At 37.7% G+C, this 72089-nt stretch overlaps 4 protein-coding genes across 6 annotated transcripts; 2 read left to right on the forward strand and 2 right to left on the reverse strand.

Annotated features, from left to right (window-relative positions):
- Window positions 1-1106: 1106 nt before the first annotated feature.
- Window positions 1107-5709, reverse strand: LOC149831713 (uncharacterized). 3 transcript variants are annotated; one of them, XM_090014081.1, is made up of 7 exons: window positions 5314-5709; window positions 3613-3667; window positions 3291-3365; window positions 3085-3176; window positions 2454-2535; window positions 1769-1852; window positions 1107-1463 (listed from the first exon to the last, which is right to left on the reverse strand). In XM_090014081.1, the coding sequence occupies exons 1-7, from the start codon at window positions 5700-5702 to the stop codon at window positions 1338-1340; spliced, it is 903 nt and encodes a 300-aa protein (XP_089870207.1). In that variant the 5' UTR covers window positions 5703-5709; the 3' UTR covers window positions 1107-1337. The 3 variants fall into 3 exon arrangements, with proteins under 3 accessions (XP_089870207.1, XP_089870208.1, XP_089870210.1); XM_090014082.1 differs by lacking the exon at window positions 3613-3667 and adding an exon at window positions 4351-4420 and having other exon boundaries at window positions 5314-5698; XM_090014084.1 differs by lacking the exon at window positions 1769-1852.
- A 13057-nt stretch (window positions 5710-18766) lies between these two features.
- Window positions 18767-22500, reverse strand: LOC149831714 (Pentatricopeptide repeat (PPR) superfamily protein). The gene is made up of 2 exons (XM_090012182.1): window positions 22335-22500; window positions 18767-22218 (listed from the first exon to the last, which is right to left on the reverse strand). The coding sequence occupies exons 1-2, from the start codon at window positions 22446-22448 to the stop codon at window positions 19069-19071; spliced, it is 3264 nt and encodes a 1087-aa protein (XP_089868308.1). The 5' UTR covers window positions 22449-22500; the 3' UTR covers window positions 18767-19068.
- A 21662-nt stretch (window positions 22501-44162) lies between these two features.
- LOC149831715 (PHD finger protein ING2-like) lies at window positions 44163-50505 on the forward strand. Its single transcript, XM_090012183.1, has 7 exons — window positions 44163-44323; window positions 44519-44590; window positions 44716-44903; window positions 47603-47666; window positions 49260-49510; window positions 49588-49626; window positions 49948-50505. Exons 1-7 carry the CDS (start codon window positions 44278-44280, stop codon window positions 50050-50052), a joined length of 765 nt encoding a protein of 254 aa, XP_089868309.1. The 5' UTR covers window positions 44163-44277; the 3' UTR covers window positions 50053-50505.
- Window positions 50506-59954: 9449 nt separating this feature from the next.
- Window positions 59955-62280, forward strand: LOC149831716 (protein SINE1-like). Its single transcript, XM_090013072.1, has 2 exons — window positions 59955-61283; window positions 61750-62280. The coding sequence occupies exons 1-2, from the start codon at window positions 59955-59957 to the stop codon at window positions 62278-62280; spliced, it is 1860 nt and encodes a 619-aa protein (XP_089869198.1).
- Window positions 62281-72089: the final 9809 nt, after the last annotated feature.

Raw genomic sequence — 72089 nt, forward strand, 5'->3', positions numbered from 1 at the left:
AGTTCTTATCTTATGGTATGACAATCTTGGTGCCATATATCTTGTTGCTAATCTAGTGTTTCATGCATGAACTAAGCACATCAAAATTGATTATCATTTTGTGCGAGAGAATGTTGCTAGAGGTGAAATTGATGTTCAATTTGTTTCCTCCCAAGAACAAGTTGTTGATTTCTTGACTAAGCCGCTTTTTGGCCCAAGTTCAGTTATTTCAGAGCCAAGCTTAACCGCTTGGAGGTAGGTTTAAGGGGAGAATGTAAAGTTGACAGATTCAGATTGAAACCCAGGTCCACATCCTGGACTAAGCTCCACCGTAGATAAAGAGAGCATACATGAAGTGAAGCTCCACGTGTGCTCTCACGTTGACAAGGACTCTAATGTGAACACGTTAGTTGTTGGTATAACGCTTAATGTAAATGAGTGTACCATTAAAAAAGACTTCATCAACTATAATCATCAAGATTGTATGGACTCTAAGGCGATTAGGAATTATAGAGACAATAATCAAGTTTGTATCTCTCATGTAAACAACCATATAAATCAAGAGAAATCGACTCCTCTCATAATGAATTCGAGAATGAGAGAGAGCAAGAGAGAGCTTCCCTGTGAACGTAGGACAAGCTTGATTGAACCATGTTAACCCTGCATGTCATTGTGATTGTGTGTACGTGTGTTCATATGCGAGTTGTTCATTTTCAGGATTCAATCTAGATCAAGCCTCAGATTCTCAGCCCATTCCAATTGGAATACGAATCAGACTACAAATCTTGGTTCCAAGTATAGTGTGATGAAAGTTTTCTCCAAAAAAAGTCTCCGCCACTTTTCCATAATTCCAAGGAAAAGCTCTTTGTACAACTTGGGGCATGAAATGGTGGACTTGATCTTTGGATTCATCATGATCAATGTAGAACAAGGGGAACCATGATCTGATCGTGATAAAAGTCAAGTTTTTGTAAAAGTTCCACTAAATCCCATAATAGACTGAATACGTATGCAATGTTCATTCTGGTCTTTTGGTTAGATACAAGATTCCTCTCTCTCTCTCTCACTCTCACAAGTCACAACTACCTACAAATTTCCCACGCCAGCAACAAATTGAGTGCAGATGGTTACACCAACAATAATTCTCAATAATTTGCAAGTAATGATACGGTTACGACAAATTACAAACATGTACATCAACATGTTGAAACTGTACAGGGAATTATGCACGAGGCAGAACACCCAGGTCTGAAACTTCTCTGCACACTTTGATGATCATATCAATGGAAACTATAGCTTTGAGATGTACAGGGTAATTCAAGATGAGAGCCATTTTATCCTCGGAGTCCATTTTGATTTCATGTCTCCAGAGATGGCTCAGACAGATACTGGCGCCACTCTGCTGGTAATCGTTTCCGCATTTTTATCAACTTTATAGCTGCAGAGGTTAAGGGTATGGCATGAATGTCGATGTCCTTGGGCGCCTGCAACAAAGGCAGCAAGTAGCCTTTGCAGATCAGTATCAAATATTGTTAGAAGAATCAGACACAAACCCCTAGAGACATTGAGGCAAACAACTACATTATGAGGGTGCAGGCCGGAAATAACTTGATCAGCATGAGTCAGTCTGCATAACTTGGCTCTCACAAGAGATGCAGTGGACTCGGCTTTCTCTGTGACTCGAGCTGGTCACTATGTTGAATCATGTTCCTAAGAATGATATTTAATGTCCAATTCACTTATTCCAATTATAGGATTATGAAATCCCAAGGCTAAGAGGTGAACCAACTTTAGGAACTTTGACCAGCTTCATGCCCATCTCCTCTAGAGTTTTCTGCCCTTTCCTAGTGTTGCACTTTGCACAAGCAGCAACCTGCAATTAATAAATCTTGCATGAAAAACTGTAAGCGTTGCAAATTAGTTCAAATTCAACATTCAGAGTGTCTCCAGACCAGATAATGGCATTTCAGACAGTCAGAACCCCTCAAAAATCACATTTTTCATTTTAATTCTTTTTCCTTCCCACATAAGGCTGCTTGTATGCATGACTAATTTCCATTTTAGGCCTAGGAAAAATGAATTTTTAGTCATGCTTCCTTTTTCAATTGCAGATAGTCGTTTATTTTCATATGTAGTTCTATGATGGCATTTTCTCACACGCTTATTCTTTGTTTTTATTCTACATCTTGTATTAAACGTGAATGGCTTTGTGCATGCAGCAGCAGCCCACTTGTCACTTGAATTATTAAAATTTAAATCATCATGCCACAATTGCTTGTCGAGGTAGGAGTCAGATAAAACTCATGCACTAACCAGGCAATCCCAGTCCAGCTGCTATGAAGCCCAGGCTGGTCAGTTAACAGAATTCTCAAGGCAAAAACCAAGTTGATGCCAAGCAGAATAATCCACTCTTAGGCAGAACAAAGTACATAAAAGTTAAATACTGGAGGCAATTAAAACTGCATTTGACTCACCAAATTCTCCCATTTCCATTCCCCACCACGTGAAATTGGTAAAACATGATCAACAGTCAAATTGTCATGCGAAGAGCAATACCTGCAGATATAAATTAGTTTAATATCTACAAAACTTAAGCTTCAATGCAAAAGACACAAATATATGCAGGAATTTAGTCAGTAGCTGGTGGTTTAGGTAGAATTGTTTGGGTAAACAAATTCAAACATCAAAACATTCAAATGAATAAAAAATAAAAAATAAAAAATAATTCTTCACATGTATGATCACTTTGTATCATGGACACCTTGAAGTACCAATGTTGACATTGGTGTGATGGGCATTTTGAAGTACCCATGTTACATAGGAAGCCCAGAAAGGCTATATCATTTGAATATAGAAACCCCAGTAAGCTAGGTTCCAACACAACTAGAAAAACCAGTAACTATGATTAAGACCAGAGATGCAGAAGATATGCTCATAGACATTCTAAGTGCAAAGAATACCATCAATTAGAAACCATATTTTCCCCTTAATTTTGGTTTTGAACAAGAAGTCCAAAATAAAGTAAGATGGAGAAACAAAGTCACTTATCATAATAAATAATCCAGTAAGAGGAAGATCTCTTCCATTATTCTTTACAGAACTTACTGACAAGTGAAAGCATCGCGAAAGAATATATTTTTGCGACTAAGGTGCTGTTTGATCCTCCTCCTCTTGACAACCTGAAGTAAATTTGGAACCTAAAAATGGCAAGCAAAGAATGCAATAAGTCATAGGCAACATTCAAACACACAAACGAGGATTCAAACTTTTTCCACAGAGACAGTGTGCACTGAATAAGAGTGCCTGCTTACTCTCAGAACAGCTGGTATGTAAAAGCATCCACTTGGGGAAGAGACAGTTTGATCATAGTACTCCAACACATCAGCCTGGTTAAAGCAAGATTAAGATCTCTATTTTTGTTTAACATAACATGTAACAGAAGATAAACAGATACATGAAAAGAAATGGAAAAACAATTAAAACATGTAAACAAGCATGGCAAGAAGACAAAGTTCACTAAGAACATATGCAAGCTAAATTTTAAGAGGTTTGCACTGTTTTATCTTCAAACACAGCCACCAAAAGAAAAACACATATATCACTACAAGTACAATAAATGGGGACATGATCTACCTTCTCCATAAATTCCAAACAAATGGCTCGTCTCCAGCATACGACATTGATGGGCCTAAGCATGATCACAATCAAACAAATTGAATGAAATAAATAAGTCATTTTACCGGCTGTCCCAATAATATCTAGAGAAAATCGTCTTCAGAGCATGAAAAGACAGAAAAATATCATATGGACCATGTGCATAAAAGACTCAAGCACATACTAGATGATACAAAGTTATCAGAAAAAACATCTGAAGGACAGAATGTGGGCTTCCATTTACAAAGAAATATCAGTACGAAAGTATGGTTGCAAATATCAGCTATAATTTGAATTATCATGATATCATTGAGATATTTGCATGAAAATCCTAATAAAATAGCAATAAATTCAATGCCCTTTTTCAATGTATCACAGTGTCATGATTTTAACCATTTTGCTTTTGTAATTATTTTTATCTATTTTTTTTTTCATTATCAAATTACCAAGACTTTTCCAACAAAATTTAAATTTGCTCACTCACAAAATTTCCGAGACGTGACTATGGTGGAAAGTTCTAGGGAAACTGGACAGTATTATTCCTACATAAAGATAAGGTACCAAATTTATACAGAAGTCATTGAACTGAGATGTAGTCTACCATTAAGTTTAATAGTCCTAGGGATTTTTTTTTTCATTAGTGCACCAAAACTGAAGCTGTCCTGTCCTGGTGTAATATTATTAGGGTTGTCAAAGGATCAAATTAAGTTCACATACCTGAACAACCAATTGAACTTTATCTGGAGCCCCTGTGAATCTTCTGGATTTGAAATCGCTGCTTATATACCTGGTGTTGGCCGTAGTATACAAGAACATTTCATAGTATTAATAAGAGAAGGGTTAAGATGATGAAAGAAAAGTTCCGAGAGTTGCAAGTCTATTTTTGTGTTCCAGAGCCAGGGAGAGATCCAATTAGTTGAACAGTTAGATCTGGTTTGGTGTTTTCACATCTACATAGTTAAACAAATCAGAATATAAACAGTATCAGATCCTGCATACTTGTAAAATAACAGCTGATAACGGTGAGGAAACAAGTTAAAGGATATGGATCTGGTAAACCTCATTCTTTCTGTTTACTCCAACTAAGCTACATCCAATCACTTAGGATTTGGTAATACCTACATCACGCTCAAGTCCAAACGATTTATACTCCTATGTATTAACAGGAACACCATAAGAAAAGCTCCATATTTTATAACAGAAGCTCCCAGCAACACTTTGGTTATGAATGAGAATGCAACATTATGCAGTGCTCAACCTTCTGACAAACTAATCTATTTACTCATTTAACTGTGACTTGCTTTATGCTGCACTTTAGGTGATTGACCAGCGCATAGCTTCTGAGGAGGATACGAGAAAATGATTACTGACTTTATGCAACCAAAAGATGACACCTTAGGAAACTCATCAACTTAGTTAGTGGTGTTGCTTTATCTTTTTTTTTTGAAAGAAAATGTTACTTTATCGTTGAACATCCTTAACAATTTACCAAGTTACAGAAGCTACCATAAACCAACACCACTGTACAAAACCAACTAAAAAGGTACAAAAAAGCTACCATATAAATCTATAAAAAAATCTGAATAAATGCTTATTATTAGAACAATATCATAGCCATACACAAACTGCAAAGAAAAGTAGGCAACCAAAGAAAAGCGCTCCATGGACTAAACCACCAACCTGTATGAAATATCCAGCACCAACCCCCTGAAACAAGACAACTCATCAACACCACCACCATCATCAACATCATCATCTTCATCAATGGCATCAACGTCACTATCTTCCCCACTCACCACAGGCCCTTCCCCAGAATCCTCGCCAGACTTGGCTCCCCTTGAGCAGACCCTACCAGCCTCACAACCACCGGCCTTAGACCGATGGATGTGAAGTGGGTGCCCTCCAAATCTTGACCAACAGTCCTTGTGGTGAGATGGGTCCTTGAATTCTAGTGCAAAGGGTTCCCTGTCACCATGGCACAACATTTTAAGGCTCCCCTGGACTGTGAATTGCCCCAGCAATGTGGGTCTGACACCCCTAGTAGTTGAGGAAACTGGGGGGCACTTCATTGCATTCAGTCCCTAAGCAAATCTTTTTCTTGCAGGTTATTGGGAAAAAAGTAAGGTGGTCGTCGCCAAATTTTGTGAACGACGTTTGAAGCGTGTGGGGAGGTCCGGGAGGGCTCCCCACCACAAGATGGGGTTTTGTGCGTAGGAATATCTACTACACGCTTCTTGCCCAGGCAATGAAGTCAGTCGTAGAGGTCATCTGGTCACAAGCTTTGTGCGTGTGGGGGTTTGCTTTGCCCATTCAGTTGTGTGTGCTCGCGCGCCCGTGCACAGTGGCAAATATCGGCGATATTAATATAGTTAAAAAAACACGATATTTTTAGTCTACGTTTTGAACAACGTATGGCCAGTCAGTGTCGCAAATCTCGGTGGTATTAGTATTAGTAAAAACATTGTCTCGGTTTGCGCTTTAAACGGACTAAAATATCGTGAGATTTTGAAAATATCTCCATATTGTCATGTAGACGAAAATATATTTACTTATGTTGGCACATCAGATTCAATATACAAAGTTTGAGATCCATGACATTCAAACATACCCCAAGACTTTCCTCCCAGTCGGATAACTAAAACCCTCAAACCCTAGTTTTTCCTCCACTCAATTCACCCTAATTAAAGAACCCTTTTCTTGAATAAATTGATCCAATTCACCATTGAATGGATGTTATCTACACTGTTTGCACTTTGCAGTTACCGTAGTTGTACTTTCACTTCCAATTACCCTATGAGGAGTTAAGGAGTCGGGAGAGTAGAACTATTGGAATTCAAGAGAAATGGATTCAGGAGGAGTTGTGGACCCCTCTTTTGTTTGGAAGCATAAACAACTCTTTAAAGGATCCAAACTTGTAACTATTTCGTATTCTTCACCATGTTTGGAAACTTGTAACATGGTATTTGGGTTGGGCTAGGGCCTATAAATTAGTTCTTAGCTTGGCCGCCATATATATATATATATATAACATAAAAGTTTAAGATTTACGGAGGTAAAATTCTATTGTTTATTGAGGTACAATAGATGAATATAAGATTTATTAAGGTAAATGGGATAAAAATTTTGAACGCAAATACCACATCTTTTTAAGAGGAGTTCAAATAGGTATTTTGAAGGATTTGGTATCGACTAATCACCAGCCTAAAATGTCGACTCTCTCCAACTCCTTATCCCAAATGAAAGCTAAATCCGTGAAATGAGTGTCACATCAAATAACTGTCTCTGATTACACTACAAATACTCCAATAACATGCTCCCAAACAGAGCCTTAGACATCTAGAGGGTACAGTTTTGGCTCTAGGGTCTTTCACTCCAAGCTTAGCCTTTTTGGGGATTCAATTAATTCATTCTTGTATATAGGCACCATCATGGTACCAATCATGGAGGTTGCTCTTTTCAGTGCATGCTCACATGCCAATCATTGTGTCTCATCAAGCATAACACACACTTGCCTGCACGCACACACACAAAGTGATAAAAGAGATTTAACCATAGTTATTAGAAGTGGAAACTCCATGAATTTTTGATATTTTTTTTATGAATAAAGACAAATTTAATGCTAAAACATTATTTGAACTTAAGATGATATTTAATTCTAATTTGAGCTTTAATTTGAATTTGAAATGAATCTTAAATTGAGAATTTAATTTGAATTGAGTATGAATTTGAACTTAGAGTCTCACTGAATTTCGATTTCAATTTTTGGAATTCAGATTCAGATTTGGGTTTAATTCAGATTTAATAAATGGATCTCGGATGTTCTAATTGGATTTTGATTTTATTCAAATTTTTATCTAAACTATAATTAAATTAAATGTCAATTCAAAATTTGAATTATATAATAATTTGAATCTTTGCTAAAATTGAATTTAGAATTTAAATTAAATTTGAATGTAACACCTATGAATTTTTAAAGCATTTTTAATGAATAAAATGAATATTAATAAATATTTTTGTGTGAAAAAATGTAAGAATGCAAACTAGTCTAAATCTATTTTTAAAAGACATTTCATGAAGAATTAAAGTTGATTTTAGTGAAATTTGTATTCAAAATCAAATTTATGAAAAAATAAAATTTTAATGAAAGAATTGGCAAATTTTGTCCAACTAAAGTTGAATGTGATTTTAGATGAATTTAGGTTTTATTTGATAAGTATGTAATGTAATTGTATTAAATTAGAATTGGATTTATATGGATTTAAAATCTAAATTCTAAAATAATACAAAATATTAAATAAGGATTTTATGGAATGGAAAACTTAAATTAACTAAATTTCAGAAAATAGTAGAGGTTCATAGAGTGGGGCATCCCCCTATGTGAGATCATCCTATGTGGCATCTCATGTTGAAATTAAGTTTGAAAATTTGCAAGTTAAAACCCTAGAAAATGATATTTCAAAAGTTTCTTAAAAAGGAAACAAGTAAAAAAAATAACGAAAATAAGTTTTTTTAAAAACTTGCCAAAACCAACAAAAAAAAACTTGTGTGAATTTTTGACTTAGAGAGGACATCCTCTAGGGTGGGACATCACATCCTAGAAGACCCTCTTGGTTGGACTATTAGGCAATAGGAAGTAACAAAAAAAAGTTAGAAGTAAAAAATTTACCAAATAAGTTAGTGAATTAGTACCTTGGCTAAGTGGTTGAAAATTGGTAAGTTGAAAGCACAACTGGGAATGTCTCATGCTTGTGGACCCCATGTGCTTGCTTGGATCTTATGAGATATGTGATATAACTACCAAATATGATTATATATATATATTATATGATTTAATAGTTAGTTATGTTAATATAGTTAAGTGGAATTGGAAAAAAATAGGAGAGGTGATTTGAAAATGTTCAAAATGAATTTAGAAATGACTAAAATTTTTGAGGAATTAGGAAGGTATGAAAAGAGAAAAAAGAGTATATAAAGAGCCAAGAGGGGCTAACGCCCCCCCTCCCTTGGGATTCTTCAGTGTTTTTTTAAGTTCTCTCTCTCATTCTCTATTTTTTTCTCTCCTTCCTCTATTGTGTTTAGAAGATCTAAACCACTATTAGAGAGTGACTGATAAAAGAGTTATATCCACACATTGAAGGAGTTGTGCAGATCGAGTCATCTAACCAGTCCTTTTTAGAAAAATAAAGGTTCCCATTAATTCCTTTTGTGGAGGTCTCTATTTGGTAGCATTTGGAAACACTGGGTCTTAATTTGGAATTTAGAAAAACTTGGCACCTAAGAATATCAGGTAAAAGGTACGTGTGAAAGGAAAATTTTCATTGCAAAACTACGTCACAAGCTACAAAAATAGCTCTTTTTCTATTTAGAAAATTGCTCACTCAACAGTTCATGGATAACAACAAGATGCGGCTGTGAGTAGGGGTGTCAAGGGGTAGGGTTTAGTTTCGGACCCACGTGAAACCAGATTTGAACCAGATTTTTGGGTATGGTATCGGGTTTGGACCTAAGTCTAATTGTGTTTACTATAAGAAAAATCATACCCGGACCCAATAAGAACTACATGAACCGGACTCAGATCATACCCGATAAAATAATATTTTTTTATCATTTTACATTAAAAATCTATGGGTCATAATTAATCAAAACTCTTGTTGGGTCCGGGTCTGGTATACCTTAAAGAAAGGAAGAATCAATGGAATGCTTAGTCATTTCCTTCACGGTTGGAAGAAAAAAACATCCACAAATGAAGAAAGAGTCGACGGGTGAGCTCGATGAGTGCAATAGGAGTATCCGTCGACAAAAAGATCACCCTAAGATGATCATCTCATGGCTATTGAGAACGAATTAAATCAGATGGATGGATACTAGGTGGTGCACATATCCACCGTGTTGTTATGAGCTACTATTGTTGTATTGTTGGGTCGAGAGTTATTCAAGACCATCCTCATTCTTGAACAAAAACCCATTTTATGATTTATTCCATCTATTTCATGACCTGAACAAAGGAAGATGATGCATCGAATGTGAATGTAGGTGTTGTAATTAGCCAAAAATGAGCAGCCCATCTCATTTCTAAGTAAAGCCACCAGTACTATAAAAGAAGAAGCACAACAGAAGGTTAAGGGGCAGAGCGATCGACTACCGACCATGAAAAAGACACCTAAAACAAGAAACCTTGACATTGTGGAAGTCAAGTCATCAGTTTGAGCATGATTATCCTTAAACCCAATGTGAGCTTTTCTATTTTGACCAACCGCCCTATGAATTGGTTATTCTTAAACAAGTTTGATCCAAGACTTGAGATAAAAGGGTGTAGTCCTTGTATTAATCTGACCTTCTGTCCGGACCCAAGTCTTAATCGGGTCCTTTTTTTTATCATACTAGGACTCTATAGGGTTTGGTCTGGGTAAATCCAACCCGTTCACACCCTAGCTGTGAGGCTTTTTTAGGGGTGACAAAATCTGACACGACCCACCAACCCGCTTCTTAGTCGGGTTTGGTTTTGGCTTAAACGGGTTCGTGTCGTAAACTGGTCGACCCACCTAACCCGTTTATTAAATGGGTCAGGTTCGTGTTAGGGGTATGCCAACTCGCCAACCCAGCTGACCCGTTTAATAAACGGGTCGGGGTCGGGTTCGCCTCTTTACCCTAATTCAAATCCTTTACTTCGCTCTTCTTCTTGCCCTAATTCACGCACTAATCCTCTACCCCTCTCTCTTTCTTCTCTGTGTGCAGCACCCGCCTCTCAATGTAGGCCATGGCCACCGTCCCGTTCGCCTTCTCTTTCGTCGCTTTGGTGCCGTTTGAAGGCCTGAGGCCCTCGCGGGTTAGGGTTTCGTCCCTCAGCCACGCCGGTCTAGCACTGAAGAAGTCGGCCTTCGAGAGACTCTCTGTGAGGGCAACAATCACCTCTCTCCATAGGCCATGGCCACCATCCCATTCGCCTCCTCTTCCATCGCTCTGGCGTCGTTCGAAGGCCTGAGGCCCTCGCGGGTTAGGGTTTTGTCCCTCAGCCATGACAGTCTAGCGCTGGAGAAGCCGGCCTCCGAGTCTTCGTGAGGGCAACAACCGTCATCGCGCCCAAGGTATTTGGAGTGCTCTCCCCAACCCGTTTACCCGACCTGACCCGTTTATTAAATGAGTTAGGCGGGTCGTGTCGGGTTACCCGTTTAATAAACGGGTCTGGTTCGTGTTGAGGTATGCTAACCCGCCAACCCGACCCGATTGCCACCCCTAGGCTTTTTGTACTGTCCTAGCAACTCCACCTCTCAATCTTCTCAAATTAACAAAAGAAAAAAATGTACCTGAATGCTCAAGATAGCATTCCAAATCAAGTCCTCAGTATTATCTAGCCACGTTTGCAGGAAAGAGTTCTTTTTTTTCAAAATGCTCTGTACCTTTTTATGTATTCACATCTTTGTCACTGTGGAAGCATTTCCGCGGTTGGCTTGTTTCTTAGATAGTCTCCAATATTACCAGCCGAAAGATACGCCATACCAGTGCCAATGGACCACCACGTTGGTTTGTATGGTAAATGGATCCTGAGATTTAATGTGATGCGACCAATATCACAAAACTGATTCTCAAGAAAGTCTCACAATATCCTTTTAAATGTTGGTTTTTCTGCAGAAAATCTAGGAAAATGTGGGCATATGTAAAGATACAAAAATATAAGCAATGTACAAAGAATGTAAATAGCACTTCTGCAATAAGAATGTGATATTTTTAAAAAGAAGCTGTACTTTAAAACTGTGGCATTTTTTCTATATTATATTGGCCTTTGAAAATATTGCATAACATCATCGATATTTTAGACCTAGGTTGCAACTTCTAAATTACAAATTTAAAGTGGCTAGTTGGTCATAACCTTGGACAAGTTGAGAGTAGATCAGGTGATCTGCCAAATCAGTGCTTCACTGTCCATAAATTGCATAAAAACAGTGGGGGTCTGGTGGGATGCCACAATGGACGGTGAAGATGTCAAATCATTTTATTAAAGTGATTTGACGTATCACTTGATCTGCTCTCCCAAACGGTGAAGCTGGGAACCAACTTAAATTCCAAAATCAGATAGATTCTGGCTTGGGTCATTGAATTGATTTTCTTTTTTTCGATTTAACTTGGATGGGCCTGGAGGTAGGGGTGGCAATTGTGTCGGGTCTGTGGGTTGGCGGGTCAGAACACCTCAACACGAACCCGACCCGTTTATTAAACGGGTCGGATGTGGCAAACATGAACACGACCCATTTATTAAACAGGTAACCTGACCTGACACAGTTAACCCGTTTAATAAATGGGTCGGGTTGACCCGACACGATTATATCTTTCCGTTAAAAGATGTTGCAAGTATGAAATAAGAAGGAGGAGTTATTTTAAGTAAGAAGAAATTAAAAAGAGTTATACTTTTAACTTGATTTGATGTTAAAAAAAATTAACGCTTTTTTCAGATGAGAACATTTAATACTATTGCTCTCAAATCTTGTCACTTCTGAGATTAACTTTCCACCTCTTTCTGTTTCTCACATTTAATGTTATTGCTCTTAAGTCTTGTCACCTTTGCAGGGCGAGTTTTAAATATTTAAAAGTGTCGTGTATATTTAAAACGGGTCGACACGATTACCAGTTTGGATTACAAATGGGTTGCGAATTTAATCATCCCAAAGAACCATTTTAAATATAAATGGGTTGCGGGTTGACCCGCCCGCCTAACCCGTTTATTAAACGGGTCAAACGGGTTGGCGGGTTGGCATACCCCTAACACGAACCCGACCCGTTTAATAAATGGGTTAGGTGGGTCGACCCGTTTATGACACAAACCCGTTTAAGCCAAACCCGAACCCGACTAAGAAGCGGGTTGGCGGGTCGTGTCAAATTTTGCCACCCCTTACTTGGAGGTGTCACTTTGATTGTGAACCTCTAGCGTTATCTACTGTCTAAAACTGCATGAGCTCCCCCCACCCCAACACAATAGGAATGATGATGTAAATTGAAAGGGCCCCAATTATGAGAAAACTGTGCTATGCATGAAATTCAAACAAAAAAAACTAAAAATTACATAAAACTAAAAAAATAACAATTCTTAATCATTCAACTCTCAATTATCCCTAATCCCTACCCCTAAAAATACGATGGATTTTGGATAAAATTCGAATACAAAAATAAATTCAAAACAGAAATCCAAATCATAAATGCTAACTATAGATCCAATTGAATCTTATATCGCTTATGAAGCCGACTTACACACAACTTTGCTCCTGCATCATTTTCCCTGGGCTAGAATAAGACTCGGCCTCGAGTTTGGTCTGCTTTCGTTTCTTCTAGTTTCTATCGACTTCTAAGAACCACAAAGGTGTTATCATCTCTAACGGGTATAGATTGATGCACTGATTCAGAGAAATTGACCAACAATCCAAATAAAGAGAGTATATGGACTATTGTTGCCCCTGATGGTTGGTGTAACATAATACTTAATGAATCCATTTGTAATATTTGAGAAAGGTAGAGCCAACTGTAAAGGCTTTTAGATCCAAATATAATTGATTGGATCCAAATTGGTTTCACCTAGGTCAAACAGATATTTTAATGGTTGTTTAGGTAGTGGATAGGTGTGCATGGGTATTGGTGGGTTTTGTTGTTGAGCAGGCCGATTTTGGGTTTGGGTGAGGTTCAATTCATGAGTCGGATTTAGGTTTGGGTGGTCAAGATATCGGGCTTGGTAAGGATCTGATTAGATCATGATCAGATCAGAAGAATATTGAATTTTTGGACCTAGATTGGTATAGGTTGGATATTGGATTGAGTTTTGAGGGTAAAAGGTCGGGCTAAGACTCAATCTATATCCAAAATTATGTCCGGTCTAGTCTTGACCCGATCCAAATTGGAATTGGATGGCACCCTCCAATGGATTTTCTGCCGAAAGCTAGAACTCCTACAGGTTGGCCTCTCCCACCTCTAACTTGATGGGCGATGGCCAGTTGATCAGAAGCCTCTCCCCCCATCAGTCCTCTTGAAGGGAGAGAGAAGGATGGGTAGGGGTACACTGATTGTCAGATTTCGCTTGACCCGTCTACAATAGCGTACCTCGTGACATTGGATCCTTCGTCTGAGAGTGTTCTGATGGTGGAGAGTGATTAGCGAACAACGATTGAGCGTTCTCAAAAGCCAACATTGTTGTCTCACCATCATAGATGGGCATCTTTCTATGAGATTCTTGAGTGTCGCGTATCTGCTCCTTTTCTTCTTTTGATCATCGCATGAACACCTCAAGCATATGTTTCACCTTGAAGAATCGTTGGTCAAACATTGCAAGCCTCTGGTTCGTGTCTGTCACGTTCCTAGTCTTTGCATATCAACTTTCAAATTGGTCACTTCGGAGGGAAGATCCATTGCCGAACCTTTATCCTCAACTATGATTTCCTGAATATTTTTCTCTTGATTGCCTTGTGGGATCGTCACAAGATCGAGATCTTTCTCTTATACCAACTGATGTACATTGAGAGAACTTGATTTACGAGAAAACTACTTTACCCTACTCCTATTCCGAAATCCAAAGAAAAGCAAAAAAAAATTGAAAATTGCATAAAACTCAAGAAAATAATATTTTTTAATCATTCAACTCTCAATTGTCCTTAATCCCTCTCACGTAACAAGTATTTATAGAAAAAAACCCTAACTCTATGATAGATCTTGAATAAGATCCCAATATGAAAATAAACCTAAAACAAAAATTCAAATCCTAAATACTAACTATGAATCCAATTGGATCTTGGATAGCTTATGAACCCAGCTTACACACAGCTCCGCTGCTGCATTAGATGGTTTCTCACTTTTTTTTATAAGCCGAAGAAACCACACCTCGCATGAAGAGTTGGTCGCATTGACTCAGGTTGCCATACCTCCAGTCATCATGCTGACGGTGTGAGACTCCGAGGTTATGACCCTCACCCCGGAGCTTACGTTGGGCATTGGCTTATGCAGAGGAGAGACGCTAATGAGAATCAAACCTTGACCACCCATCTAGTGACCAAGGCCCCACCAGGATAACAAATTCTCAGTTTGATTCAGCTTGAAAGCTTTAAGCAGACCCACCTAGCCAGGTGTGCAAAGTCATTATGGCAGAATTGAGAGACTTGTAATAGACAATGCCACAATGGAAACTCAGACATGGATATGTCGCAATTGGTGCAGATGAGACAATCCTATCCCTCTCCAAGAGCATGTTTTAGTGCCACTAAAAACTCAACAATTTTCTTTCTTTTTTTTTCTTTGGGATCCAAACATTACTTGTTGTGACATAACGACATCCTATTTTGTGGTTCAATTGATGATGTAGTGTCACTTTCAGTGCAGGTGCTCATGGATTACTGTGAACCAAGTTTTATTAAGTCCACCAAATTATCATTTCTGATCCTCAATACGTTATCGTGCTAAAAAAAGCAAAAGGAAAACAATGACCACCACATGCCTAATGACTTGACTTGCAAACCCTTGTAGCAGGTTATATGTCCCCCCCCGAACAGGGCAGTTAGCTACATCTCATGTTCGGGGGTCCGAAAGAGCACCACGTATGTAAGCATGTGTGTCTCGTATCCCCATGTTTGTTAGCATTAATTAGCATTGGAGTTTGATGCGATTGCAAAGACTTAAGTACCCTCTCCTCCATTGGTGCAAAAAAAATGACGATTCTTAAAAATGAGTGGTTGTAAAGACTTAAGTGCCCCGAAGATGATTATTTAAGACCCAGTCTCTGCACTGCAGGATTATCTGAGAAAGAAATCTCCCGTGGAGGAGGCCATGAACATCAACCCTCTCACTCTCTCTCTCCCTTCTATTTCTGCTTCTATGCACATCCAACAGAAGATCTTACATTGCTCCATCAAGCACCAGCTGACCTGCACATTGACTGTTGTGGAGCCTGATTCAGAGTTTTTACCCTTACAGAAGGAGGGTTTGGGGGCTCATCCCAGCGTGGGTAGCATCATTCAACTAAATGAGTTGTAAATCCTGATTCCGAGTTTTTACCCTTACAGGAGAGGGGTCTGGGGGCTCCTCCCAACGTGGGTAGCGTCATTCAACTTGAAGAGTTGTGGAGTCTGATTCAAAGTTTTTACCCTTACAAAAAATGGGGGTCTGAGGGCTCCTCTCAGTGTGGGTAGCATCATTCAACTTGAAGAGTTGTGGAGTCTGATTCAGAGTTTTTACCCTTACAGAAGGGGGGTATGAGGGCTCCTCCCAGCGTGGGTAGCATCATTCAACTTGATGAGTTGTGGAGTTTGATTCAGAGTTTTTACCCTTATAGGAGGAGGGTTTGGGGGCTCCTCCCAACGTGGATAGCATCGTTCAACTTGATTCGTTGTGTAGCCTGATTCAGAGCTTTTGCCCTTACAGGAGAAGGGTTTGAGGGGCTCCTCTCAGCGTGGGTAGTATCGTTCAACTTGATTCGTTGTGGAGCCTGATTTAGAGTTTTTACCCTTACAGGAGGGGGGTCCGAGGGCTCCGCCCCCCCCGGCACGGGTCCCGGGTGTCGTGGTCAAAAAATGCACAAGGTGTCATGGTGAGAAAGACATATGTTTGTTCTAAGCAAGGTTGAAAGAAATCAATGGAAAATCCAACATGGAGCATGCCAGAATCAATATGTGGATGTCAAGCGAGAATGGTGTTGTGCAACTCAAATAACACAATAATAAGGGTCTGGTTCTTAGTTAAAATGGGGAATAAAATGACAATAGAAATTGCTTAAAATTTACAGAAATAAACTAGACTCAATAACGAAGATACCATTTTTTACGGATTTGGAATATGACCTCCGGTTAGGGAGATATGACCCTGACAAGTTGGTCCTAATTCGGGTAGCGATTTACAGCGATTTGCTTACTGAATAACACTATAAATCGCTACAGCGATTTGCGGAAGACACTACAAATCGCTATAGTGAGATTCAAAAACACTATAAATCGCTATAGCGATTTGCGGAAGACACTACAAATCGCTATAGTGAGATTCAAAAACACTATAAATTGCTATAGCGATTTGCGGAAGACACTACAAATCACTATAGTGAGATTCAAAAACACTATAAATCGCTATAGCGATTTGCGGAAGACACTACAAATCGTTGTTGAAAAGCTGGTTAACACTATAAACGTTGTGGGGCTCGTTAGAGACTCAAAAATACTACAAATCGTTGTAGGAAAGCCCGATAACACTACAAATCGTTGTTGGAAGGCCCCAAAAAAATTTGGTCTGGAGGGCGCTGCCCCCCAAGCCCCACGCCAGGGGCGGCCCCCCTGGACCCCCGCGCCGGGGGGGAGCCCCCCAGACCCCCCTCTTGTAAGGGCAAAAACTCTAAATCAAGCTCCACAACGAATCAAGTTGAACGATGCTACCCACGCTGGGAGGAGCCCCCAAACCCTTCTCCTGTAAGGGCAAAAACTCTGAATCAGACTCCACAACTCTTTAAGTTGAACGATGCTACAGTCAATGTGCTGGTCAGTCGGTGTTTGATGGAGAAATGTAGGATCGTCTGTTGGATGTGCACAAAAGTAGAGAGAGAAGGGAGAGAGAGTGAGAGGGTTGATGTTCATGGCTTTCTCCAGGGAGAACTCTTTGCCTCCCTTGATTTCTTCTCTAGAGAGAGTGAGAGGGTTTTACAGTGTTTTACGGAGAAAGAAGAAGAAGACTTTGAAGAGTCAACATCATCCTTGACTTTCTGGATGGAGGACATGTTTGTCCTTTTTTTGAACGGAGAAAGAAGAAGAAGACTTTGAAGAGTCAACATCATCCTCGACTTTCTGGATGGAGAACATGTTTGTCCTTTTTTTGAACGGAGAAAGAAGAAGAAGACTTTGAAGAGTCAACATCATCCTCGACTTTCTGGATGGAGGACATGTTTGTCCTTTTTTTGAACTGTTTGTTTTTTCTTTTTTGAATGAAGGACATTTTTGTCATTTTCTCAAACCATCACTTTATGAGAAGAATAGCAAGAAAGGGTACTTAAGTCTTTGCAACAACACCAGAGTCCGATGCAAAGTTATGTCAACATACACAGGAATACGAGCCCCATGTGCTTGTATACGTGGTGCTCATTGAACACAGACGTGAGATTCAGTGAATCATCGCGGGGGGGGGGGGGGAACATACACCACCCTCTCCTAATTCTGTTTAACTAACCTCATGAAAACGGCTAAAAGAACACTGACTGGACACCTATGTCACAAAGATTTGTGGACACTGAACATGTGAAGAGAGCTCGACTCTATAGTTTGAGAATATCAGAAAATAGGACACAAGGGAAACCAGATTTTTTATTTTTTTAATAAAAAATAATTTTGATACTTAAATAATAATAATACTTTATTATTAAAATATCAAAAACATTAAAATAATGGTTGTGTGCGTGTGTGTGTGTTGGTGTCCACGATCGTGTGCCCAGTCGTATAGTCAGGGACACACCCAAAATGGTGTGTCCATGTGATATAGCTGGACATGTCATTTTTGTGTAATTTCGTTTACCCATAGAAGCGCCAAACATTCAGTGTTATGCCAAAGGCAAATAAGTTTTACTTCAAGAATCAAGAATAATTACGTGAATTACACAATATCAAAATTTATCCCATTTTGTTGATGCCCTTATCGTGAAACTTCAAGAACCCAAACAAAAACATGACTTCCCTTCCAACGGCACGCATATAGGAAATCCGAAAAACTTAGAAGTTCTGGATTTTAGGTCGAATATAGGCAAGCTCTTGATATCCTGAACTTTGAAATTCAGGACCATTTATTAGTAAAAAAGCCACCACATAAAACCATGTTCTCGTTTCTAAAAATTCAAAAACCCCAACAAAAATCAGACCTGAAATTTGATTATATCCATTTCACACCTGAAATTTGAAGTGGATATTAGACCAAACACGCATGCAGCCCATCCCCACACAACAAAAACAAAATACAGCAGAAATAAGCAGCTTGCTAGTATATATTGAGACTCGGTTGTATACGCGGATAAGCTGAGGCCTTTATCGCTGCTGCGAGTAAAAGTAGGCATCACACAGAGCAAACCAACCAAAATAGAAGAAAGAATATAATTTTTAACATTTAACAGAAAAATGCAGGCATATGTTACAAGCTTTTGTTTGAAATGTTACATACATCATCAAAGGTCCAACCATAAAGATCCGTTTGAAGTACACTCAAGCTTTGAATTTTTTTCATTATGAATCTATAACTGAAGATATATCCAAAGAAAAAAAAATATATAAGGGAGATTTTGCTGTTCTCACCAAGCAATAAGCAGGCTTCTTTGTCCTGCGTTTGTATTTATTTTGTCTTCTTTTACTCGGCCACACTGACTGATGCGTAATCCGCATGGGCATGCATGACCAGGTGAGGTGAACGTTCTTCAAGAAATAATGGAAGTTCCGTTGGGTTTGCTCTATATCACCAATAATCACCACATGAACAACTCCCATTATCAAAATGATGAAACCGGTTTGCATCTCGTACTATAATGACCCGATTAACAATCTTGGACACAAACTTCATGAAAGTATGGCAATCATTGCACACACGCAGGTTTTTCATTACACGAAGGGGGATCCCAGGAGGTGAACTCATAAGTCCAAAAGAAACTGCCAACTTCTCACTGTGCACATATACACTTGGGTCTTTCTGTTGCAGCTCTAAGTCATGCAAGAGGCTCTGATGATCAGGAACATACCCAATCTCCACTACTCGATTAGATAATTCCTCTAAATATTCATAAATCTTATCTGCTAATGGATGAAGGCAATCACCAACAAAGAATGCATGGATATTGTTCTTAACTTCAATCCAGCTTTGACCAGGCTCTTTCTTCACTCTCCTGTCCTTCATCATCTGCCTTATTTGATCTCTAGCATCCCACTTTCTAAGTGCTGCATATATATTGGACAATAATACATAAGTTGCAGAATCATGTGGCTCCAATTCTAGAAGTTGCTGCGCAGCAAGCTGCCCTAGTTCCAGGTTTCTGTGAACAGTACAAGCACTGAGAAGGGTTCTCCAAACCATAGCATCAGGCTTGATGAGCATCTTCTCTATAAAATCCTGCGCATCATCAAAACGTCCAGCACGGCCAAGAATATCGACAACACAAGCATAGTGTTCCGGTCTTGGGATGATGTTATGCTCATTACTCATGGACCTAAAGTAGCCAAGGCCTTCACCCACTAAGCCCACATGACTGCAAGCAGAAAGAACACCAATAAAGGTGATGTGGTTTGGTCTCACACCTTCTTCTTTCATCCACTCAAAAAGTCCCAATGCTTCTCTACCACACCCATGTTGTGCATAACCTGTGATAATTGCATTCCATGAGACTTCATTCTTTTGTGGAATGATAAGAAACTCTCTGTATGCATCTTCAATGCACCCACACTTTGCATAGAGTGAAACCAATACATTACCAGCCTCTGTATCTGACTCAAAACCGCTTTTTATCATCATAGTGTGCATCTGTTTCCCTTGTTTTACATCTGCTAAGTTTGCAGAAGCACTTACGGTGGAGCAGAAAGTGTACAAGCTTGCTTCAATCCCAGCCCTATGCATCCGGGCAAAAACCTGCAGAGCTTCCTCACAGTTTCCACTTTGTGCAAATCCTGATATCAAGCCATTCCATGTTATTGGATCTGAATCACCAACAGACTGAAATGCAGCATATGCTTCTTTGATGTGGCCACATCTTGCATACAAAGTTACAAGCGCATTTCTGATAGATAGATCTGATGAATAACCATGAACCACTGACTGGGCATGAATCTTCCGCCCCTCTTCAAGTGCTTGCAGGCCAGCACAAGCACTAATAGCACTAGATAATCCTATATTATCAGAACGCATCCCTTGAAGCTGCATCTTTTCAAAAAGTTCCAGGGCTTCAGCAAATCTGTCATGCTGAGAATATCCAGAGATCATTGAAGTCCATGAGACAATGTCTTGTTCAGGAAGATGGTCAAGGATTTTTTGAGCAACATCCAGTCTCCCACATTTGGAATACATGTCTATCAGCACACTACACACATAGACATTAAGCTGAAAACCAGTTTTAATGGTCTGAGTGTGAATCTGTTCTCCAAGACCAACGATTCCTAAGGAAGCACATGTCCTCAGTACACTAGGATATGTGTATTCATTGGGATCTACCCCTGCAATCTGCATCTGGGAAAACAGTTCAAAAGAGTCCTCTAGATTGCCAATTTGCCCATATGCAACAAGCATCAAATTCCATAGCACCACATTGTTTTTCTTTGTGGTATCGAAAAGCTCAGAGGCAGCAGTGAGATCACCTGATTTTACATAAAAGTCGAGCAGAGAACCTTCAACAACAAAATCTGATCCATCCCCAGATTTAGTAACATATGCATGAAGCTCCTGCCCTTTCCAAATGTCACCAATACTAGCACAGGCACTCAATAAGCTTGCAACGGTGACAGGATCTGGTTTTAAGCCAGAAACTTGCATCTGCTTGAAGAATTCCAGTGCTCTCTCACTATTTCCACATTGTGCATGTCCTGAGATCATTGAATTCCATGTAACACCATCTCGGTGAAGCATCTCATGGAACATTTGGTCTGCTAAGCCTGGATTCCCACATCTAGAATATAAAGTAACAAGAGCATTGCCAACAAAGGTTTCAGAGCAGAATCCCAGCTTATAAGCTTGTGCATGAATCTGCTTGCCTTGTTCAAAAAATTCAAGTTTAGTGCAAGCACTAAGTACTGTAGAGAAGACAAAAGGGGTGGGTGCAGTACCAGATCCCTGCATCTGAGAAAAAAGAATGAGGGCATCTTCACTGTGACCATTCTGAGTATAGCCAGATATCATGGCTACCCAGGAAGTGCTGTTTCTCCAACTCAGTTCATCAAAGATCATGCAAGCCCCAATGACATCACCAGCTTTTGCATACAGATCGATCAGTGGATTCCCAACAGCTAGATTTGCCTGAAATCCTAACCGAACAATCTTCCCATGCAACTGCCTCACGAAACCAAAAACAGCAGAGCCTCCAAAGCAAGCCTTCAAGACATACGCAAATGTAACCAGGTCAGGGTCCACCCCCTCTTCCTGCATATCCATAAAATATCTCAGCACCCACGCTCTCCTTCCTTGAGCTACACAAGCAATGATAATATGATTAAAAGAAGCACAATCTCTCTGAGGCATTTCAACAAACATTTGGCTCGCATCATCCAGACTGCCTAAACCACCATAAACATTAATCAACTGATTCGCTAATAACAAGTCTCCCTCAAAACCCATCTTCACAATTCTCCCATGAACTCTTTTAGCACTCTTTAAAGACATAAACTTCAAACACTCATCAAGCAATAAAGCGAAAGTCTCAGAGTTGGGTCGAACCCCATGTCTTTCCATCAAGTAAAGAAGATCAAAACCATCCCTTCTAATTCCTTCACCACTGAAAACTTTCCCATAACCACCCATTTGAAAATCTCTGCCCACCATTTCTTCCTCATAGACTTCATTAACACAAATTGCAGATTGACTGAGATTAGCAATATTAAGCACATTGAGATCCCCACAATAAAACTGCCACTGAAAAATACAAACCATAAACTAAGTCGAGAATCATATCCCATGGAAAAAAAACTACAAAATTAAATGAGTAACAGAGAAAAATGGCATTGTTATAGCAGTAGTAGTAGTAGTACCTTGTGGAGTATCTTGTGAGATCGTAGAGTGGCATGTTTCTGAATTCTATGATACAAATGGGGTGTGAAGGATCTTGAGATGGGCCCAAGAATAGATGGCAATGGGAAAGCCATGAATTTCGGTAATTTGGGTGCAGAGAACCATCAAAATTTACAGAAAGACTTGGGATTGCAAAGAAGATGGGAGAAGGCTTTGAAGGAATGAGTGGGTTTTGCAGAAGGAGAGGGATTACATTGCTCAGTGTTTCATCCATGGCGAAGAAGCATTGCTCTGTGGCAAGGGTGGAAACAGGAATTTAAATTAGGGAGAGCACAAATGAACAGTATAAAAAAATCACGCAAAAAAAAAAACACAAAAAAACTAAAATTATGATAAAAACCAAACTAGAAATAATGATTAATGCTAATTGAAAAACAGACAAAGAAAAACCTTAAATCCTAATAGAAATCAAATATAGAATGATCATTATTGCTAATTGAAAAGAAAAAAAGAACAGAGAAAACGATCAAAAACCTAATTAGACATTTATATCATTTGAAATCATGCAAATCAAAAACCTAAATCCTAACAAAAATCATAGATCTCTCATCTATGCTAATTGATAAAAAAACAATAATATTCTAACCAAAATCAAACATTCATTATTCATGGATTCATGCTTAATACTAACTAAAAAATAAAAACACTTAAAAATCCTAAAACCAAAATTACATTCATGCCATTTAAAAAAAATCAAATCAAAACCCTAATTCCTAAAAACATCATAAATTATGAAATTATGCTATTTGATAAAAAAATCATAATATTTTAACCAAAATAAAGCATTCATTATTAACGTATTCATGCCTAATGGTAATTAGAAAACAAAACACAGAAAAACCTTAAAAGGCTAAAACCATAACTAAACATTTATGCCATTCTAAAAAAACCTAAATTAAAACCCTAAATCCTAACAAACATCATATCATTAGATATGCTATTAAAAAAAAAGCAAAAGCCCTAAAAATTCCAACCAAAATCAAGAATGCATTCATGGAATCATGTAACATTGATTGAAAAAAAAACATAGATATACCTAATCAAATATTCATGTCATTTGAAAAACCCAAATAAAAAACATTCATGCTTTTTAAGAACCCAAACAAAACCCCTAATTAAACATTCATGCTATTAAAAAAATAAATTAATAACCTAAACGCTAACAAACATCAGCCATTGTGCTAATTAAAAAAAAAACTTAGAATCAAAACCCTATCAAGCAAAAAATTTAATGGATGACCCAACAAGTTTTTTTTGGGACCTACCTAAGAAAACGAAGAGTAGGAGGAGGAGGAAGACCAAGCCACCCACGGGTGTCCACCGGAGAGTCCGCCGGAGGGAAGATTGCCGGACGCAATCCGGCAGAGTATTGGGGAAGAGAGAGAGAGAGAGAGAGAGAGAGAGAGAGAGAGAGAGAGAGAAGTAGTGGTGGTACCGTGGTAGTGAGAGGCTCTTGTCGGGTTTCAGTTTGAGTGGGTCGGTTCAGGTTGGGTTCGGGTCAGGTTTCATAAGATCCTAACTTGAATCGGGTGTAAAAAAAAACTGATATTTATTTCAGACCTTATGCCACATATGTCACTGTTTTTTTTCAAAATATAACAAGAAAATGTATATTTTTGAAGGCTAATATAATACCAAAAAAGTGCGATATTTTCAAAATATCACATTGTTAACGTGATAAAAACATTTTTTATATTGTTTATTTTCTATATTTATATATTTTATATGTTTATTTTTATATATATTGGTATTTTGCCGAGACATTTTCGCGAAACCCCACTTTTCTCAAAATATAAGATTTTTGCTTGTCAAAATTTTGCTAAGAGAGGGATTTGTGATCTATCAGTGTTCCCGTGTCCTATTTTTCAAAAAATTTACAAACTACCTCATTAAGTGGGTCTAGGGATGGCAATGGACAAGGGCCGGGACAAGGTCTCCACCCCCGCCTTGTCCCAAAATCCGAACCTCCATCCCCGCCTCCATCCACACACGGTGATGGATTTTAACCTCCACCCCTGCCTCCATCCTTGTTTCATGTCCTCCATCCCCGGTCCAAACCGGGACGAGGCAGGGGATGGGATGGGGTGGGGATCGGGACGGGAACGAGGTGGGGGAAAGCATAAGTCCATCCCCGCAAGGGGATGGATTTTAACATTCATCCCAACCTCCATTCCCGTTTAATGCCCTTCATCCACGGTCCAAATGGAGCGAGGTGGGGCGGGGCCCCATTTTCCCCCCATCCACTGCCATCCCTAAGCGGGTCGTACCCTTATCTTTGTGACATGGATTCCAGTATGAATTTATTCAGTTCTTTATCTATTTGAGTTTTGAGTCATTACGAGAACATGTACAGACAACCTGTTTACTAATAGGTCGGGTTTTAGCCCGGTTCTTAACGGGCTCTGATTTGAAGAGAAGCCCATGGCGGGCTCAACGGGCCAGGTCTGGCGTGGCCCAGCCTGTTCCAATCTTAAAATGCATAAATGCATGATTGAAATTATGGGTTAATGAGAGAATAGCAAGTTCCCATGTAACTAATTAATTCTTAATTAGTATAATTAATTAGGTAAATAGTAATAATTAACAAATAGCAAGTTCTGATGCAACTAATTAGGTAAATAATAATAGTTATCCAAGTTACTATGTAATAGTTAATTTTTAAAAAAATTATGTTATTAAAAAATTTAATAAATAACTCAGGCTCATCCACATATATAACAGGCTGAGTTTCGGCCTAGTACCTAATGGGGCCAGGCCTAAAATCATGGCCCAAACCTGGCCCATGGCGAGCCGGGTTGGCTTGACCCATCGAGCTGTCGGGCCGGTTGCCCACCCCTAGCTTGGATAGAACGCATACTGTAAATAACCAATTGGGATCTATGTCACGAAGATTCATGGACATGAGGACACGCAATACAAGTTTGGATTTTTTTTAGAAAAAAGGATACAAAGGACAAAGCTTTTTTTTCAATCAATATAAAGTTGTTTTTTGATATTTTGGTAATAAAAAAATATTTTGAATATAAAAATTATTAAAATGTTAAAATATGAAAATGATATTTGTATGTGTTGGTGTGTCCGCTCATATTACCAGGGACAAGCACCCAAAATGGCACGACCTTGTGACATAGATTGGGATGAATATAATCCATTAACTTTTTAAATGATCAAAGTTATAATCTCAACCTGCCCCATGGGTCTATAAAGATTATGTTGAGCCAACATATTCTTTTCGGTTTGAATTTATCGAACCTACCTTGTGAAGTCCCAAAAATTTAGAGACTTAAATTTTTACCAATTTTTGTTTTTTAAAACACTGACTAAAGCGCTCTGATCTTCGGGACCATCACAGGGGTTGAAAAATAAAACCAAACCATAACAATTACTTCAAAAATATTTCATTTGATTGAATGAATATCAGAGTTTATATAAACAAAAAAAATAAAGACTTAGACATAGTTCAAATTATCCTAATCTAAACAAAAATAGAGTCATCGGGTATTGCAGCATCAGTCTGCTCATATTTGAGTACCTGAAATTTTGTAAGAAAATAAGTGAAATAACTCAATGTCTCATTAAGTACTAATAGACATTTATTTGGTCTCTAATATGCACGAAATTACGCTCACAAAAACATGTCACACCCTTCTCTTTTTGTCATTCATCAATAAGGCTATGGTAATTGTAAGAAGGGTGTTCGAAGTAGCTTGGATAAAGATGGATCAAAGTGGAGCACATTTTTATGCTGATGATCTCTAAGATGAGGACCTAGTCACAGCCTCTTCGTAGGTATTGTGATCTCTCTCTCGCTATTTCTCCTTTGTGTATTTATATCTTTTAGAGAATGAGAGAGATTCCCTTATATTAACTAGGGGCTGGAATCTGTTTCCCTATCTTGGTGAAATGCCCCCCATGATCATTTCCTCTTCCAATTGTTTTACATGCAAAATAGATTTATTCAATTTTATTTTAATTAATTAAATATATTAATTTTATTTTTTTATTGTTTTACATGTCAATTTCATTGCATGAGCTATGGGTCAACCTCATGCGTTCAGGATTCTAGATGACCTCTCAAGGGTCCTATATCCTCATAACGGAGAAAATCCTTCTTCATAATAGATGGATCAGATTCCTAAATGACCATATAGCCATAAATCTTTACATCTCCCACTTGACCATAAGTCATTTAGGGGCATTCAGTGTTACAATGCCAACTCTCACTCTTATGGGCTTTTACATTTATACACTCACTACTTCTTATTCTATTCATGCATATTGCGGATTTTAATAAGATCGTCATGACAATTTCTTTCACTTTAAGTGAACTATTGACTCATGATAATTTACATATACATGAGTCTCATTTGACTCACATGTCTTGCAAAGACATCCTTAGTAATTGCCTTCATCAATGGTTCGACTACCATGTCCGACGAAGGTAAATGACTAACTGATATTTCATTTTTCATTATCATATCATGAACATATTGATATTTTACTTCAATATGTTTACTCTTAGAGTTATCAGCTCCAGAGTTTATTAGGCTTATTGTAGCTTTATTGTCACAATATATTTAAAATGGTTCATTTGAGATATCCAGTATCAACTCACTCAAGAAGTGACAAATCCATACCATAAAGGTCGCAACCATGTTATAAGCTATATATCCAGCTTCTTGATTCTGCAATGCCATACAACCCTATTTCTTGCATGACCAAGAAACAACTCTACCTCCCAAAGTAAAGACATATCTAGAAGTAGATTTTTCACCATCAATGCTTCCTGTAATGTCAGCATCAGAATAACCAATAAGCTTTAGCTTTTCTGCTTTGTAACATAGTTTAAGTCTGATCAATAACCAATAACCTAAAGATTCTTTTCATTAAGCTTCAATGAGAAATGACAAGATTATATTGGTATCTACTCACTAGACTCACAACAAAACTAATGTCTGATCTAGTACATAACATAGCATATATCAAACTACCAACCGCCTGAGCATAAGAGACTTCAAGTTTTTTTTGTCTATCTTTTGGACAATCATTCTTACTTAGTTTCATTTCTTTCACAATGAGAGTTAACTTGGCTTTATTGTTGTTCATTTTGATTTTTTTCAAAATATAGTCAAGGCATCTTTCTTGACTTAGGTACAATAATCTAGACTATCTATCTTGTATGATTTTAATTTTAAGCACGTACGATGCTTCACCCAAGTCTTTCATCTCAAACTGAGATGATAGCCAAGTCTTGGTTTTGATAACCATTCCAATGTCATTCCTTACTATGAGTATATAATCAACATATAAGAACAAGATGGTAAACTTACTCTCACTTTTTCTGACATATACACATTGGTCTAGCTTATTTGCAATATAACTCAATTTGGTAACTGCCTTATGAAAGGTCATATACCATTATATGAGTGATTGCTTAAGCCCATACAATAATTTCTTCAACCTATAAACTTTATCCTCTTGACCTTCTATAACAAAGTCATCTGGTTGTTGCATATATATAGTCTTTTTTAGTTCACCATTTAGAAAGACCGTTTTTATATTCATTTGATGTAATTCAAGGTCAAAGAATGCCACTAAGGCCAATATAATTCAAATGAAAGCAAATTTCACCATTGGAGAGTAAGTTTCTTTAAAATTGATGCCCTCACATTGAGTGTATCATTTTCCAACCAATCTTGCTTTAAATTTTTCAATAGTCCCATCAACTTTATATTTTTTCTTAAGACCTATTTAGAACCAATTGTCTTGTGATCATCAAGCAATGTTAGGAGTTTTCATACTCTATTCTTTTCTATTGAGTCAATTTTATCTTTCATTACTTTAATCCATTCATTGGATTCATGTGAACTAGTCGCATCTTGAAAGCTAAGATTATCAACAACTCCATCTAAATCAATAGAGTAACATAGTTCCTCTGTCAAGTACACATAGTAATCATCCAAATAGGATATAGAAACTTTGAACCTTTTATGTTTAGTTATATGTTATGGAGATTGTTCATCATATACAATTGGCTCTTGATCCTTTGAAAATGGCACAGAGACTTCTGGTTCATTCAATAACACACCATCATCATTTAAGATGACAAATGGTACATCATCTTCTTGAGGATCAAATCCTCATTTCTTTACTGCTAGGAATTCAACATCCCTGCTCTCTATAAAACCTTTTTTAGGGTTATACAATTTATACCGCTTTGAACCTTCAAGATACCTAACAAAAATACCCCTAAGTATTTTATTGTCTAGCTTATCCCTTAGATGTCTAGGAATTAGAGCATGTGCAACTGGCTCCCACTTTCGTAGGTGAGTCAAATATGATTTCCTACCAATCCATAACTCACATGGTGTTAGATCAACAAACTTTGAGGAGATTCTATTCAAAAAGTACATGGTAGTATGAATAACCTCTCACCAAAATTTCTTTGAAAGGTTCACATGAGACATCATTGACTGAGTCATATCCATCAATATCCTATTTTATTTTTCAGCTACACCATTTTGCTCAGGAGTACAAGGCATTATAGTATTATAAGTAATATGATTGTCATGACAAAAGGCTTTAAACTCATCAAAGTTGTACTCAGCAACTAGATCAGATCAAATTACTTTGATCTTTCTGCCTAACAACCCTTCTACTTCGTACTTATATGCCTTAAACCTTTCTAAGGCCTCTGATTTCTTAGAAATCAGATAAACATACATATATCTTGAATAATCATCTATAAAAGTAATAAAGTATGACTTCTTCTCATGAGTTTCAAATTTGACCACAAATATTTAAGTAGACTATAGTCAACAACTCTCCAACCCTACTGCTTTTTTTTGAAAATGTTTTTTAGTCATATAAGGTTCATATCTATCAAAATTCATGTTTTAAATAGTAAGTAATATGCCTTGGCTTATTATTCTTTTTATTTTATTAATATTTATATGGCTTAATCTTAAATGTGACATGTATGCATCAACATTCAAGGCATAATCATAACCAAAAGCATTCACTTTATTCATAGTATGAGCAACTACATTAAGACAGAACAAACCATGGTGAGGGTCAAAGTATCCAGTGAATTTCACTTGTCCACGTTTCTCAAAAGTTACCTTATCTAGTCAAAAATGAACTTTAAAATCCTTCTTTACAAAATCAGCAACAGATACCAGATTCCTTCTCATGAACAACACATACAAAACATTAGTCACTATAAGGTTGTAGTCATCAACAAACAACCTATATGACTCAATACTTATGACATCACAATAGGTATTGTTTCCCATATAGATCCTCTAATCTTTTGCCTTTAGCTCATTCATCTCTATAAGACCCTCTTTGGTTTTAGCAATATACTGAGTCAAACCTGAGTCGATCCACCATCCTAATAGGTCTCCATCACTCACCAATGACTCAAAAACTGTGCAGACAATCTCATGACTACCTTCTAGCTTAGTCATTATATCCTTCTTTTTCAGATTTGGGCAATTCCTCTTGAAATGCCCAGGGCTCCCATAATAGAAATAGTTTCCTTTTGGTGCAAGTCATGATTTTTTTTGTGCACAAATTTTCCTTTATTGTTATTGTTTTTAAATTTATTGATTTTCTTAAACCAAGGGCGCTGGGTCGGATTCCTCAGGATATTGATGCTTCAGAGCTTGCAAACTGGATCATCTTGCTTTAATTTTCTTTCTGCATGTGCTCCTGCTCCAGGGCGAGTTGCTAAGGAAATTCGGCCAGAGTTAGATTTTTCCAATTTAGCCTCATGGCAATAGCCACAATTTTCCATGAGGGAGAGAGGCTAGACAGAATTGTAGACATATGTATGCAATCAAGAATAACATTTTCAACCATCACCAGATCTTTGGCCATTATGAGCATACAATTAACATGCTCTACCACATCCTCTGACTCTTTTATCTTGCAGAGGTTGTACTACTCCAGAAATAGTTGGATACAAGTCTCAGAAATCGTGTTGTACTTCTCCTTCAACACTTTCATCATTGTTTTTGTCGAATCACAATCCTCAAAAACAAATATGAGATCATCTTGCATGAATGTGAGGAGTGTGGCTTTTGCCAGTATGTCAACCTCAACAAACTTAACTAATTTTTTTTTTATTATCTTCACTAGCTTTATCTCCAAGAATTGTTTTTTTTATTCAAGACATATAGTATTTTGTCGTGAATAAGGAGAAACACCATCTTGCCTTGCCATATCCCAAAGTTTGTGGCATTAAGATTCTTAATCCTAGAAAGTTCAACTATAATTACTCAATTTGCCATATTTCAATTTTTAAAAAGACAATATTGGGAGTAAATATGAATTCTTTCACTGGTATTAATTTTGAAACTTTAATTATGCATAAAAACTCTTTTTTGCAGTGTTTAGAATTTTTGAACCTCTTTCTATAATTTCAAAAAAGTTATGTCTTTGTTTTGTAATTAATATTTTAACAGAACTACTTTTTAACAATTTTAACAAGTTTCAGGTAACAAAACAAAATATTTTGTCATAGAACTATCAGGTAGAAAAAAATAGTAAGTCTAAGTACTAAATAACAAATAGCAAACAATTCAAGTACTATATCATAAATATCAGACAAACCATGTACTAAAATATGAATATCATGATTTTAGTACTAATCAGGAAATAACAAAATCTTAGAAACTGAACAAGAAATAATTAATAACAAAAATGGTTTTTTATGAAAAAACATAAACAAGTGGTTTCTATAAAAATAGAAAAGAAGAAGATCCTTTCTGAAAAAACCCAGAAACAACAACACTATTTCTGTGAACAAAAAACTCAAGGGTTTGTTTTTGTAAAATAGAAAATACTGGGGTCCAATTATGGAATAATAAAAAATAACTAGGGTTCACAAAAAACAAAAACCCTGAAAATAACACAAAAGAGCAAGGGTGAATAGGTAATCAAGAAGATTCAACCAGAATTAAGAGAAGAGGGACAAAAAGGTAAAATAACTTTCAAACCCATATAAAAAGAAAAAAATGAGGGTTAGTGCTTTAGCATATCATCCAATTTGTGACATATATTTGGCACTTAGTTCCCTGTAGAAAACTGACTTTTAACTGTTCATAAGCAATATCATATTTATTCGCAAAAGCATGCACAAAATTGCATAGAGTTCACAAGTATACGCTAACTGAGTCTTGAACCAGTTTCAAATTTGCAAAAACTCAATTTTGTCTGACCGTTATAGAGGTTACAAAAATTTTTACAATAGTTAGACAAAGTTAAATTTTTCACAATTTGCAGAGAATTTTGTCAGCTTTTCGATGCCACAAACTGTTCATAAAAATTTCTTCAGATGAGAGAGATACAAATGATTTAGTGCATACCTATACTTTTCTATTCTGACTGTCATAGTTCAGCGCTCAATCCATGAACAGAGCTTAAAATTTTACAGAAGCTATAAATTTTTGTTAGCTTTCCAACGCAATAAGTTGTTCATAAAAACTTTTTTGGATGAGGGAGATATGAATGATTTACCGGTCAGGTATCAGGCCAAAAATACATACTAGCGAAAAATATGCATTCAAGTGGGCTAAAACAAGCCACTCGAATTCATATTTCTGCATTTTTTTACATGAACATATGAAATAAAATTTCAGAAATAACATCAGATAATGTTTTAGCTAATCTACTCTGGACAAATCCCATTTTTGCAGCTGTTAGGCCAAAAAATTGATCCTTCTCTCCCAACCCTATTTTCTCGAAAAATAGTTTCGATATTTTTGCAATAATACACATAGAAACACATATTTTTAAATAACAAAATAATGAAAAGCATGCTAAGTACCACAGTACATACATATGAATATTAACTACAATTTCTAACTAAAATTTGGCTAGAAATAATTAAGCATTACATATATTTTCCAAAAATTTCAATTTTTATTTCTGACAAAGTCCATAACATGTGATATCATGTTTTCTTTCATTTTTAAATTTCAGTAATTCATCCATTAGGGTTAGAACCGATTTCTTCTAAGGAGAAATCAATACCAACCCTCTTAATTAAATCAAATTTTAGATGCTTTCAAAAAACCTTTTTTTAACAATTGTTTGAATCAGATTCTAAAAACCGATTTTGAAGAAATCGATTTTGAGAGGGAGTTTTCTTTCAAAAACCCTCTCTATCATGTCTTTCGACAAGCCCTATGCCAAACCCACGTATGGGGGGTGTGGTATAGGGGTTGTTCTTAAGAAAAATTGAAAGAACTCATGCCTACAAGTTCTAATTTACGTGTAGAGAATAGAACCCCCAACCTTTCGCATGAAAATACCTCTTTCAGTCGGGAAAAGCAACTCCATAAGCAAACCGGCTGTCTGCTTTGTATGGTGGCTGCATCAACACAATCTACTCACTCTACCCACGTACATAGGTTCACCTCTGAATTGTGTGTAAGAGGAAAACCAGAGAAAAAGAAGAAGAGGAAGAATAAAGAAAATAAGGAGAGAGAGAAAACAAAAAATTCAAAAGAGAGCAAAATTGGGGGGGAGGAGGGGGGTGTGAGTCTCTCCTCCATTTTTATAACATATAGGGCTAGAGCAAATCTTAGCCCTTGATCTAGATCCCCCTTTCTTTCATTTCTTCTATATATTTTTTTATAAATTTTTTTAATCAAATATTTTTTTATTTGCCTTATATTTTTTCATTCTACCTAGTTAGCTTTGATTATTATTGTATATAGTATACTATGAGGTATATAATATGAAGTGTAGCCCCTCATAAGCTGGACGTCACCTTGTTATGGGGTTTCCCTTTCTATTTAAAAATTTTGTCAAACTTGCTTGTTTGACCAACAAGTTTGACTTAGTAAATTATTTCTCTCTCTCTCTCTCTCTCTATATATATATATATATATATCCTTTTTCTTTCCTTCTTTCCTTATTTTTTTTCTATTTTGCTTGTCAACCCATCTTTGAAGAATCTAGGATAGGACGTCCCCCCCCCCCCCCCCCCCCTCCATGGGAGGTCTCCCCTCTTTAATATATAGCAAGTTTTGACTTGCTCTTTATGTTATGCTTTTTAGTAACTTTTTTACAACTTTCAACTTAAAGATGTAAATCCATTTTTTTTCTTAACTATACTATGAGGTGCCACATAGGATGGGACCCATAGTGGAGAACCACCTATGGACCTCTACTATTTTATGAATTTTAGTTAAATCCAATTTGTCATTTCATTGTTTCTTTATTAATTAATTTTATTATATATTTTTGGATCTAAAATTTTCAAAGCTACATTTCAAATTTAATTGAAATAACTTTACATATAATACAAATTATTTCAAATGCATATGAAATTCTTTTAAACACTAATTTATCTCAATTATCAAAATTCTTTTCTAAAAATGTCATTTTTACTAAAATAAATTTTGAAAGCAATTTCCACTGGGGCCGGTAGGACAATTTAGTCACTTATATTTTTGTTTTATAAATTGGATTTGAAACTCATAAAACTAAATTCAAATTTATTGAAATTATATTACACACATAGCATAAAATCATCTAAAATCATATTCGACTTTATTTTGATAAAATTTATTAATTATTTTATTAAATTCTATCTTTTTTATAAATTTGATTCTAAATATGAATTTCACTAAAATCAACTTTAATTTTTCATTAATATTTCTTATAGTTCATCTTTGGCTAATTTGCATTTTTATATTTTTTATCATAAAAATCTTTATTCCTTGTTATTTTATTCATTATAAATACTCTGAAGAATCATAGTTATTACATCTGAATTCAATTTAAATTCTAAACTCAATTTTGATGAATATTCAAATTATTGTATAATTCAAACTTGAATTGACATTAAAATAAATCTTAATTTAAGTATAACTCAAGCCCAAATATAATTATAATATTCAAAATATATTTATTAAATCTGAATTCAAATCCAAGTCTGATCCAAATTCCCAAATGGAAATCCAAATTTGATAAAACTCCAGAAATTGAAATCAAAATCCAATATGACTCCAATTTCAGAAATTGAAATCAAAATCCAATATGACTCCCATTTCAAATACACGCTAAATTCAAAACTGGGCTGATATTAAAATTCAAATTTCATTTTATTTAAGTTCAGCTTAAATCCAGATTATATCTGATTAAAATAAAAAAAATTGATTCATAATAAATTCTCAACTTGAAATTTATTCTGAATCCTAATTAATGTTGAAATTATAATTTAATTCTCATCTTAATTTCAAATAATATTTTAGCCTTAAATTCATTGTTATATTTCATAAAAATATAAAAAATTCACTGTTATATCTCATAGTATAGCTAAGAAAAAAAATTCGCATTTACAACTTTAAGTTGAAAGTTGTAAAAATATTACTAAAAAGCATACCATATAGAGCAAGTCAAAACTTGCTATATATTAAAGAGGGGAGACCTCCAAAGTGGGAGATGTCCCATCCTAGATTCTTCTACGATGGGCTAACAAGGAAAATAAAAAAAAATGAATTAGGAAAGAAAGGAGGAAAGAAAGAAAAAGGAAAAAATATATATAAACAATTTACTAAGTCAAACTTGTTTGCCAAGCAAGCAAGTTTGACAAAATTTTCAAATGGAAAGGGAAACCCCATAAGGGGGTGATGTCCAGCTTATGAAGGGCTACACTTCATATTATATATCTTATAGTATACTATATACAATAATAACAAAAGCTAAGTAGGTAAAAAAAAATATAAGGCAAATAGAAAAAAAGATTTGATTAGAAAAATTTATAAAAAAAAATTATAGAAGAAAGGAAGATCTAAATCAAGGGCTGAGATTTGCTCCAAACCCTTGATCTAGCCTCATATGTTATAAAAAAGAAGGAGGGCTCACCCCCCCCCCCCCCCATTTAATCCCTTTTGAATTTTTTTTTCTCTCTCTTTCCCTATTCTCTTTCTTCTTCCTCTTCCTTTTTTTTAGTTTTCCTCTTACACACAATGAATAGGTGAACCTACATATGTGGGTGGAGCGAGTAGATCATGTCGACGCAGCCACCATATGAAGTGGACGGCCAGTTTGCTTATGGAGTTGCTTTTTCCAACTGAAAGAGGTGTTTTTGCACGAAAGGTAGGGGGTTCTATTCTCTACATGTAAATCAGAATAGGCACGAGTTCTAATTTTTCTTAGAAACAAACCTTATACCACGCCCCTCCATATGTGGGTTTATCATAGGGTTTGTCGAAAGACATAATAGAGAAGGTTTTTGAAAGAAAACCCTCTCTTAAAATTGATTTCTTTAAAATCGAGTTTTAGAAACCGATTCAAATTATTATTAAAAAAAGGATTTTTGAAAGCATCTAAAATTGAATTTAATTAATAGGGTTGGTCTTGATTTCCCCCTAGAAAAAATTGGTTCTAACCCTAATGGATGAATTACTGACATTTAAAAATGAAAGAAAACATGATATCACATGTTATGGACTTTGTGAGGAATAAAAATTAGAAATTTTGGAAGATACATGTAATGCTTAATTATTTTTAGCCAAATTTTAGTTAAAAATAGTATTTAATATTCATGTGCATATATTGTGGTGCTTAGCATGCTTTTCATTATTTTGTCATTTAAAAATATGTGTTTCTATGTGTATTATTGCAAAAATGCCAAAACTATTTTATGAGGAAATAGGGTTGGGAGAGACAGATTGGTTTTTTGGCCTAACAGCTAAGAAAATGAGATTTGTTCATGGTAGATTAGCTAAAACATTATGTGATGTTGTTTCTAAAATTTTATTTCATATGTTCATGTAAAAAAATTCAGAAATATGAATTCAGGTTGCCTATTTTGGCCCACTTAAATGCATATTTTCCATTAATACATGTTTTTGGCCTGATACCCGACCGGTAAATCATTCGTATCTTCCTTGTTCAGAGGGGTTTTTATAAACAGTTTATTGTGTTGGAAAGCTAATAAATTTTTATAGGTTTAGTTGAAACAAAAAAGTACAAGCGTGCACTAAATCATTTGTATCTCTCTCGTTTGAAAGAATTTTTATAAACGGTTTGTAGCATCAGAAAGATGACAAAATTATCAGCAAACTTTTATAATTTTAGCTCTATCTGATGACTGTAAATTTTTTTGTAGCCTCTATAACAGTCGAATAGAATTGAGTTTTTGTAAGTTTGAAACCAGTTCAAGACCTTGTTAGCGTATACTTGCGAACTCCATGCAATTTCATGTGTGCTTTAGCGAATGAATACCATATTGCTTATAGATTGTTAAAATACAGTTTTTTGCAAGAAACTAAGTGCCACATATATGGTATAAATTGGATGATATGCTAAGGCACTAGCTTGCCTTTGTGGTCTCTCGCTAGTGAATGAGACGAATAGAGTCCGCTTTGAATTGAATGCAATTGCAAATGCCTTGTGCATGCTATTTTAATATGTATGACATGTACATGATGATGTAAAAAATTGGATGCATTTAGATATAAAGGAGTTCAATGATTTATGTTGCATATATGTCTATGTTTGAAATGAAAGAAAGCATGCACATTGATATTAAATCGTGTGTTATAAGTATGCATCCATGGGCCCTGAAGAGGCCAAATTCATGAAGTAGGATTCTTATGTGAGTGTTGCATGTAAAGCAATTAACTTAAAAATTTAAATATATAATACTAAAAGATTGATACTTACAAAGAGAAGGTAAGTGATACTATTCTGGCTTTGTGAGTATCGTAATTGAGCACAAAAGGTTGCTCCTCCCCAGCTACGAAGATAGGAGAACCCTCCACATTAGGCTGCAGCATGTAGGGATAGTAGTGTGTGAGCTTCTCTTACTCTTGGTGTCACTCACTCAGCACTAGTGAATGGTGGTCGGCCAAGCCAAAGCTATCTTTGTTTGAAAATACCGTTTGCGTCATAGCATTGACCCAGAACTACAGTCTGTTTTTGTACCCACAGGGATAAAAACTGTAACCTAATCTGATTGCGCATTTAGATAGGCATGACATGTATCATGTAAAAAAGAAAACCTAATTAAAGATAATAAATGACTCATGCATACAGTCGATTTGTGCAATGGTAAGTGAATACATTTTTATCTGTTCAAGTATATTTAATTATTCATATTTAAGTAGATGATAGATTAAAAGTAATTTTTATGAATGGATGCTTGAATGACAAGTTAGATATTCATAGATATAATTTTGGTGTATTTAATCTTGTTTAAATATGTAAAAAATCAAATTAACTCATGTTTGCTTATTTTAATTTATGTGTTTTGAATAGCTCTACCCTACTAAGACTTAATAGTTTGACCCTATTGAATTTAATTGTTTTCAGGTAGTGAATGAGTGTACAAGCGATGGCGGGAGGTTGTGATGGAGACCGAACCAAGCCTTTCCCATTCTTGCGACTATTTTGGATTGCGAGTATTTTTTAATACTCAAGGCTCTGATTTATAATTTTAAATAGACTATTATTATTTTAATCTAAGATGTAATGAACATTAATTTAATTATGGATGTTTAATTTTTGAATTTAATGCATGTATGATAAAAAAATGTGATCGTGAAGTAATACTTCAAATTTTGTCCCATTTGGATTTTTGCTGCAGCTTTTATAAAAACCGTTTAAAAAAATCACGGGATACGAATTTGGGGTGTTACACCCTCTCTCTTTTTTTGTTTCCTCTCCCTATCTAAGCTGGGGGGTTAGATCTCTGGCCAGCGAATCTCCATCAACGCTGGCAGATTTGACTACCTATATGGTAGATCTATGCCTATGTTGGCCGAATCTACCCTCTGATCGGCAGATCTGTGCCTTAGATGGCCGAATCTGGCCTATGATCGGCAGATCCGTGCCTTGACCAACCATATTTGACCTTTAATCAATAGATCTGAGCCTTAGATGGTCGGATCTTGCTTTTAATCCACAGATCTGCACCTCAAATGGCCAGATTTTACTTCTGATAGGTATATTCGACCTCAGATGGTTGGATCTGTGCTCCGATCGACAGATCTGAGCCTTGACAAGTTGTATTTGATTTTCAATCAAATGCTTCTTCCTCTGTTGGCCCTCTTATCCTTGAGATAAGGAGATTTTTCACAGCAATTGGACTGATCCCTTGTTCATTTTTTTTTATTAAATCTCTTTGCGTACCTGCATCAAAGAGAAGCACAAACACACCGATTTGAGCAGCGATCATAGGAGAAGTCCTTGAGCGCAATGGGCGGCACAACAACAATAGTACTCAAAAGCTTTGATACCAATGTAAGAAGGGTGCTCAGGGTAGCTCGGATGAGGATGAATTAAAGTGGAGCACATTGTTAATCTGACAATCTCCATGATCGGGACCTAGTCACAATAGGTATTGTGATCTCCCTTTGTTTCTTGTGTGTGTGTATATATCTTTTAGTGAACGAGAGAGATCCCCTTATATTAACTAGGCCATGGGCAAAACTGCCCCCATCACTGGTAGGCCTTCAATTGGCAAAACCCTTGAGGTCAGCCTACCTTTGAGCTTGCGGCAAGGGATGCCCCCTTGGGTTTCGAACTTGTGATGCCCGTCAACTTGGTGATGTTCCAAGTAGCCCGTACCAAATGAGCCAAGCCCTTGCTGCTACTTACATATAATGTTCGTCATGTATTAAAATAGAACAAATTTAACTGGAAAAAGAAAAAAGCAGAAATAAGATATTGAATCATTGTATATAACACCATTAGTTTCAAGTAGCTCCTCTTTCTTTTCCCTTCGTGGCACAAAAGATTACATACAATTCTCATTTCGCATTTTTATATTAGACCAAAATGCTCAGTGGTTTACTACAGGCATCTAATTGACTATATGATTTACATTATGCATACCATTTTGGTGTTTGACCACAAACATCGATCAAGGATTCCACTTTGGCAGTATATTCATTCACTGCAGTTATTGCAGTTGAATTTCTCATTTTAAAGCCTCTAATGGCCACTTGCCAGATAAGAAATCACCTATGCTAAGTTAGCCTTGATGTCCACAAGGACGCTATACATGCGAACAAGAGAAACAAGAAAAAACAAGGCAATGCCAAAAAATAACATAATCCTGCTCAAAATTGGTTCCTATTTGAGAAGTACTCCAGCAGCATCCTCAACAGATCAGGAGTTCAGGCTTTGAACAGAAGGCTGTGGCCCGCTGTGCTCCTTGACAAAAGTCCGAAGGCATCTATTTATGACACTGAGAGCAGAGCCATCACAGAGCCGCTTGGCGAGATCGATGGACTAAACCACAAATGCAGGTGAGTAAAAAAAAACTGAGAATATCAAACCAAACTTCTGATGAGCGAAAATTCAGTGTGTGCACGTGTTTGTATGGAATTAGTAATGGAATTCACTGATTCTTGATTATCCTTTCAGATGCACATAAATGATATTTCGCAATGCCTAAGAAAACCATGGATGTTTACCTCATTGATAACAATTTGGTAACGTGTCCCTAATGTTGCTATTTCTGCCATTGCTAAGTGTAACATGCAGAGCGCCAATATTCTTCCACCAGGCTCATTCTACACCACAGAAACATCAGAAGACATAAATAAAGCTTACTTAAGAAAATGAACACAATTGGAACATCTAAGGCACAATCATCATCTGACTAACTGAGTGGACTATCTATCCCCAGCTAGACCTCCAAGCACAGAAACATGAGACTTAAAATAAAAGCTGGTTGACTACTTAGGTAGATGCAAATAACATGAATGGCCCAATAACTTGAGCATAAGACAGTAACCAGCTTTAGCCACTATACATGGTTACTACACCCATGTCAAGCAAAAAGCCATCTACAGTCTTCAAAGACTTCCACAAAACAATGGTCAGAGAGAGAGAGAGAGAGAGAGAGAGAGAGAGAACCTTCCAGCTGGCAGGAGTAATTTTATCCATAACTTAACCATTAACTTTATGAATTTCAATCTTTGCTTTTTTCTTGCCTTGGCTAAATGCAACCTCCAATGGTTCCTTTGCTCTTTTGTTCATGGGAAAAAGCACGTTATTTTGGTTCTTGAGTAATAACTCCTGCTCTTCTTCTTCAGTTTGGGCCACAACAGGTTCCCCACTAAAACTCATATGGTCATACTCAGCAGGCAACCTTGATCGAACACAAACATAGGGTCTGAGATGGCAAGACGAAGTTTATTGATAAATTGGAACAATGCTACCAAGCTTCTCATGCAAAAAAGACAACTCTTAAGATGTGTCCAACAGAGATAATTAGACAAAGCATAAACAAAAATCAGTTTGTAATCAACAAATATTAAAGCACCAAAAGTTAAACCATTGTAAATGTGATTTAACTAAAAAAGTATGTACCACACTTTGAAACACATGATCTCCACAATACACGTGAGTGTAAGACCTTTCAGGACTTTGTAACTGGGTCAACATATTTCCTTGAATATGAACATTTTTATCAATATGCAATATGAACATTACATTAAGAAAACTTCTGGAATTAAAGGCATTATTCAGGATAACAGAGATGAATTTCAATAGCACAAAAAGAAGATTTGGCTTCCCAAATAAATTAAATGAACCACATAAGAAAAAGTGGAAAGAAGATGCTCTCAGGAAAAGAAAGCACATTGTTTGCTCTGTTCCTCCTCCACATGCATGAAATGATGCATCACTAGCATACAAGAGCCAACCTTCACTTATCTGTGGCTCATATGTGAAACTGCAACTCTTTCTTTCTTCTTGACTCAAATACCAACAAAGCATGTGATAAGTGACCGGGTTTCACATACCCCAACCTACATTCATCACCAAACAGCATCATTAACAGTGGCCACCATATTACATATGAATTCTTGTAAAAATGACAGTGTTTTGTCTCCGCCTGTGCAATTTGGTGGCCCACAACTTCTCACATATGGATGTTACCATTAACTTTATGAATTTCAATCTTTGCTTTTTTCTTGCCTTGGCTAAATGCAACCTCCAATGGTTCCTTTGCTAAGTCCATGGGAAAAAGCACGTTATTTTGTCAGAAAAGTACCCAATATGAGTTTGTCCTAATGCATCTTGCTTGATAAAAAACTATAAGTAATAAGAGAGGATATGGTTCATCAAACTTGTCTCACTTTGCCTCAAGATATCATTTATAGAGCAGCATCCTTCATTAGCAAGGATGTCAAGTTGTCAACTACAGTGTCCATTCTCCAGGGAGTAGGCGACATGTATTATTGAGAAGAAAGGTCCTTCATATTTCCATAATATAATGAGTGAACTTTCCTGAATAGGAACACAGTCATGGTGAAGGGCATAGCCAAGTTGGTTTCCATGGAGATTCTACTAGCGACAATTTTCACAAGCATCTTCAACTTTGTGAAGCAATTCTGAGAACCCAAATGTGGATGTAGAATTGGAACTCAAAGGGTGGTTCAGCCACTCCCTTATATATGATTTACCATTCATGTTTAGGGTCTAGTATTAACAACCTAACCCTTCTTGTTTGGAAAGGATATGGACATAGAATTCTCCACAACAATCAAATTCAACAAATCAATTCAAGAGAGCTTGTTTTCCTTTCTTCAAGCAAATTTTACCAGTAGTTGTGTCAAATAAGGCTTGCAAATTTAATATAATTTTGTTAATCGGTTATACCAACAACTAAAACTAACATTGAATTGGCTTTGTGATGAGAATCAGATTCTGGGTTATCATTCTACTTCACATATCTCCAAAGCAACAAAATCTTGATATTTACTAAACCCATTCAAAATACCATAGTTCAGATATATTATGTATGCCATTTGGCATCAGTCCCTGAAGGAATAGATACGATGGAAACAGATTTTTCACACACTCCCGATTTCAATGGAGATGTACACACTCTTAAACACTTGAACAACAGTTCTTTTAAGCTCATGATCAAGACAATTTCGACTCCCATACTATAAAGTAACTGTTTCCAAATCAATAAACATGCAAAAATCTAAAATCTGATAACTAATGTTTTGAAAGGTTGAAATAGACAGTCAGAATACGAATCACTGGATCTCTATCATACCAAGTTTATGCACAAAAGATAAACAAGAAAAAAGTTGTTCACGTCGAACACATAGTATTTATGACCCATTCTATGGAAAACGCATAGAATGATAACTCAGCCAACACCCACAAACTTATTCATCAAAGAATGACCAACCATCAAACGTTGTTAGGACTCCCACACAAAAAAATCAAATCATGTACCTCTTTTCGCATTCACCCTCTTCTCAAACAGCTGAACGGGATCCGACCCTTCCAAACAAGAAGCATAAAGAACCAACCTGCAATTAAACCATCAAAACATCTACTCAAAAAACCACCCAATAACAAAACTGAAACCAAAAGAAGAAAGCCATTGTCAATTACAGAGAGAATTCCCGGGCGGCGCTTGGAATCGAGAATCGGACGAATTTTTCCAACTTTCGGGCTCTTCCCTTCTGATCGTTTGCCGTACCAGATTCTTCCAAGGCTTGTTCTTCGACCATGAGGGTCGGAGCAGAAGAGGCAGAGATTGCAGATGGGTGGTGCTTTTTTAGGCCAGGAGTTGAGAGAGAATTGATGGAGGGATTGCTCTGCTTCGTCTGTAAGAAGATGGGGTGTGAGAATTTGGAAGAAGGGATCGTGAAGGGTAGGTGGAGAAGGGCGGAGGTGCGGCGGGAAACGGCGAGACCCACCTTCATTTTTTTTGCACTCTGCCTCAGAGGTAGAGTAAATTGCAAACAAGCGACACATTTGTCTGCATATTTACAAAAGGCAGTTAATTTTTCATTTATTTCATGTAACTGCTTGTTTTTCATTTTTCTCCCAAACACATTATGGCCACCCCGGCCTGTTTCCTCTCACAGTCACTTAGGTTCTCAGGGAAAAAGTTTCTTGCGATATGTTGAAAAAAGAAACGAGTTTTCTCAGGAGAATCTCAGAAAAATATCAATTTATATAATATAATATAAACAAAGCGGACGATGCCCAACATAATCCCCACAACACAATATATGACAGGTTAGGTCACGAGCCGGGCTTGAGCCGGGCTTGAGCCGAACCTGAACCACTACGGTTTAGGCTCAGCTAGGTTAGTTTATCTTTGGGTTATAAATAAGAAAAAAGGTAGGAAGCTATAATTAGATTTGAATCAATGTACACATATACCCAAACCCAAGAATGAGTTTGGGAATCAGATAATATATTAGGTGACATTTAGATACTTAGATCCAAATCAATACAACATACAAGGAAACACATCCAACTAGATCCAGTAGATCCGATAAGGTAACCTAATGAGTAGGAGGAATGCAATGGGTCGGGTTTTGGGTCCCAAAATACATTGGGAAGTCGGGTCATTTTGGATCCGGTACAGCCAAATTTTACAAATTTCTCTTCCTGGATCCGACCCATTTACAACCCTAATGAGTAGGAAGGATCTACCAGGGATCTCAAAGATTGTTGGAATCGATTCTATCCATGAGTCAGATCCATGCACGTTTACATTCAGTTATGCCCGGATCCAGACTATATCCAAAATGCAAGGAATCGGATCCAATTAGATCCGATAAGGTAACCAAATGAATACAGATCTGGCAGGGGCATTAAAGATTGTCGTAACAGGTTCTACCTAGACAATAATCAGATCCAGACCCGTTTACATGATCCCGCTCCTTCTGAAATCTGAACTCCACATCCCCACCTAACTATTAGCGGGATCTTTTCGTTATTTAGATCCTAATCCCTTATAGAGTCCCCAATGAAGTTCCCGAACTTCGGCGCAGAACCAAACGGGCTCGCTCTCTGGTGAGGCGCGTCCAAGTTCACGGACTACAACGTAAAAACCTCGACTCGTTCACAGAGAACCCGAAATTTCGAAAACCCAGAGGAGCGAGGGAAATGGCCATCGCGAGAACGGGCGTCTTCGTCGACGACTACCTCGAATGTAAAAAAACAAAAACCCTAACCCTAATTTCTCGCCCTTTATGGTCTCCTGATGTTCTCGTAACGTTCTTATTTTCGCCCTAAGATTCAATTTTCCCACTTTCCAAATAGGAAATGCTCGATGTTTCAAAATCTTCGGAACGATTTTTCTCGTTTCCGTTTAGTATTTTAGGTTTTCCCGTTCTTCGTGTTGCAGATTCGAGCACGTTGCCTGCAGAGCTCCAGAGACTTCTCAACACCATGAGAGAGTTGGACGAACGATCGCAGGGTACCAAAAAAACCCTAAATTTACTAAAAAAAATAAAAAAATCGATCCGTTGCAGTGTTTTTATTTTGCTTTGGTTTTACTCCGATTTTTTAGTTCTTTTTTTCTTAATTTTCTGCATTTTTCAGCTATGATTAATCAGACTAGGGAGCAGACCAAGTACTGCCTCGGCCTCCCTTCTCAGAATTCGAAGAAGGGGTACCTCGAAGACGACGAATTCCTCGAAAAGATGAAGAAGGAGATCGAAACGAACCAGGAGAACGCACTAAGCCTCTGCACGGAGAAGGTTCTGCTTGCGAAGCAGGCGTTCGATCTCGTAATTCCGTTTTTGTGTTTCTTAATGTCAATTTTCATTCGTGTCATCGTGTTTGTAGTAATGTAGTTTGTTTAAAAGTTGATTCTTACATGTTTGTGCTTCTTTTAGTAACTGAAATTGTATTATGCCTCATCTTAATTGGGACGAGTGTAATTCACTTTTCCTTTTTTTTCTTTTAGCTTTCTAGTTTATAGAATTTGTTGGATTTAGATATATTTAGCGATGAAATTCACGAGTGGATTGGAGAAAGATTTGGGAATATGTTTGAGTGAATGTAGATAGTGCTATAGATGCTGTTGGAAGCAATGTTACAAACACAAACACCATGCATTAAAATCTACCTTGGCATGTTATCAAGTCACGTTATCAATATGAACGTGATTCATTATCATTGGCATTACATTTTTGGTTTCATTAGACCTTCAGTTGAATACTCAATTTTCTGCTTTCTGCAGATTTGTAATGAGTTAGGAGAGGAGGAAATGCTCATTTAGTGAATCATATGGAAAGTTTTGATCACAATGAAGGAACTTATCACTGAGAAAGGATAAGTGAGTTTTGATAACTGCAGAAATTAGAGGGATTTGAGTGACACTGAAAATTAGCTACAACATCCCATTGATAGGTTGGAACATTTAGAATTGGTTAAATTTCTAGCTTTTGGTCTCCTATGTGCTACACAGAGGTTGATATTTGTGCATGAGAACATTGTCATGACTTTATTTGTTGTTGAGTACAACTTCTTATTTGATCATCTTACAATTTTCTATCAGTAATACTGGAAATAACTGTAAATAAGTGGGTGCATTAAAAACGATACTGCAGTTTGTAGCTAGGGAAACATGGTTTTGATGTGAACATGATTATTGAGACTTGTATTTTAATAAGGTTGTAAAAAATGAGCCTCATTTATCAGTGGTGTTTTGATGGATCATAGTTGATCATGCTTGGGGAGAAAACCAAGCCAGACCAGGCCTACCTCTGATTGGAGATTGGACCAATTCTGAGCTTCATTTAATGTGCATTTTAATTATACAAAACCTGTTAATAAACTTTGTTCTCTAGATTGAGCTTGAACACGGTACTGTTTGGTCAGGCCAACGCTTGTCTCAATCATGTCTAGGCCTAAAATTTGGCGCAGACCACCTTATGCCGCGTTGTTATGTTGAATGTCCAATCCTACATGGACAAAAGCAGGCCATTCTTTTGAAACAAGTAATTTATCTATGATTGTTAGAGCTGCACAGGAGCTGAGCCTCCCCAGGCCTGGGTTGTTCAAGCTCAGCCGAAAGTAGGGTTATCAATGGGTCGGATGTAACCTGATATCCGACCCGAATCCAAATCTAATTAGTCGGATTCAGTAGCCAATTCTGGATCCGATAAAAATTCAGATTCGTATTCGGTATTATTTTTTCATTAAAATTTGAATCCGATTAAAACCCGAATCTGACTAAGATCTGAATCCAATTAAGTGTAAATTGGGTTTTAGACTAGTCAGATCTGGATTCGGTTTTATCTTTTCCCATCCGAATCTGAATCCGATTAGGTCAGATTCGGTAATGCTTAGATCCGAATCTGACCCGTTGACATCCCTATTTGAAAGCTTAGAAACCCAGGTTTGAGCTCAGCTTGCACTCAAGTTGAACTTGGGCTTGAGTGCTGAAGTGCATCGATCTTTCAAAGGCTTAAGCTCGGCTCATGCGAGCTTGCCAAGGTTTGATCTCGATTCAGCAAAGTCCAAGTGTGGCTGAAGTATTACAAGAACTTTGTTTTTTTTTTTGGCAACATGTAATGAGAGAGTGCAGGGGGCTCGAACCTGTGCTTTTGTTTCAACAGCACATGGGGAGCCCATGCCTTTGTTTATCTACTCAAGCTCATGCTTAAGCATGATCTCGGATAAATTTTTTTTAAATGAACTAGCTCGAGCTACTTGGTTCATTGTGCATGCCTAGTGATTGTGACCCATTTTGGGCTATTAGCAATAGTGGTGAGACTCTTTTCATGTTTATTTTTGGAGATAGCAATGTGCATCACTCTCCTGTTTTAGCATCTTGTGCCTGTAATTCAATTGGTCAGAGCACCGTCTTATGTAGGCAGAAGCTGTGGGTTCGAGCCCTGTCAGTGCCATCCCACCCTGGGATCCTATGAATCAATGGATTCATCTCTCCAACTTCTGGGAAGAAGGGGAGACAAGGAGCAGGATCTAATTTCCGGTGGAAGGATCCTTATTCACATTTCTCATTAAGCTCAGGGAAGCTCAGAATAAAATGTGAAAGCCCGACTGGTTGGATGGCCACCATGCATTTGGATAAAGTACATAGAATTTACCATGTTTTGCAAGTTTAACCTGTTTGTCAAGTTGTTGGAAGCTCATTTTTGGGGTAAAATGTAAGTGAGGTAAGATTAAGCATCATGTAAGTTTATGTAGAATGTGCAACCAAGCACCCTCTAGCTTTGTGGGACTCTAGTCTTCCTCCCTTATATACGTCATCTGGCGAGAGAGTGATGTCATTTGTCTGTTGCAACCAACAAACTGCAGAACCAAGCAGCACAACTTATGGCTGTATTGTGTTCATTGTTAGGTTCTCATTGCAGAAAATACTTGGTATTTCACAAGGCTGCAGCATGATGGTACTGATCATCCATTGATTATTGCCTTTCTGCAACCCTTGATGTTTCTGGAATTGATTTTGTTGCAGATAGATAGCCAAATGAAGCGCCTTGAGGAAGATCTAAATCACTTTGCAGAAGATCTAAAGCAAGGTATGATCTCCTTGATTGATGCTCACTTTGCAGAAGATCACTTTGTGCATTATATAATTATCTAAGTCATGTATTCGTCTCAAAAGTCAAGTAATTCATTCCATCAGCAATTCTGTTCAAAGCACGATAGTGTCTCAATCAGCATAGAGCAAATGAGCTATCCTCTTTTGTTGTATATTTACCTACAATTACATTATGCTTTACCAATCTATAAGGAAAGGCTAAGTGGATGGCAAATTTATGTAGGGAGAGTAATTTTCACAAAATGCTAACCAATGTTTCTATTTCAGTTCAAGGTGTCTCAGCTGAAATCATTTGCCAAACAGTGAAACCGAAGGGGGCTGACAGAAAATCTGCAACTTGGATAAACTTGTTAGAACACAGTTCAAAGTTCAAACAAGTCTTCAGACATGAATATAAGATTGTCTGTCAACATGATGATTGATTTGGCTAAATGTACATGGAAAACTGGAACTTTTCAGGATACGTAACTTTTAGTTGCCACTACCATTTGGGATCTTGTCTCCAGGAAATATCTCATTTGGCAATCTCTACGTAGCATCAAGCTAATCCTTGTCCAATTTGAATTTGGATCATCTAAGTAGCTGGCTTGTAGTTGTAAATCCTGAAGCTCTGCTTGCTTTTCTGGCATGATATCATTTACTGTCAATGAGGTGCAATGCTATTCCTGTAGACCATGAACAGGTTTATCATTTGAGTGAGGGCCAACTGTATGTGGCTCCAGAATGACATCTTTTGTCCAAAGCATAACTAGCCCTCGATAGATATATCCTAATAACATGCTTCCATTATAGAATAGGATTAGTTGATTCCAATTAAAAGAACAACACTTAGTATGTATGATTAACTATATTTGTGTGCTCAGGTAGATACCTTTGTGATCACTGTCCAGTTTCAAGCTTCATGATTTCTGAAGGAATGCACCTTTTTGTTATGGTTTTGGTCTGATTTATTCAAGTATATGTTTTCATATTATACATAAATTGTTGTTAAGATTCACTCGCACATTATCAGGTATGCTAAGGCTTTCATTGTTTCCTCGAGCAATTACTGCAATGCCTTTGTGTTGGAATTTTTTTGGGGCAGTATCTCCAAGATATTTATATTTACGTACAGAAATACAAAATAACTTCTCATTTTGTACTTTTTGAAGCCAAAAGATTGCAAAAAGGTTCATAACCCTTTGTGTGTGTGTGTTGGGGGGGGGGGGGGGGGGGGGCGCTAAGGTCCTTTGAGGCAGTGATCTAAGATTCTAAATTGCAGTTGCAAGCCCCTTCTGGAAAATAGATCTTTACTTTCTTGTGTATCCAATTCCATGTTATCTGGAGATGCAGTCATATACTGTGAATCCTATGGGTTTGAGCAACACGACTGACTGTACATGCAACTGGGTATTGAGATCTGAATGATACAAAGTTCTTCCAATTAAATCATATGCATAAAATTTATGCCATCATCATTATACCTGTAGTATGTAACAAATTAATGTTGAGAGGACAATGAACTGCATGGTTCACCTCACTTTTTGTAAGCCTAAGCACTGTTTTACTTCCACATTGTTGTCATCTGTAGAGGGGAAAATACCTCATGACGAGCCTACAATCCTTCCTCCTGTGGTTGCTAAGGATGAGAAAAGGAAGTCATATTTTGGCACCCCTCAATCCAAGAGACTTGACTTCAGGGAGAGGGAATGGGACCGGGAGCGTGATCGAGACTTTGAGCTCATGCCACCTCCTGGTAGTCACAAGAGAAGTGTTCCTGCCCCTGTTGATGTTGACCAACCTATTGATCCAAATGAACCAACATACTGTATTTGTCATCAGGTTGTATTTCCAGTCCTCAAGTTGTAAAGTGTCATGATTTGATCTTAGTGTCGATTAAATTTTCTCTTATTGTTCAGGTATCATTTGGTGACATGATCGCTTGTGATAATGAGAATGTAAGTCATATCCTTCCACTTTTGCTACTCAATGATGGTATATTTTGCCGTCATTTGTGTTGCAATGGTATTATTTGTTGTTAAAACTGAAAATATTATTAAATACTTGGTGCATTTTGATCCACTTGGAGCTTTTTAAAGTATTTTGGTGGCTCAAGAGCCTCCAGGTTTATAAGAGGCTAGAGCTGGATCAAGAAACCAGAGCTGCAGAGTCATGTTGTTAGGGGCCTGATGCACTTGATGCAAGATCTGCATGTCCATTGTCCTTTGTGCTCTCATGATTTTATTTTAGATTCAGACTGATGGTTCTTTATTTGACAGTGTGAAGGAGGGGAGTGGTTCCATTATGCATGTGTTGGCCTTACACCAGAGACACGGTTTAAAGGGAAGTGGTACTGTCCCACATGCAAACCGCTATACTTCTGACTTCATAAAATTATGAGGCATCTCTGCCTGATTTATGAGAGTATTTTGTGGAGCATGGTTGGCTCTGGTCGTGCAAGTACAGTTTTCGTGCTGCTTCTCTTGGGAGATTGTAGACTGTTTCCAATCACTTCATTTATTGAGTTCTAGATGCAATTGCTTTGGTGATATTACTGCACTCGTCCTGGAAGCAAGCAGGAATTTTCAATCCAATTTAGAACGTGGATTAATCAGGTTGTTTCTTCCTGTAAATTATTAGTAACTATTTTCTCTTTCTAGTACTGTCTGAAGGATGGACAGCTGGGGTTCTACATTTTCTTTGAATGGAGAATACTTGCATCTTAAGTTTAGATGTCTTGATCCCAAGTTCATTGTTTCGAAGAGATCAGCAGAAAGGAAAGTGAATAGTTGTTCCATATTCGATTGATATCATATACAAGGGTGTCATCCTTTCTCTGTGGCTTCTTGATTTTCTTAAACTTCTTGCAGTTGATTTGTTTTGCTCTGCGGCACATGCAGTGGTTGTGCTGGCTTAAAAGGAAACAGTTCAACAACTGCCTGGCTTCCCTCAAGATTTCAGCAGAGTGGGCTTGCACGGGGCTCAAAGTCCCATATTCTTATTAAGGAGCCTCTTTCCCACGGGTGCTAAAATGAGCACCTGTGTGGGGAAGCATGGCTGAGCCCCGTGATTTGTTCCAAAAATTACCCCCCCCCCCCCCCCCCCCCACCACACACACACTTACCAACAATGGGGAAACAAGCTTTTCAAATGATAGCTCACTCCTGCAAATGAGCATGTAACATAAGGGTCAGTTTGTTTCATTCCTATGAAAGAGAAGACATGGCTAATTTTTTTTTCTAGTAACTTATTTTTTTCATAAAGTTCATCATTCATAACATGCAAAAATAATGATTACATAAGTATTCAATGATAAAAAAAATAAACTAACAAGTACTCTGCTGCAAAGTCGGAGTAGTCGATCACGTCCTGCCTGCGTTAGTGTGCTTGAAACTTACAATTGTTATTATATAGGGTGTGAGTCTGCGGTCTACACCTAAGTAAAAAATATTTATAAGCAAATAATTACTTTAATTTACAATTTTAGTGGGCTCTAAACTCCTAGTTTGAGTTTAGTTTTTGATACGCCACACAAAGTTTGTATGTTTTAATTTTTCTCCTTAACTTTCTCAATCAAACACCCACGCATACCAAACTATAACACTAAGTCAGCTATACCGGTTATAGTCGTTTATGAGCATAGCAACTTGCGTAAAACACCTTAATTCTACATTGTTGGCCAGATTATGAACCATACACTCTTAGTAATCCCCAGATCACCAGGCACTATAGTAAAACAACAAGGAGAACCCATCGTTAGCTAACCAGGAGGTCAGGTTCAAACTCAAACTTGGTATGGTTCATGCTACATCTCAATCATAATGACTTTCAATCATCTATGGTTGTCTAGAATCTCAGATATTGTATGAATATAACCCGAAGTTATATTTTAAATTCATTACTTTGAACCTTATTCTCAAACTCTTGTTTCACTCGGTATCCTATGAGTGATATCGTAAAATAATTACGATGGATCTCACTTTCAATCTCAAAATGACATTAGAGTTCACACTTTGTATCATACTAAGCATGCAACGAAGTAGAGTCTCTGCGTCATTAAATCACCGACAGCCCACTCTCCATGGTGGTTGCACTCTACCCGCGAACCAGATAACCCTTTCTATAGGTTGTCACTTTTAGGATTTAAGGGGTTATGCATACTAATCTTAATGTAAAATTCATATAGCATGACTAGATTCAAGGGACTCGAGGCTAATCACATTCTCATCACAATGCATGTATTTGCAGATTATAACATAGATATGTTATCATTAAAAAAGTGATTTTTTCTAATATGCATGACATATCACGAATAACGTGTGCATATAAACATTTCATTGCAATAATCTCATGCATGATCATTTTATGCATATCATGCTTACACTCAATAGCTACATTTCTAAATATGCTAATATACAATATCAATAATAGCATACAACACAATTTAGTTTGTTCGTAACTAAGATTACTTATAATATCTCTTACCTCGAATACGAATATTGTACTCTGGTCGCAATCGAGTCTCGGCTCTACCAATAAGATCTAATCATCGCACAAGTATGTTCATATTAATATACATAACTTTTTTATATTTTAAAAAATTTATCAAAATACTCCTCTCGAGTCGACTCGTCAGATAGCAATTTTTTGCTCCTAATTTGACCAGAACTAGACGATAAAAAGATTCTCCTTTACGATACGAATCCAATGCACCAAACTTAACTTAATTTTGAGTTTGAAGTGCAAAGTTATGCCCATTTTACTTAATCAAATATTGGGTACACCTGGGGTAATTTGGTCATTTCAATTCTTATGATTTGACCTTACTCATCCTAGGTTATAATAGGTCCGGTCTGAGTTTAGAGTACTAGGTTTACTGAACCAAGTCTTGATCCATTTGGGTTTGGTTTAAAAAAAACTTAATTAGATTCTTAAAATTCATAATTAATCACAAACTGGATCCAGAATCAATTTTGATCTGGATCCAAAATTGTCATACTGGATCTAGACTTAGTTTTGATTTGGATTCAGAATTGATCTAGCCAAATACAAGTTGGATCTGGATCTAGAACTGTCAGACTGGATCTAGACTGAGTTTTGATTTAGATGTAAAATTGATCCATCCAATTGGATCTAAATCAAGTTCTGATCTGGATCCAAACCAGATCTAGTTTTGATCTAGATCCAACATTGATCCAAACTAGATCTAGTTTTGATCTGGATCCAACATTAATCCAAACCAGATCCAGTTTTGATCTGGATCTAGATTGTTAGACAAGATCTAGACTCATTTTTGTTTGAATCGGTCCAGACTGGCTGGATCGAATTGGACCTAGATTTGGTTTGGTCCATATTATACCAGATCCAAATAGAGAACCGAGACCCTGTCAGATCTGAATCAGCCTGATTCAGTCAAAACCAGTTTAGTCAGCCGAGTCGAGTTTGAAACAGTTGACCAAACTCGGACTGGACTGAACCAGACTGAGTCGGTCTTGGTCAAACCCGACCCGATCTGGTTCACACCGAGACTAGTTCAGTCCGAATGAGATGGTTTGATTTGGTACAACCGAGTTGGACTAATTCGGTCTGGTATGGTCAATTTTTTTTACTTGACTCGGTCTGAGTGCAACCCCGACTGCCTGGTTCGGTCTAGGTGCGACCTAGACCACCTAGTTTGGTTTGGGTCGCACCCAGACCGACCCAAGTCGATCATTAATATAGGGAAAAAGGCGCACAACCCCTTCTGACTTCCTTTGCTGCAGAGGGGTTGGCAGTTAGAGCTGACCCTCTCTCTCTCTCTTGGCAACAAGACCGACAACCATGGCTACCAGCTTGTTGTTTGATTTTTTTTCTTCAACATCTTGCTGGCGATGTGGTGCAACGAAGAAAGACATCTCTCTCTCGATCGAACGATCCACTGTCGGCAACTGTCGAGTGTCAGTGGTGGATATCTCCTCTCTCAAATAAAAGAAAAAAATAGTGGGAATGGGGGTCGTTACCTCTATCGGAAGCACCTCCTCCTCCTCTTCTTTTTTCGATCTTTGAAACAGTTGAGAGGAGGAGGTTGCGGTCTTTAAATAGATTGAGGAGGAAACCCCCAACTACTCTAATGATCAGGGAAGGAAGGGATAATCTCCCACCTCCTTGATCATATGTGGCAACCGCTCCCCTCACGGGGAGTTCTTATAACTGAGGGAAGATAACTTTCCTAAGTTATCCCCTCATGGGTAGTAGAAGCACTTAACATTCCTTAGGTCACACCTGCTTTCATGCTTCTAAAGACCACAAGTCCTGCATGAATTGTTCAAGTGTGCCGACTTCTAAGTTTTCTGCCTCTTAGCTTATTGGCCTCCCAAATTCTTGACTTGCTTACCCTAAGTCTAACCATTGGTCTGACCTCTGTAGTGCCTCTTTTGCTCTCGCGGGAACTTCCTTTTATACTGAAACTTTTTTCGAGAGAACTCAACCCCATTGCTGCCATTTTGTTTGACCTTTTCTTCGGTCCTGGGCTTTTCCTTTTCTTAGAGCTTTTTTTTCATCCTCAACTCCCAAAATTCATACCTTAAAGCATAGTCCATGAGCCAACTGTATTTCTTTATTTGCAGTGGCGCTGCCAACCTCAAAAATTCAGGTCTCAAGTCCCTCTCAAAGTGTCTACACTTTTTTTTCTCATTCGCCACCAAGGACTTGGCAAAACGAGAAAGATAGTTAAATTAAGTTATATACTGGGCTATAATCATGTCTCCTTGCTTCAATTTTCTGAATTCTTCTTCCTTCTCCACCCTCTGACACTTCAGAAAAAATTACATGTAGAATCTCTTTACAAAGGTGAACCAAGGCAAATAAGTGTTATGCTTTAGAGTGTCTCAGATGGTCCTCCACCAGTATTCTATATCGCTCGTCAAGTTCGGTACCGTTATCCATGCCCTTTGATCCTCCAGACACTGAATGACATTTAAGACCTTTTTCACTTGCATAAACTAATTCTTTGTTGTGATGCCATCAGGATTGTTGTCAAAAAGTGGAGACTGCATATTCTTGAACCTTTCAGTCTAAGAGGTGATGCCTAAAATGATTGTTTGGGGTTGTCCTTATTGAGTTCGGGTGGTTTGCAAAAGATCATACATGATGTGGTTTATAATATACTCATAAGGTATCCTCGTATTTTCTTCTCATGAGCTTCCCATCAGTGATCCTTTGTGGGATCTCCATACTCTTTTCTCCACCATTGTGTGGATCATGCCTCTAAGGGGTACGAAAAGATAAATATGCTGGTGCACCTCATGATGTGCGAGATGATGAAGGTGCCCTCTGAGATAGTCTGCCAAGGCGCTTTGCATCATCAGTCATTGCATCAAGTTGCCTTATCTCTTGTCTGGCGGCTACAATGTACTTAGAAAGATAGGACATTCTCCTATGAGTAGCAATATATACTACACTAAAATCATCACATAATGAATTTATCATTATTTGAGTCAATTAGGTTATATTTGCACAAAATTTTATCACATGCATGCATTTATGTTACTCATTTAGTCAAAAAGATTTTATTTCATTAATCATCCTAGTATACATAAAGAAAATAAAACTAAAAAAATAAGAAGAAAATAAAGCAAAACAAGCGATAACTGGACTAGACCAAACAAAACTAAATATTCCTGGACGCAATATCATTTCACTCCTCAATCCATCTGAAACTTGTTTCTCTCCCTGAACCCCTTCATGTTTGCTGACGGTGAGGTACAAGAAAAGCACATATGTTGTATGGGGGTGAAGCAGGAGTGTAAGTAGGTGACTTGAGGGCAGGAATAAGATCTTCAAGCACAGGAAGAGTACCTATATTGCATGAGGGCGAAGTAGGAGTGTAGGTAGGTGAGGTAGGCGTAAGAGTTAATCTTCATACTTGCCTTCTTCCCACGAACTTTTCGATATTGTTCGTCACTATACTAGTCTTGGGCCGCTTCTATTTACTTGTAAAGTGTGTCATGCTGCTTCTACAACCTAAATTGCCACCCTCCTAGTTTCTTCACAAGAAACTCCATGGTTGGATTTGAAACTTCTCGATTGGCTGCACTCATGGCAACCACATAACTAGTTCGAGACATATGTTATCCTCGTGCACTAGCCATCCTAGATCCTCCTGAGACGTAGAGTTCACACTAGGGGCTGCTCTTCTTGTGACCCCTTCTCGAGCTGCCATCCGGTCCCTCACCGTTTACCCGTGTATTGATCGAGCTCTCTGATGGTGGGATTGGTGAGTCTCTCACCCGTAAGGTTGTGGGTGTCGCCCGTAGAACTATGGTCGTCGCCCTTGAGTAGTGTTAGGGTTGTTCTGTAGGTACACATTTCTTTCTCCAACTATGATATAGATCAATAGGGGTTGTGGTATCAACTCTTGCACTATTTAAGTCATGCTCGCCATGAATCCAATAGTCATCGTTATTGCAGCGACAAATTCTTCTTTCTTTACAACTCACGTCTTAAAAGGTTCTTGCACCATAGGGTCTTTGTGATTATCGTGCTCGCTAGCCATTCCTAATTACAAAACAACCTAGTCACTATTGTGTTTTTTACAAGTAGGGACTTATACTATATTCTATGTCATTGAACTTATTCTGAATGATCAACCTTTTTGTATGAACGTAGTTCTGATATCATTTTATAACACCGTAATTTGGGACCTCAAGAGTCCAAGTCTGGTTGGTATTACTTTCCAGACGAAAAGCATATAGAATTCACGCAGAGAAAACATGGTTACTTTTTTTCTAATAATTCAATTTATTTCACAAAGTTTATAATTCAAAATATACAGAAAAAATGATTACATAAGTATTCAATGACAAGAAAGTAAACTAACAAGTACTTTGCTACAAAGTTAGAGTAGCTGATCACGTCTTATCTGCACTAGTGTGCCTAGAACCTACAGTTGTAATTATACAGGAGGTGAGTCTACAACTCAGTAAAAAATATTTATAAGCAAATAATGACTTTAACTTACAACTATAGTGGGCTTTAAGCCCCTAGTCTGAGTTTAGTTTTCGATACACCATACAAGGTTTGTATATTTTAATTTTTTTCTTTAATTCTCTCAATCAAACGCTCACTCATACCAAACTATAACACCAAGTTGGCTATACCGGTCATACATGTCTATGGGCATAGCAACCCACATAGAATACCTTAATTCTATATTGTTGGACAGACAATGAACCATACACTCTCAATGATCCCTAGATCACCAGGCACTACAGTAAAACAAGAAAGGGAACTCTAATGGTAGCTAGTCGAAAAGTCATGCTCAAACTTGGCGTGATTCATGCTACATCCTAACCATAATGACTTTCAACCATCCATGGTTGCCTAAAGTCCCAGATACTGTGTGAATATAACCGTAAGTCATATTTTGAGTTTATTACTTTGAACCTTACTCTCAAGCCCATGTTTCATTTATTCTTCTATGAGTGATGTCGTGAAATAATCATGACAAATCTCACTCTCAATTTTAAAATGGTATTAGGGTTCACACTTTGTATCATACTAAGCATGCAACGAGGTAGAGTCTCTACGTTGTTAAATCATCAACAATCCACTCTCTTTGTTGGTTGCACTCTGCCCATGAATCAGGTAGCCCTTTCCATAGGTCATCACTTTTGAGATTTAAGGGGTTATGTATGCTAATCTCAATATAAAATTTACATCACATGACTCGATTCAAGGGACTCGAGGCTAATCACAATCTCATCACAATGCATGTTATTTGAAGATTATAACATAGATATGTTATCATAAAAAAATATCTTTCTAATATGCAGAATATATCACGATTAATGTATCCATATAAACATATCATTGTAATAATCTCATGCACAGTCATTTTATGAATATCATGCTCACACTCAAGAGCTAAATTTTTAAATATGCTAATCTACAACATCAATAATAACATGCAACGCAATATGATTTATTTACAACTAAGATTACTTATAATATCTCTTACCTTGAATACAAATATAGTACTCTGGTTGCAATCGAGTCTTAAATGACTCTAACAATAAGATCTTATCATCACACAAGCATGTTCATATTAATACACGTAATTTCTTTATATTTTGATAAAATTATCAAAATGCTCCTCTCGAGTTGACTCGTCAGACCTCAATTTTATGCCCCTGATTTTACCAAAACTAGAGGATAAAAAGATTTTCCTCTACGATACAAGTTCAACGCACCAAACCTCACTCAATTCTGAGTTCAAAGTGCAAAGTTATGCCCATTTTACTTAATCGAATATTGGGTACACTTAGGGATAATTTGGTTATTTCAACTCTTATGATTTGATCTGACTCATCCTAGGATAGAACAGGTTGAGTTTAAGTTTAAAGTACTAAGTTTATTGAACCTAGTCTTGACCCATCTGGGTTTGGTTAAAAAAAACTCAATTGGATTCTCAAAATTCATAATTGATCTGGATAAAAAAGTGTGAGACTGAATCGAGACTTAGTTCTGATCTGAATCTAGAACTAGAACTAGAACTAGAACTAGAACTAGAACTAGAACTGTCAGACTAAATCTAGACCCAGTTCTGATATGGATCTAAAATTGATTCATCCAATTGGATCTAGATCCAGTTTTGATCTAAATCCAAATTTGTCAGAAAGAATCTAGATTCATTTTTGTTTGGATTCAATTCAATTTAGATCGATCCAGATCAACTGGATCGAACTGGACCCAGATTCGGTCTGATTCAGATCCAAATAGGAAATCAAGACCATGTTAAATCTGACTTGGTCGGATTCGATAAAAACTGGTTTGGTCAATCGAGTCGAGTTCAAAACCATTGATCAGACTCAGTTTGGACTAAATCGGGCCAAGTCAATCTTGGTCAAACCTGACCCAATCTAGTTTACACCTAGATCGGTTTGGTCCGATTGAGTATGATCGAGTCAGACCAGTTCAGTTCGGACTGGTAAGGTTGATTTTTTTTTACTTGATTCGGTCTAGGTGCGACAAAGACTGCCTGACCCAAAGCTACCCGAGTCGATTATTAATATAGGGTGGAAGGGGCAGGCCCTTTCGACTTCCTCTGCTAATGAGGGGTCGGCAACTAGAGCCGACCCACTCTCTCTCTTTTTGTTGTCTGTTTTTTTTTCTCCAGCATCTTGCCGGTGACTTGGTGTGACGAATCTCTCTCCCAAACGAACGATCCACTGCCAGCCACTGTCGGGTGCCGGCGATGGATCTCTCCTCTCTCAAATAAAAAAAAAATAGTGAGAATGGGGATCGTTACTTCTACAGAAAGCACCTCCTCCCCTTCTTCCTTTTTTATCTTCCAAACAGTAAAGGAGAAAAGATCCCCACTACTTTGATGGTGGGAAAGAAAGGGATAATCTCCCACCTCCTTGATCATCGGTGGCAACCGCTCCCTTCACGGAGAGTTCCGATAACTGAGGGGAGGTAACTTCCCTCAGTTATCCTCTCCCCTAGGATATCGTTCTTTCATTGGTTACGAGTACAGGTCCGAGACATATGATGGGATCCATCCTACGTCAATCATTGCAGTCCAACCAAGATCTAAGATTAGACCACATCGTTACCCCGAATGTGAATTAATCCATGCCGTCCAGATGCGCCTCTTGGACAGGTCGGATCTGCATAAGATCTGTGATCAAAGTTTTAATGGAAGCCATTGTGAAAAGTCAAAAAGAACATATTATAACTAAACAGAAATTAGACGTTGGTTAATGGAAGCAACAAGAGCATAAATTAATTGCCAACGTTCAAAATTCTCTGTCGTGAGTTTTGAATAGGGCCAAATAAACCCAGTGGGGTTTTACTAAAGTCAGCAAGTCATGACCCCACACCATATTTGAAATTTGAACCTCTCTCTCTCTCTCTCTACTTCCCTTCTGCTCATTGGAGTCACCACGCCAGGTTATTTGTCCCCTCCTCTTCTCTTCTCCTTGCAAAACCGTGGTTCTAAATTTATTTCATCTTCTTCAATCAAATCCCATCATGCCCGTTTGTTTTTTCTGGATATGTTAGCGAGTCTCTAAAAGTTCCCTTGAACACGGTCTAAAACCAAAACTCAAAAGCCCAATTTGATCTTTGTGAGAGATCATTCAGAAGTTCTGCCTTTTATAGTTTTTCTTCCCTTCTTTTTCCCCCTCTTCTGAAGTTCTTCTGATTCTGTATTTTTTCATTGAAATGAAACATGTAGAGATGTAAGATAGCCAACGCTGCTCATTTGCTTTTGTTGGTTGCTTTGTAGTTCTGTTCAGCTTCTTCAATGGGTAGAAGCGTCAGTCCCCTGCTGAAGCAGGAGCTTGCAAACCTCAAAAAGGACTCGAACACCCGCCGATCTGCCATGAAAGCTCTCAGATCATACGTCCGGGAGCTTGATTCCAAGTCCATCCCTCAATTCCTAGCCCAAGTCTCCGAATCGGAAGAACCCAATTCTTCATCATATGAGCACACCATCTCTCTCTATGAAGTCCTCGCACGCGTTCACGGCAAGAACATCGTCCCCCAGATCCGGAACATCATGTCGACAATCATCTCCACCTTGACATCCAGTGCCGGCTCTTTCCCACTGCACCAAGCTTGTGCAAGAGTTGTACCTGCCATTGCCAGGTATGGAATAGATCCATTGTCTCCCGACAATGAGAAGTCATCGATCATCGATTCGCTTGCTCGGCCGCTCTCGGAAGTTCTAATGGGTCATCCGGAGTGCTTAGCTTCTGGTGCTGCCCTTTGCTTGAAAGCTCTTGTTGAATCCGATAATTGGCGCTTCGCTTCTGACCATACTGTGAACATGGTCTGCTTGCACTTGTCCGGAGCTCTCGAAGAGAACCTTACCCAGACACATTCGCATATGGGTCTCGTTATGTCTCTTGCAAAGTCTAGCCCATTGATCCTCGAGGGATATGCTCGGTCACTGATAAGATCAGCAGTTGAAATATGCAGAGTTGGTGAGACTGATGTATCTGCACAGAAGCGTTTGAATGCAATCCAGATGATCAACTCCATTCTAAAGCATGTAGATTCAAGCAGCATTTGTTCAGAATTGGAACAAATTCTTGTCTTCCTGGAGAAATGCCGCTCCGACAGGTTGATGTTCGTGAGGAGTGCTGCTTCTGAGGCTCTTCTGAATGCAAGAACAATTGCTGCAGAGAAGAAATTGGAATTCAATGGGTTCTCAATGGGGAACGGGAATTTGAGTTCTAAAATAAAAGATTGCAGCTTGAGTCCATACAGTGCAGAGTCTACAATCAGCTGCATCCACTCTCCTAGATCCGCTACGCCTGAATCTCATACCATTGCTTCTTTTGCAGCATCACCCATTTCCCCTGCCCAGTCATTCTGCAACTTTGGAAGGCCTACAAATCGTAGGCTTTGGATGGATGGCCATAGTGCTGTTGATGTTTCTTTGAAAGATGGCTTTTGTTCTTCAAGCCTGATAGGTACCCAGATGGATTGTGTTGGTAATTGCTTAAAAGGAGATCTCAAATACTTGGTTGATGGGGATGTGACTTACACAGGAGCTGAACTTTCTGAAGAGTTCAGTGGATTTGGATCAAATTCTGAAATTTTGGAGGCAGAAAATGACACCCCAAAGGTAATAGGATCTAAATAATTAGATTTATGATTTCAGATTTATTTGGTCCTGAATTCTTCTTTATTAAACTGCTGGTGAAAAAGAAGCTTCAACCCATTTCCACGAATTGGAAATATAGTTCAAGCATCAGTGTTGTGATTCAACCTTTGGCCTCTATATGGTTACCTAGATCTTTTGTTTTTCTAGTAAAAAAATGCTGTAGTGATAAGCCACGATTTATTTGCAAGATGGTTCTGGTGTTAAATATTGCCATGTCTTGATGCATAGCACTCAATTTTGCTTAGATAAGATTCGTTTGTAGCTTACTGTAGATGACATCAAGATCTTCACAGGAATTTTAGTTTCTTTCTATTTGATAATGTTCAGTCCCTTTATTTGAAAGAGTTTGATTCTCTGGTGTTAAAGATTTACCCTCTTGAATTGCATAGAATTCAATCTGCTTGCTTCCTTCTTATTTTTGTTTCAGAAGTTGCGTCCAACAATTCCTATAGATGACATCAAGGTTTTTACAACCCCTCGGAAGCTCATCCGCTCTCTTCAGAACCATGATGCCGAGTCTAATCTCTTGGATAAAGAATATAACAATCATAGTGATCAGGCCTCTAATGGAGAAGAATTTAGCCCATTAAAAGAATTTGACGGGGATGGCTTTGCACGTGATTTAAATTGCAAACTTCAAGAATGGAAGTCTTCAGATGCCACAAGCAGGATTAATTGTCAGAATGTAGGGGATGTCAAGCTAGGATCCAACAGGATGTTCCAGCCAGCTTCCGCTCATAAATCAGAGTCTGTATTATCAACTGATGGGGATTCCATGGAGGCTAATTGTGTGTTATCCCATAAAGTGATTGAAGAAAATACTGCAATTAAGAAGGCGATCTCTGTGAAGTTTGTTATTAGTTTATCTCTTGTCATGTTCTTAGTTTTTGCTGCTGTTATGTTCACCACAAATTGGACAAGTGACAAAGATGCGCACAACAATTTAGTTCCAACATGATGCGACTTATTGTTGCCTATGTAACTTATTGTGGCCATGACTGCATGATGGATTCCAGTTTTATTGTGCACCCATTCCATTTTATTCAAGTGCAACAATCACGTTCAAAAATGGATATGAATACTTATTGTTTTGCAGAAGAGATCATCTCTCTCTCTCTCTATATATATATAATATATATATATATATATATATATATATATATATATATATATATATATATATATATATATATATATATATATATATATATATATATGTGTGTGTGTGTGTGTGTGTGTGTGTGTGTGTGTCTGTTTTTTTATGTTTCTTTTGGTCACAGTCTGATTTTGTTTTATGTATCAATGCTTATGAGCCTGAATCATGTTGAATTTGACTGCCTCACCGAACATCTTGAGGACCAAAGCCACCGGACTCAACGCAGCTAATAGGCATACGTGTATATCTCCCATGCCGTTTGTGTTCTGCGATGGGGCTAAATACATGGAACTCATCAAATCTAGTCCTCACAACTACCACTGGATAAGAACGGCAGATCAGGTGCAATCACATTACACACTTTGAGTGTGCCCCTGCACCTGGCTGACCTCCATCTGTTGTTGGGCCCCACAACTGACAGTGAAAAGATCAGGTGCAGTATGATTGCACAAATATTTGTGCCTTACACACCTGATCACCCTTCATCTTGAAGACAGGCTTGTCAGTTGTGGGAGCCAAGGCTTGATGGAGGGCGATCAGGTGCTTAATGCACAAATTTTGTGCCATGTGATTGCACCCGATTGGGACTCCAACTGACAGGGTGTCAGCCAAAGATAGAGGGCGACCAGGTGCATGCTTGCTTGCACTTTTAAATGTGATCCCAAATCATGTTATTTGAATCACAAGGCTGATCCTGTGATTTCGAATCTCATGAGATGCAAATGATTCCTGATGTGATTCATTTACTTGCTGCACCATTTTCTCATGTTTGCTTGCACGTGAGAAAATGGGGCTCGCTTGAATAGTTTCCTGACATTCGTGAGAGTGAGAGAGTGATTCTCCGTTGAGGCCAGGCAAGCATTAAGTGAGTTTCAGAAGGGATAGGGGGAAAAGGAGAGCACATACCTTTTGTTTAAACAGAGCCAGAAAATAATAACTTCTGAATAAATGTTGCACCAAGCAATATTATAGGTAATCCCATGTTTATGAAAAAGACAAATCTACTTGAAAATTTGTAAACATCTAGATCATTCTTTAAAGTATGCAGAAAATCACAAAATGTGAAACAAAGGAATGATCAGGCTTTTGAGTGTGGCCACTTCATGCAATAAGCAGAAAGCATGCCCATCCCCAGCACCCCAGAGTATGGTCCTGACCTGAAACAGTGTGATCTCATGTTGCTAACGAACATGGAAACAATCTCTAGAATGATCTCTTTCTCAATGATTGTGGATTTCCTTGAAGCACAGATAAATTCTGCTCATGCATTCTGTCATATGCACACAATCAACTTTTTCTAGACACCATCTGCTTTCTTTTCTGGTTCATCATCACCATGGCCATTTCAGGAAGTTACAACCTGATAAGAATTTCATGGATTTTCAGAGATACTACAGTTTCTTTCTTTTGAAGTATTAGTGTATTCATTTCCCAGAAACTCTATGTAATGATAGTTTAGATAAACAACTAGAATTAATCCAATTGAAACTAATTTAACAGCAAAAGCATGGAATACACATCTACCAATGAAATCCAGTCCAACATATATGAGCAAAATATTTTTAACTGACAAATGTCCTTATACATGACATTACTCATATGCATACATAAATGTGTATCCTTTGCCACTGATGTTTATTTCATTATTATTTGCTTGGTACTCTGCGGCCAACAAAGACTCCTTTAGCAGGGCTTGAACTCCATATGATTCAATTTCTGACATAAAGGAGAACCCACATAATCTTAATTTTATGACAAAAAAATTGTCTCAACTATCCAAGAAAAAAAAGTGTAACAGTAACAGATATACATTTCCAATGTGGAGGGAATTCCATTTGCTTTTACAGATTTTTGTTACACATTGTCATGCTCTAGAACTTGAGCACCTCTCCACTCTTCACCAGGCTTCAGCACCACAGGAACCAATATAGAAGCGGGACCAGTACAAATAAAGTAATCCTTTCCATATTTTTCTGAAAAGGAACCAGGGCTACTCAAATAAATGTCATCATATCATATCCCATTCTTATAATTCTAAAACCAAGTCCATTCCTCTGCACATCACAACCAAAATCCATATTGAATGACTTTATAAAAAATGTGCTTTTCAAATTCACAAAGTAAACCAAATTCCAATATCCACATTTTCAATCTGTGTGCGTGTGCAAGTCTTACTTCTAGATTTTGGTCTATAGTTACAAAGCAGATGAGTAGGCAACATTTTAGGCATACCGTTCACTAAAAGATGGGAACTTTGGGCATACTTAACCATGTAAGAGATTTCCATCTAATTTTAAGTATAGACTACTGAAAGCATGGTAAAAATTGCACATTTATGGAAAAAGGAAAATATTTCCAAGATTTGAAATTCAGGAACATTTCACTTCTTATGCGAAAGAAGGGGATAAAATCTCATGAAATTTCCAAAAAATTCATAAGCAGCTGATAATCATTAGCATGGGGAGATCGATAAAATGAGAAATTTGAATTTTGAAAGTTCCCTCTAAAATGATACTACCTGATCTATAGTTTCATATTTAGATGGAGGGGTGTTGTAAAGTCTCTTTAATCTTTCAACAGGAGGTGCTGTGTATACTCTACTGAATCTGTCTCTCATCGTAACAAACTTATTATTTTGGACTTTCCATGTATATTGGCTATTCCCACTGCCGTTTGAGTCGAATGAGAATGGGCTCCAACTGGGACAGTCTCGTTTCATTGCTTCAGCTGGCGACAAAATACTAAATCTTGATGACAGTGGCGGATGTGCGCAATATGAACATCTTATAAGCCCTGAATTTTTTTTTTCTGATAGCCAAGCTGGGGTTAGGCAGACCCCTACTGAAGGCTTTACAAATCTGTATACAAAATTGGTTGCCAATCGGGGGGTCGATCTTTCCAAGATTTTTCGAGACCCCCGTTGGCTAACTTAGCTAACATTTTACACAAGAATTTAGCTTTACATTTCCTGTATTTAATATGTACTCTTTTATAATTGAAAAGTTTATCTACAAGATCCGCAGGAGCACTACCGCGCATTTGACAACCTTTCAGAATTCTAATTAGCCCTGCAGCAATCTCCACTACCTGTTACAATCATTACCTGACCCTGAATGTCAACTTCATCCAGCATCGTTCCCCAAACACTCCATTCTCTTCCATACTTCCTGCTATTCTCATGCACCCTGCAGCCGATATCCTACCTGTTAGGTGTAAGAAGGGAGGGGAGAGAGAATTCATAAGAAGAAACGTAGGCTGTTTTTCCTTTTTGGAAAAAGTTTGGTTTTGATGACGTGGAATAGTCCCATATTAACGGTGTTTGAGTTCGTTGTAGGCTAAACTCTTACACTTGTTCCTAAGAACAAGAGGTTAGGATGACTACCACACACACGCGCTCGCCCGCCGTGCGGGCCGGGCCAGGTCGGGTTCGAGTTCGGGTAATTGGCCCTTTAGGGCCATATCAAATCAAGACCAACTCAGATGCTTTACGCATAATTCTGAGGAAGAAAGGCTCTGTGTTTTCTCTTCCCCTGTTGTTCTCTCTCTCCTGAGTTATTCCGAAAAGGGATTCATGTTTTATACCATGATGTTGATTGTGAAACTGCGTGATCTGAAAAACGATCCAACACTACCATCGTGTAATCGAGCTGTAACCCAATGCACCAGCAAGTCTGAAAATAGCTACAGATATTTAGCTTCGTCCACCCTTGGGGAGGAGGATCACATTCTCGAAGGTTCCTCCACCTGACCCCTATTCTATACTCTGCATCTCCCAAAACCTCTCATACCTGCTCTCTCACAGCTTTCAGAACTTTATTAATTTCTGCACCTCAACAGTTTTTTTAGCAAAAATTATCTCATTACGAAGCTGCCATAGTTTCCATATGGTGACATGAAACGCAATGGTCCAGCCTGTCTGAATTAGCCGATCCATGAACTTCCTCAACGTCCACTCCGTAAGCTTCATCTTCACTGAATCTATAGGTGACAAAAGTATAATGAAATATGCCAAAATACAATACAAGGGCCTCTAAGAGCTTACAGTAAACACAAAATGTACATGCACAATACAAGTCTAATTAAGAGACGATACAAGCAGAGAAACACAAGAACATAAAAAATATATATCCAAGGCCTTAGATGCCATTGAAACACTCTCCAACAGCTAAAAATAGAGTTGTTGTGGAGGTTCCAATGACTATATTTTACATAGATGCTCTCAAGAACAACCTAAAGTCTTACTTTTTACACAAATGAAGTAAAAGACTGTTGTGCCCTATTACAAATCTGTGAAAAGACAAAAATGCCTAAATAAGTATTTGCCTATTACAATGAGAAAATAAAGCATATATATATTATGCATATCTTAAAAGTACAACTTGATAGCATGATCTATCAAACATAGCTGTAACCGCCCTCCATACCTGGTCTGTCCACTTACATTTCAGAAAAATATGTGTTGCACTCTCTGACAATTTACAGAATTCCCAATGGCTTGCTAGGCTGAACCCAAACTCCTTAAGTTGGTCTTTATGAGGACCACTAGGACAATTTATCAGGATCACCCCATCCAATAAATTGGGAAGGATGCCAAGAATGCTTTTATGAGGACCACTCAGGTTGCTTTCGATAGAAGGGCTCCTTTCCATGCCCCAAGTCTCGGTTGGAATTTGTCCACCAACACCACACACATCTCCTTCAGTCCTTCTTGAGCTGCCCTTTGAATAAAGGAAGCCCCAGGTACGATACTGGGAGCTTCGTAACTTGCCATCCACTTATCTGTTTTTAAGTACCTCGTGCGAGCTAATGAGAGGTTAAAGGGCACTACCACTGATTTTTCTTTACTCATCTTGAGTTCAGACTGTTTACCGAATTCCTCCATATATAATAGTTAGGAAGCTCGCAAACGACTCTCTTTTGTCCAGCATCATCTGCATAGAAACTATGTTGCCATTTCATTTCTTCTATTTGGACCCAGATAATTCTCTCTCTTCCTCTTTTGTAATTATCCTTGTCAATCTCTCCATCACCAGCAAAAACAAGTATGAGGACATAGGATCCCCTTGCCTTATACCCCTGCCACTTTCAAACATCTCTACTGCAAATCTGGTTGTCCTCACACATTGCATTATTAATGAGACCCATGCTTCCACAAAACCAAGGACTCTAAGAGAGTTTTCCAAGAACGATCATTCTATGCAACCATATGCTTTCACCAAGTCTATTTTGATTAGGACGCTTTTCTTCTTGCTCTCTATCGTAGAATCTACTAACTCATGTGTTAAAAGAATAATATCTTGTATCGAACGTCCTTTCAAAAATGCCATCTGGTTCAGACTTATGATCCTATTCAATACGCTCCTCATTCAGTTGACTATGATCTTCATGATCACTTTATATATAAAATTGCACAGGCTTATTGGTCGAAACTGCTTCATTCTATTAGCTCCAGTTTTCGAGATCAAAACAATATTAGTAGAGTTTATTCTTCGGAGCATTTTGTTTTTAACTTTAAAAAAGAATAATTACTGTAGTGCACAGGTCTTTGCGTACCACATCCCAAAACTTTTGAAAAAATATTTCGGGTAACCCATCGGGATGACTTGGGGCACTCTCAGAGTCCATCTCGAACACTGCTGCTCTCACCTCCTCCCTATTGACATCATCCTTCATTCGAGCGTTTTCCTCTTATGTAACCTTCGGTCCCTCTATCTCCTCTAGGCCCCCTGCTGCACGTTCCCAGCAAAAAATAGGTTGAGGTGGAAATTCTTGGCTTCATCCATGCTACTCCTTATATCTTATAGCTCTGTTCCTGTGACACTCCGATTTGGGACTTCATGAGTTTAAGTTTGGTTGGTATTACTTCTCAGAAGAAAAGCATACAGAGTTTACACAAAGAAAACATGGCTAATTTTTTTTCATTCTTTTTCCAATAACTCACTTTCTTTTACAATGTTTATCATTCATAACATGAGAAAATAATAAGTACATAAATGTTTAATGACAAGAAAATAAAAACTACTACGTACTTTGCTGAATTAGGAGTAGTCGGTCATGTCATGCCTGTACTAGTATGCCTAGAATCTACAATTGTAATTATACATGGGGTGAGTCTACAACCCATTAAAAAATATTATAAGCAAATAAGAATTTTAATTTACAATTGTAGTGTGCTCTAAGCCCCTAGTTTGAGTTTAGTTTTTGACACACCACATAAGTTTGTATGTTTTAATTATCCCCCATTTGACTCTCTCAAACACTCACTCAAATCAAACTAAAACACTAGGTCGGCTATACCGGTCATAGCCGTCTATGGGCGTAGCAACCCACGTAGAATATCTTAATTCTATATGTTGGCTAGACAATGAACCATATACTCCCAGTGATCTTCGGACCACCAGGCATTGTAGTGAAATAAAAAGGGAACCCCACCGGTAGCTAGCCAAAAGGTCATGCTCAATCTCAATCTCGACATAGTTTATGTTATATCATAACAATGATGGGTTTCAATCATCCATGATTGTCTAGAGTCTCAAACACTGTGTGAATATACCCCTAAGTTATATATTAAATTCATCACATTGAACCATGTTCTCAAACTCATATTTCACTCGTTCTCTCACGAGTGCTATCGTGAAATGATCATGATGGATCTCACTCTCAATCTCAGAATGACATTAGGGTTCACACTTATCTCATACTAAGCACGCAATGACGTAGAGTCTTCACATCATTAAATTATCGACGTCCCACTCTCCATGGTGGTTGCACTCTGACCACAAATCAGGTAGCCCTTTCCACAGGTTGCCACTTTCGATATTTAAGGGGTTATGCATGCTAATCTCAATATAAACATTTATATGATATGAATAAAATAAATAGACTCAAGTTTAATCACAATCTTATCATGATGCATGTTATTTGTAAATTATAACACAGATATGCTATCACAGAAATAATCTCTTTCTAGTATGCATGACTTATCACAACTAACATGTGTATGTAATCATTTCATTGCAATACTTTCATGCATGATCATTTTATGCATATCATGCAACCACTAAAGATCTATCTTCTAATCATGCTCATTTACAACATCAACAATAACATGCAACATAAAAAAGTTTATTTACAACTAAAATTATCTATAATGTCCCTTACCTCGAGTATGAATACTGGGCTTTGATCGAAATTGAGTCTCAAGATGATCTAACAATAGGATCTATCATTACACAAGCATATTCATATTATTACATATAACTTCTTATATTTTGACAAAATTACCAAAATATCCCTCTTGAGTTAGACTCATCAGAATTTGATTTTTATGCTTCTAATTTGACCAAAACTAGAGAACACAGGGATTTTCCTCTACGATACGAGTCCAACGCATCAAACTTCACTCAATTTTGAGTTTGAACTGCAAAGTTATGCCCATTTTACCTAAATGAATCTTGGGTACACACAAGGGTACTTTGATCATTTCGATAATTAATCTCAAAATTCAAAAATTAATCACAAACTGGATCCAGATCCATTTTTTATCTGGATCCAAAATTGTCAGACTGGATTCAGACCCATTTTTTATCTAGATCCAAAACTGGTCCATCCAGTTATGAGTTGGATCTGGTTTCAGACCCAGTTTTGATATGGATCTAGAACTTATCCATCCAGTTAGATTTAGATCCATTTTTTATATGGATCTAGTACTGATCCAAACCAAATTCAGTTTTGTTCTGGATCCAAAGCAGTCAGATAGGATCCAGACTCTGATCTATCTGGATCTAGTTCCATTTAGATCGATCCAGACTGACTGGATCAGACTGGATTCAGATTCAGTCTGATCTAGATCAGACCATATCCAAATTGAGAATCGAGACTGAGTCAGACCTAACTCAGTCTGGTTCACACCCAGATCGGTTCGATCTGACTGAGTCAGTTTGAACCGATTTCGGTTCAGTCTGAATCGGATTGGCCTCAACTGGTTCAACATGAACCGATATATATATATATATATATATATATATATATATATATATATATATATATATATTACTTACCTGGTTCAGTATGGGTGCGACCTAGAATGCATGGTTCGGTCTGGGTCGCACCCAGACCAACCCGGTCTGCCACCTTATAAAAAAAATGCATGGGCGGAAGGGGCACAACCCCTTCCATTTTTTTTCATTTTCTTCTCGGATGCAGAGGGATCGGCCACCAGAGTCGGCCCTCTCTCTATTTCTCTCTGTTGCAAAGGGGCCAGCCAACCGACCCCCCCTCTCTCTCTTTCTCTCTCTCTCTCTCTCTCTCTTTCTCTCTCTCTCTCTCTCTCTCTCTCTGTCTGTGCTATGTCAAGGTTCCCCCCCCCCTTTTTTTTTACACCTGCAACCCGTCGACAGCCATGGTTGATGGCCATCTATTTGATCGAAAAAAGAAAGCAAGACACTTACCTATCAACAATGAGCTCAGGTAAGCTTCCTCCTCTCTGTTGCTCCTCGTTTCCCCTCTTCTTTTTTTTTCTTCATGCCTCTTTCCCTCTCTCTGTTGCTTGATCGATGGGAGGAGGGTAAGGTTTATCCTCATCCCCTCTCCCCTCTCCCCCCCCCCCCTTTTTTTCAAATCTCCCCCGACGATTTCGTCGGAGGTGGTTTTATAGTTATATCTTCCTTGATAATGATGGATATGTTTTTCTTTATGATTTGATGATTCATCATCGCATGGAAGAATCGTATGTTGCGATCCCTCTCTTTAAGCCATTTGCATCTCGACTTTTGTCTCTACATTTCCTCCTATATTTTGTATAATAGTTGAAGCTCATCCCTTAGGACCACTTCCTTTGTCAACAAAGCTTCATTATATTCTATCATTTCTTGTTGACAATCCTCAAGTTACTTTTCTAAATTCTTGATCCTTGAAGGAATGAAGCCCATTGCACTTCAATTCCATTCTTTTAGGCCCCTCTTCACATTATCGAGTTTAGCCATTAACTTGTACTTGGGATTACCATGAGCTTCAATACCCCAACATTTTTGCACTACCTCTTTGCAACCTTCCTTGAAGGTCCAGAACTTGAAAACTTGAATACAGAGGCCAGATTCATTCTTGGGGCACTATTGAGAAAAATATAATTATGATCAGATATTGAACGAGGCAATATTTTGATTATGGTATTAGGGTAGGCCACAATCCAGAGTTTATTAACTAGGGGCCTATCAAGTCTGCATGGCCAACTTCCTCCATCTCACAATTATTAATGGAGCAGTTAAATTGATTTGAGTCCAAATGAAGAACATCGAGCCTATACGCTCCTGCACAGACCTCATTGTGTTCCAGTCTCCAAGCAGTAGCCACAAAGCCTCATGGGGTGTTGCTCAAGCAAATTATGTTGGGACACTGTTAAAAATCTAAAGAAGATAAAGTAGATAAAAAGAGTCATTGAGAAAGAGAAGTCTTAATATATCTAATAATAGACAAAATTGTTCTCATGTTAACAAAAGTGGGAGAGTGCTAAAATTGACTAGTGTGTACAACATGTGTTATGCCAGGTCTAGTAATTAGAAGATAAGAGAGTGCTCCAATAAGCTATATGTAAGGAGTAGGAACTTAAAAAA

This window comes from Nuphar pumila, chromosome 7 (genome assembly GCF_984573655.1).
Source record: "Nuphar pumila chromosome 7, dmNupPumi1.hap1.1, whole genome shotgun sequence".
NCBI classification, from domain to species: Eukaryota; Viridiplantae; Streptophyta; class Magnoliopsida; order Nymphaeales; family Nymphaeaceae; genus Nuphar; species Nuphar pumila.

What these genes read in the sequence shown, in the direction of transcription:
- LOC149831714 (XM_090012182.1), bottom strand. Translation starts at nt 22,448, where the DNA reads ATGGCTTTCCCATTGCCATCTATTCTTGGGCCCATCTCAAGATCCTTC. An exon ending in CTCACAAGATACTCCACAAG is followed by an intron (nt 22,219 to 22,334) that starts GTACTACTACTA and finishes TGTATTTTTCAG; the next exon opens with TGGCAGTTTTATTGTGGGGA.
- LOC149831713 (XM_090014081.1), bottom strand. Translation starts at nt 5,702, where the DNA reads ATGAAGTGCCCCCCAGTTTCCTCAACTACTAGGGGTGTCAGACCCACA. An exon ending in GTTTGGAATTTATGGAGAAG is followed by an intron (nt 3,366 to 3,612) that starts GTAGATCATGTC and finishes TGCTTTAACCAG; the next exon opens with GCTGATGTGTTGGAGTACTA. An exon ending in ACATACCAGCTGTTCTGAGA is followed by an intron (nt 3,177 to 3,290) that starts GTAAGCAGGCAC and finishes TGCCATTTTTAG; the next exon opens with GTTCCAAATTTACTTCAGGT.
- LOC149831716 (XM_090013072.1), top strand. Translation starts at nt 59,955, where the DNA reads ATGGGTAGAAGCGTCAGTCCCCTGCTGAAGCAGGAGCTTGCAAACCTC. An exon ending in CAGAAAATGACACCCCAAAG is followed by an intron (nt 61,284 to 61,749) that starts GTAATAGGATCT and finishes TTTTTGTTTCAG; the next exon opens with AAGTTGCGTCCAACAATTCC.
- LOC149831715 (XM_090012183.1), top strand. Translation starts at nt 44,278, where the DNA reads ATGGCCATCGCGAGAACGGGCGTCTTCGTCGACGACTACCTCGAAT. An exon ending in CGAAGCAGGCGTTCGATCTC is followed by an intron (nt 44,904 to 47,602) that starts GTAATTCCGTTT and finishes ATTTTGTTGCAG; the next exon opens with ATAGATAGCCAAATGAAGCG. An exon ending in CATACTGTATTTGTCATCAG is followed by an intron (nt 49,511 to 49,587) that starts GTTGTATTTCCA and finishes CTTATTGTTCAG; the next exon opens with GTATCATTTGGTGACATGAT.